Below are 60,948 nucleotides of genomic sequence, written 5' to 3'. Positions count from 1 at the left end.
GCAATCTTACCACATCCTCTTTTTATATATCAACTATTAGCTTATCAAAAGGAAAACAACAAAACAACAAACCAATAAGGTACCAACAAAAACAAACCACAATGCAACATACATAGAAACGACCTATAAGTAAACAACTGCTATATCCCTGATTTTGAATTGGAAATTTTAAGGAAAACTGGTATGTTAACCCGGTTTTTTGGCAGCCAAAGCTCACGCTTTATGGAAATATTAAATATACCGCTGAAATGACACCATCAAAGAAATGAAAGAACAACCATGGTGATAAGTATTTTTGTTTTATTAATTTATTAAAAAAAATACAGTTTTCAAGCAAATTATTGAGGACAAAACTAAATACATATTATTATATATACTTTACAAAATAATAACTAAAATGTTCAATAAAATAGCCTCTCATAACAGATTCATATGCTTTTGACAATAAACCTTTCTCTCATCGCAGCTTCAAAAAATACATGAAAAAGAACACCAGGTCTAGGTAATAAGCCTAAATTTATACTCCGCCTTAAATATGAAAGTACAATTCCAATTAGTATCTTTAGATTTTTTTCAATTTCGTGGGTGTCATGGAAACCTGGGAAATCTAATTTTGTATATGTGTTTATACTTGTATAAAACTATTAAAGGGGTCAGCTACCTCGCAAGTGAATTGTTCGGCAAGGTTTCAATGTAACATTAACTTCAAATTAGTTTAGAGTTCTTCATTGGAATTCGAATTGATAAATACAGTTCTCAAAGTGAATAAAGGCTACGTTTACCAACTAATAAACAGTTTGTAAAATTTTCTTTTTTCAAGTTTGAGACTCATTATAATCTTTAAGGTAATACACTTTGTCCAGAATAATCCTTATTACTATGATGAAATGGTTACAGTAGCAAATTAACCTGACGATATCGGGATATGGGTATTTAGTCGGATCTTAACACGTACTTGTGATTTGTTTAAAACCGGTTTTAACGAAGAAATATCGAAATGTTCAGAACTTAATTAAATCTGTTTTTGGGTAAGATGTTGCAAGCATACGATTTTTATTGCGTCTTACACTTTGAGAAGCGAATAATCTTTAGCTTCTTTATTTAAATATTGTGTAAAAACGTTAGTTATGAGCTATGAAAGTCAAGTGGCTCAAGCATTTTACTGAGGAAGTTTTAAAAAAATGCAAAGAAATATTTTAACAGTGGGTTAGATTTCATTAGTCTTTACTATCTATAGATTAACAACTTTTGGTTATATTTATAATTTAGAATCATCATTGAAGGTGGAGCGCGATTGCACAGTTAATTAATTATATTGATGTGCCATTTGTATACAAGAGTGACATTCCGTTGTATTATGTGCCAATTCGAAAAAGTTATGCGAGTATTGTCTCCCTTTAACAGGTTCATTATTTTACAATTAAGTTTAGGTTTCTGATATTAATTTTAATAGTTACAAAATGTATCAATTCAATATATTTCAGTTTTTGTTATTGGTGTATCGAAAACATTGATGTACGAATATAATTTCATAAATTTGAAACGTTTAAAATGATTGCATACCAATATAAAGAACCGTTCATCATTTTTGAAAAAGACTATGATTGAATTTCGTATTATTTAACTTCCCTTCATGATAGATTGCTTGGGAAATGAACCAAAGTTCTCTGAAGGTAATCACAGAGAGGGACTAGCAAGCAATTTTTAATTGTAGCTTATTTAACGTTTAAACAACTTTCAACTATAAACAAATGTTATTTTATACAAATATAAGGACCTTGTTAGCTAAATCTACAAATTTTATTAGATATTATGAATTTTTATTACAATAGATTAATATGCTAGTTACAGCCTTACAAAACAATAGATCATTTAGAAAAAAACTTCTTTATTTTTTTTTACTGCAATCACAAAAATAAATAAGTGTCCCTTTTCAATCACCGCAATTGATTAAACAAATTATTTTAAATTTTCTTTTGTTTTGTCATTTATTTGTAACATGAAAAAATTAGTCATAAATTAATGGACACAAAATGGGTTCTTTTAACTTTTAACCTTCAAATGTCATATTGCAAAACCAATAAAAGTCTTGTGCGTTGTGTTCAGAAATATACATTACAAAGAATTAAAATGTAGAAAAAATCAAAATTAAAAGTATTGCATGCTTTTGTTGATGTTTTTGAATTCAAAGTGTCGATTTAACGAGTTGGAACGAAATATTCGAAATCATTTAAAATTTTCTATATATTATGACGTTAATTTGTAAAATAGATGTTAAAAGTGATAAAACTGTTTACAATTAAATACAACAAAAACGGAACGTTATTAAGCTTCGGATCCGTTGTCAGTTTGTGAGTTTTGACCTATGTTCTTTGAAAAAAGGGTAAAGTTATAATCCAGTAGAAAGAAGACTGTACACAAAAAAAAAAAACATTCACAAAAATGATATGTCAAAATATATAAAAATCACAGAGTAAAATTTCAAATAAAATTATGCGTATCAAGTTTGAAAGTAAATTAAATGTATGCAATAACAGATATTTCAAAATATTAAAATATACAGAAGATATATAATACGTGATAAAAAAATATATAAGATATAAAAAAGTAAAAACAAATAAATTTCAAATAAAAGGAAATGCAAAGAATCAATTTCCCTTTACAATTTTGCATCTCTTTTCATAGAAAATCAAGTTATGAATCAACTGTCTTTGACGGAATACTTGAATAGCATGAAGTAAAATCAGTGATATGAACTTCTTGACATCACATACTTTCCTCATTACTGGCTAGCTAAAATGTTATTGCACGGTCTTTAACTAAACGCTGTCCCTCTTCTACACTTTATCTTGGTTCATACATTAAACCTTTAAATACAATATACAGTTAATAAGAAACTGTTAATATATGAATTCAATAACTATGTTCGTGTTTTGAAAGTCTATAATAAGGAAAGCAGTAAAAAGTGCCAATGGAATAACCATTCTACACGCATCTTTGATCAGGTTTTATGCTTTACAAATTATTTACATCGGAAAATATGTAATTTTACTCGAATCCCAGTTTTAAGAAATCAATTGATTTCAATTGTCAAGCACTTTTAATTGATGTAGTTGCAGTACTTGGTGTTCATTATTATTTACCTTAAGTATCCTTAATTAATATCCTCTTCTTTTAACCAGGTTAAATCAATATCTTTTGACATTCTTGACTCTTGCTAAAAAGCAAAACAATAATTGCTTTGTAGTTACTAAAGTGAGTAAATGATAGTTTACCTGCTATGCATGCTGTCAGGAAGCAAGCTACGTTTCCACAAATCATGGCTCTTACCACCACTTTGGTGAGATCTTGCTTTCGAGTAGGTGCCATGGCCCCTAGGGCTCCAAGCATAATTCCAATAGAACCGACATTTGAAAACCCACACAAGGCATAAGTCGCAATAACCATTGACCTATCCTAGAAAATAAAAAAGATACATATCTATCAGTTACTTTATATAACTGTATGATTGTCTTCGAACTACATGATTGTAGTTCGGTCAGATGATATTTTGTCAACGGTACCTGCAGTTAGTGATTACAAATGTAAATTTCATAGTTAATTGATATAATTTAGTCTGTTATAAAATTCATCAAATTCATTTATTGTTATAGTAGTTTGATAATAATTGTATTCATATAATCAAAGTACACTAACCAGATTAGGTGGAGAACCAACTGTGAGTGCAACTTAAAAGGAAGATGTATTCTCATTAGCTGAAAAAACGTCGAATTTGAATTTGCGATTTACTTTTCGTAAAATATAACAGATTGAGATAAAATACTCGAAATACCACAATGTCTATGTAGACTAGCATTGATATAGTCCAAATTCAAACAATTGATTCTCTGCTAGACTATATACATACGAAATACATTTCTAATGCAATGAATGTGTAACAAGTGTTCTGATTGGATGACAGCAAGCGTAAAAGTCTCTATCTCCTTGTCTGTAACTAAGGAAGCCGACATTTTGAATTTCGGAATGTATTGACATGTTGTTTCTACAATAATAAACAAATAACTCACTTGTTGTGCCTTAAAATCTTCTTTTTATCAAATTTTATTACATTCTGAAGCGGCACAGAAGCCAGAAAACGCCCGGTGTTTATGTTTGACACCGGAAGCATACCTATGACGTCACGTAGTGTAGGGACCAAAGAAGATAACATCTTTTCGCGGAATTTTCTTTAATGAAGATTTTACACTAACATTATGATTGAAATTTAATTATGAACTTGTTTTGCATTAGAATAGAGATAACTGTATTGTATTTGAAGCTTTGCGGACGTCCATCGGTAGTTTTACTGTCGCAAATTTAGTTTACCTGGCGACGCGGAGCGCGCCAGGTAAACTAAATTTGCGACAGTAAAACTACCGATGGACGTCCTTAAAGCTTCAAATACAATACAGTTATCTCTTAAATCTATAAAGGAATCTGTACTTATATTGTAGTACAAAATTACAGGTAAAAAAATATTTGAAAATAAGAAAAAAAATACCTTAGTGAATGAAGGAGGTATAAAAGATAATATAATCATATTTATTCAGGGTGCAAACAAATCCTACTAAAAGTTGTAAGCAAGGTTTTGTAATCGGCTACAGAGTTCATATTTTCAGTAATGCGGGGTTCACACATTGCCGATTATTGCTCCCGTTTGAGATCAGACAGCGATACGACACGAAAAGTGAAAAAAGTCAGATTACAATCCTCAATTATCTGGAATGTCCTATCATTCCAGTCCATTCCAGTCGTTTAAGTTCGTAACAGATTCCTACGGGTCGGGAACTGTCCAAATAGTTCGGCGAATCACTCCGACAGTTAGATGCGTCCCGTAACATTCGGGAGAACTAAGCCGATTTTGTCTAGTCGGATTAAAGTCCCGTTATTTATACGAAATTCGTAAATGATACCCACGTCAGAGTCCCGACAATTACAGAATACAGTACGACTGAGACCAGACAAAGCCGTTTGCAATGCGATAGAGCGGACCGTGATAGGATTACGTTCCGACAGTACCTAATCATCCAGAGTATGCCAACAGTTTTCGAACGGATAACTTCCGTCAGCGTCGGTTTACTGTCTGGTCACTGTCGGATCTCTGTCGGATTACATTCGGTAGAATCGGGACGCAATCGTGACAGACTCGGTCGAATTTTACCTGAACGGTTTCGGCAAAAACGGTTCGCAATCGACAAGATCTGGATGCAATCTGGACTCAATCGGCAGAAAAACAGCAATGAAAAATTTCTCCAGATCATTCCCGTTCCACAGGACACCGTCCAGAATACATAGAACATTGTTAGGATTTTGATCCGATACAGCAGAATCTGTCACGACATAGGCACGATTGTAATCCGACTTGACAAAATCAGCTGAGTTTCCCCGAATGTTACGGGACGCACCTAACTGTCGAAGTGCTTCGCCGAACTATTCGGACCCTTCCCGACCCGTAGGAATCTGTTACGAACAAAAACGACTGCGTTCAGACAATGATAGGACATTCCAGATAATTGAGGATACTAATCCGACTTTTTCACTTTTCGTGTCGTATCGCTGTCTGATCTCTAACGGGAGAAAAAATCGTCAATGTGTGAACCCCGCATTAAGTAGATCTCTAAAAACATGTTTAACCCCAACGCATTTTCGCACCTGTCCAAATTCCCGAGCCGCTGGCCTTTGTAAATCGTTGTATTGTATGTTTCGTTTTTGTTTTATTGCTTTCAGTTATCTGTTTTAGAATTAAACATGACGTAAAATTAAGCTGAACTAGTTTACATATTTGTTTTAGGGCCAGCTAAAGCAAGCCTTCGGATGCGAGATTTTCTCGTTGTGTTAAAGACCCACTAGTTGCCCTGTGTTGTTTTCTGTTCGTTGGATAGATTTTTGTCTCTTTGACACTTTCCCGTTACCACTCTCAGTTTCAATTACTTACTAATAATGCTTATTACTATAATATTCAGGCATAAATTTAAGAAAATAAGAAAAGACATTTTGCTTTTAAAACGAGATGATAATGATTGTTTATTTTCTATTTTTTTACTTTTCACATAAATACACGTACATATTTATTTTCGTACACGTACACTTAGAAGATTTCTAGCGTTTGAAAGTTTGCAGTATAATGATAAACGGGGTACAATAATGCACAAATATAATGAGACTCGAGCATAAAAAGCTTTTTTTGTTGGTGTTCATTTAAACAAATCTTGAATGTGATTTGGGAAATGTGAAATAATATTTTTCTAGTACAGCAGTACGAGCAGGACTTTTCGTTATCTAAAAATTGATTTTATTTGTTAGTAAGTCTTTCAAATCTAATATAGGATTTCAAAATGCATTTAACGAAACACTTCTAAAATAAGCATCAAGTTCAGAACTTATCACTAACATCTAACCTATAGTCATAACCTTCCTAAAATATATTCTGTCACAGGAAGTATTATCATACATGTAAATTTGGTAATACTTTATTTTTGGATAAAGCTGTGACTCAAATCTAATTATATAAAAACACACGTATGTCGTCTGGTTTAAAAGCATGTTACATTAAATAAGTTTTTATTATGAAAACATACTGACATCTGACAATCATCAATTTAAGTGTCATAATCATACAACTCATTTCATTTTATACCAATAATAAATTTTGAAAGGATGGACGAATTCACTATCCGGCACTTTAAAAGGTCATACAAATTATTTTGTCATTTCCTGAACTATCGTAATGACATGCAAGACGAGGAATAAAAAGGACGTGTTTTCGCGTGTATTGTTTCGTTGGCTTATGTCATAAAGAGAGTATCGCCAATGAATAGTTTTTGTTTCATTTATAAAACATTTTAGAAATAATAAGGTATGGTATATTTAATTCTATTTTCAAACATAATTTCATATAAGATGGTATAGTTCATAAAACAACGATTCATCAATTGCAAATGGATTTGATCTAGCTCTCGATAACCTGTTGATTTTTCCCCTTTTTGTTGGTATCATGAGTCAAGCCTTTTTATACAGCTTGATAAGATGTTGTGGTATAATACAACTGTTCCAGACTAGGGGTTGTTGAGCACTCACTTGCACGTTTAACCCCTCCACATTCTATGTTAGTTTGTCAAGATCCTGTATTTGGTTAATTTTTTGTTTGTCGTTTGGTACACAAATCAGGTCAACACTCTAGTTTTGTTTGGATTATTTTACATTTTGCCATCTCGGGGCCTTTTATATTTGACACAGTATGGACATCAATGGAGACCTTACCGTAACCTGCTGGTAATAACATCTAAGTCATTTGGTCTATTGTGGTTTGTTTCAGATGTAATCATACCTCACCTACCTATTTCTCCTTTATATACATTGTTTAATAAGGAAAACCATTTCAACAATAATGCTTAAGTGATCTTAAAGTGATAAATGCATAAGTAATAAAGAGGACGTAAGAAATGCATGTACTTGTCAGAATTATTTGGAGAATCCAAGGAATATCTAATTATTAAAGGCATGGATTCAATTCGATGTAAGGTATACGTCAATAGAAATATTAATAAACAATACAAAAAAAAAAAAACATCTAGTGGTCAACATAGTATATAGCAATACGTATAAAAAGATGTGGTATGATTCCCTTTGAGACAATTATCTAAGTTCAAATAAAGTGGATGTAAGCAATTATAGGCAACCTTATGTCCATCGACAAATGAGGACAACCCATACCGTATAAGGAGCGATAACAGCGCCTACATAAAAAAAAAGTATGAACAAATGTAATTGACAAAACTAACAGCCTGGTTATTTTTATATAATTAAGGTAACAAAACTTATTATCATACACGAATTTCTGAAATTCGCAATTAAGAAAAAAATGAATAACCAAAATATTGAAGGGATCACTTTGAACTTTTTGATTAATTCAGATACATCATGAAACCTTTAAACGATAAAGCAGCATTTGAAATAGAGTAAATGAAATACCTCAATGGTTCCTCCAACGAGAGTGTGATTAAAATCCAGATAATGAATATCCCGACCAACACGTGTCCAGTTTCCAGTGTAACTGCTGTTTATAGCTGGTAATCCCTCATACCATGTTAGGTTTTCCCTATTGCCTATATATTTGGACAATTCGTTATAAGCAACGAACTCATTGATGAAAGTTTTGATTCCGATTAGTTCTCCAAGCACACGACAATCAGTATGGTGGACGCCCATTACCCAAGACATAGGCCAAAATACATAGGAGCAAATAAACTAAAATGAAAAGTAATATGAGATAAATACATTGCAGAATATTATAAAGTATTATATTTATCATATTTATTTTACTATGCATTATACACTACGGTAAGTCATGCTTGTGATACTAATTTGACGTTTTTGTTACGAGATAGATTGTCATTGCTTCTTTGACCAGTATTTTTCAACTTTCAAGCTTAAATTTTCTAAAAGCTAAGTACATCATCTTCCCTCGTGAATGGTCTTTAGCTAAGATATAAAAAAAAAAGATTTTTGGTTTGTTCAATCATAAATGACAGAGAAAAAGTGAACTTACAATTCGCCCACTTTGGTTCATTTTCGAAAAAATTAGTTAAGAAACATCACCGATGAATTATTCACATGCAAGTGAATAATACGACTCCACTTAATCTGTATTCGAGTGACCTCCAATTAAACACCATAGCTGGGGATCGGGTTACGTATGTCTTTGGTCATTATCAGGACAACAACGTCAACATTGAAAGTGAAACAAAGATGAACCTTTTTGTTGACTATTTTGATCAACAGATATTCATTCTTATACAGTTTACGATGATACACACACTTTTCAACCTACTATATAAAACCATACAGAAATAGATAAATTCAATTGCAAGTGGTCGATATCTATTTGTACTAATGTTAATGTTGAACGCATCTATACTATCGAACTAGATATAAAGGATACTACAGATACAGTTAAGTCGACCTCATAGCTTGACTTACATCTAGAAATTGACAATGAGGGTCGGTTGAAAACAAAACTTTACGACAAAAGAGATGATTTCAGCTTTTCAATTTTGAACTTTCCATTTCAAAGTAGCAATATTCAAGCAGCACCTGCATACAGGGTATATATCTCCCAATTGATACGATATTCCCGTGCTTTCATTTCCTATCATGATTTTCTTAATAGAGGGTTGCTGCTCACAAGGAAGCTATTTAACCCAGAGTTCCAAATAGTGAAGTTGAAATCATCCCTTCGTAAATTTTAAGGACGTCATCACGAGTTGGTTGACCGTTATGGAATAACCGTTTCACAAATGATATCAAATATGTTCCTCACGTCGTACCTACAATCCCCTTCCCTTTAATGAATGTGACCTACCGAATTAGACTATTTACCGGGTTTTTTTTATCACATAAACAACACGACGAATGCCACATGTGGAGCAGGATCTGCTTACCCTTCCGGAGCACCTGAGATCACCCCTAGTTTTTGGTGGGATTCGTGTTGGTTATTCTTTTCTATGTTGTGTCATGCGTACTATTGATTGTCTGTTTGTCTTTTTCATTTTTAGCCATGACGTTGTCAGTTTATTTTCGATTTAAGAGTTTGACTTTCCCTCTGGTATCTTTCGTCCCTCTTTTAATGTTTATATCAGGTTATATTACCATCGGCAGTATCGATAGTTTATTAGAGGGAGTCTAGACAAAAATCCACATGAAATGATGATACTTATTATCGAATCCATATAAAAAAGGCTAGAATTTAAAATCTGAAACTTCCATTTTATAACTAATATATCAAACTGGTACTACATCCTACATACCTGGAAAGTTACAAGTTCATAATCTGGTGGATATAAGCCTGCTCTTTCCCCAAACCATGTTAAAGTGGCGTTTACAAACTGAAGTAGTGATATAAAGGCTATGAGATTTACAGCAATATTGGCAACAAGTTTCACAGACATACATGCTCCATTAGATGCTGCTTCAACTATATTTCTTTCTTTCCTGTAATATAAACTTTTTTTTTTAATTCTATAAATATATATATCAGAAGAGAACAAAATGAGACAAAAGTAAGTAACTATGCACGGCCTTCAATTGTGACTATATGCAAAATAACATACCGTATCAATGGTGCAGGAAAGAGTACTCTGTTTTATATAAGAGGATTTTACCAGCTCCTACTAGGACCTCTTATTTGAAACAAAGGTGCCCTCCTTGCAGATCAGACGGATAAGAACAATGGCTCTAGAAAGATTATAAACAATATGGCTCCTGTGTGCTTACAAAATTTGGTAAGTGTCAAACATTCTAAGTATTCTGTCAGGTATGTAAATATTCTGGAAATTCCACTGGTAACAATAACAATATACTTTATTTGGAAACACTCAGACACATATTTACATGTGCAACAAGAGGCAAAATGCATAGTCATTATTATGGTTACTACAAAACAATATATATATGTTAACATATAATCATATAAGTAACAATATTTTAACTAATTTCTTAATAAAAGTCTGGTAAAGTCAACCCGTTACGGTAAGAACTCTTTTAAATTTTCTACTGCTACTTTATGGATCAGATCAGCCTTTTAAAACATATCAGGACTGAAAACAGTTTTTTTCACATCTCAAAAGTTTTGTTCAGTCCTTGAACGGCTTGGAATGTCGCTGTTCTGCTTGCAGATAACTCGTGAGTTGGTTGTTTTTTATGTTGGTTTTCGTTGCTCTGGTCTCGCATGTTTTACTTCATTCTATTTATTGCTTATATTCTTTGCATGCTATGTATTTGAGATTCAACTTGATATTACATGTTGTTTTATATGTCAAATTAGACGGTTTTTATGTTTATGTATATGTTTTAATATTCGGTCAAAAGCTCCTTAGAGACTATTTTGTAATTTTCACTCATGCCGAATAAAAATAAAGTTTTCTTGTCTTATTTTATCTTATATCAAGCTTTAAAAGACCCCAAAATGACAATTGTAAAATAATTCAAACAAGAAAATTAATGGCTTGATAATAAACAAAACAATAAACAAAAAACAAATATTATATACATCAGTAAACGACAACTATTAAATTATAGGCTATAAAATGGCTCGAACCGACAAAGGTAAAACAATTCAAACTAGAAAACTAACTAAGACTACGCATTAGGGCGCGACCAAAAAAGTTTGAAAAGCTTAATTGATTACGACTTTGAAGATGAAAGTTTTGAAGATATAAAACCTTGTGTCTAATCTGGTATAAATCATCTATGTCTGGTCGGTGATTTCATATTGAGAAAATACAGAACGGGATAGTGAAAATCAGTGAACAATATGTTTTATAAAAGTCAATCAAATTATTAGAAAAAAATCATCTACTTAACAATTTGGACACATTGATAAAATAGCCTCCTTGAGAGCAGCAACCGCCCCGTCAACTCAATCTGTGGAATATAGCATCAAATAATAATGTCAGATTATTTCAATTTTGGTCGTGAATCTCCCGTATGAATGATATCAGACGAGAAAAGTATCAGGCAGTCGGCTTGAAGAGGAGCACAGTAAATTAAAAGAAACCAGACATTTGGCTTGCAGTTCATCTGCTCAATTACTAAAGAACTATGCAATGGTCGACTGAAATGTCTAAATATATTTCACTTAAAAATAAAATCAACAACTAAAATTATCTTGCTAATTACTATTTCGGCTTATCAGTGTTCGATCTAGATCAAAACGACCATCAGAGGTTAAAATGTATTTACAAGTAAAAGCTCAACTGATTACCATTTATAAAGGCCCTGCATTAACCTATAACTGGTAACATCTTTATTTAGGGATTTCTGATAAATAAGTCTAATTGGAAATATTTTCCACATATTCTTTTTATATTGGAACTAGATAGAATTGTAACCTCATCCATTGTATCAAAAATGTAAAAAAATGTCTACAGAATAAACACAGCATTTCAAGTCTGAACTTGGTGATGTTAAACAAAATCTTGCCAAGTTATCAAAACACTAGGACAAGACATGTTATGCAAACACAAAAAATATCAACGTACTTACTGTTGATATTTTACTTTTCAATGTAATGTTTCGCATAAAAACATCGTAGTGGTATTTTTTTTACCATACCTTGTATTGTAATGTTGTTTATATAACTGAATACAAAATATGATATATTTTATCTTTCTTATATTTCAACAGTAAAAGCTACAGGTGTGACAGACTTATTTTTGCAGCAAACATGAACCTAATTTGGATAGTGTTACGATTAAAAATATGTCTGCCGATGGTCTAACCCCTTAGTCTGACGATTTCCTTTATGTTTTAGTTTTATAAATTTACTGTTAACAAACGTATGCATTATTCAAAATACTTAGGATTTTCTTATCCCAGACATAGATTACCTTTAATAGCCGTATTTGGCACATCTTTTTTTGAAATGTTGGGTCCTACAACTTTGTACTTGTTTTGGCTTTTTAATTATTTAGATCTAAGCGTCACTGATGCAGCACCTGCTATACGGTGCATATATCTCCCAACTGATACGATATTCCCGTGCTTGGATTTCCTATCATGATTTTCTTAAGAGAGGGTTGTTGCTTACAAGGAAGCTATCAAATCAAGAGTTCCAAATGATGAAGTTGAAATCCTCTTTTCGTAAATTTTACGGACGCCATCACGAGTTAGTTGACCGTTATGGAATAACCGTTTCACAAATGATATCGGATATGTTCCTTGCGTCGAAAGTACAATCCCCTTCCCTTTCATAAATGTGACCTACCGAATTAGACTATTTACCGGTTTGTTATCTCAAAAGCAACACGACGAATGCCACATGTGGAGAAGGATCTGTTTACCCTTCCGGAGCACCTGAGATCACCCCTAGTTTTTGATGGGATTCGTGTTGTTTATTCTTTAGTTTTCTATGTTGTGTCATGTGTACTATTGTTTGTCTGTTTGTGTTTTTCATTTTTAGCCATGGTGTTGTCAGTTTATTTTCGATTTATGAGTTTGACTGTCCCTCTGGTGTCTTTCGTCCCTCTTGATGAGTCTTATGAAGACGAAACGCGCGTCTGGTGTATTAAATTTTAAGCTTGGTACCTTTGATAACTATTAGTATGTGACGTCATGTAACCTGTTAAGAGTGTTATCTAAGATTGTCTCTAAAATACGTAATAACCAAACCAAGATAAAGAAGATAAGATTAATTCTAATAAATTATGAACTACTTTACAAACACGTTTCCCTTTATCTGTTCTACATTCTATACAGAAAATTAAAAAAAAATACATGAATCTGAAAAAAAAAGAAGAAAAATACGGGAAATAAGTTTAAAACAATTCACCGTATACATGAACAACTTTAATACAAATCTTTTTTTATCCATATAAATATAAATATAAATATCAAGATGAAATCAAACAGTAAGCAAAAAGGGTACATTGTGTTGATAGGAAAATATTTGATTTTTAATACGATATAATATCATTTTTTTCAAATTTACTTTTTTTGTATCATTGCACATTTCTTTAGACTTATAGTATATATTCTATTTATATGAAACTCATTTTCGCTAAAAGGGTATGATATTGAAAATTAATAGTCAGAACGTTACAAACACCAGTATATTCCAACATTTTACTGACGAGTAAATTTTATATATTGCAGTTTATCTGTTCAATTCCTAAAGAAATAGACATAGCTTGTCTTGGTTGACTGCAGGCCAATTGCTTGGAAATGTTTAAATTGATTTCACGGAGAAATAAAATCAACATCTCAAGTTATCTTGTAATTACTATTTCGGAGTTATTAGTTCGGGCGAGATCATAACGACCATTACAGGCCAAAATGTATTGCCCAGAATGTGTCAAAGCCAATTAGAAAATATAATTAATATTTTATGCAGGTGAAAAATTGTAAACAATAGTTCTTGTAATTTTTGTACACAAGAAGAAGATTATGATCACTTCTTTATACTGTGTCCGTATTTAAAACTTTTTTGGAATAAAATAAATGAAGTTTTAAAGAACAGTAAAATAACTTTGAAGATAAAACTAAGACACTTAGTATTTGGATATAAAACTTCTCAGGAAGAATATTTTGACTTAAACTATTTTTTAACAATTGTGGGTTTTTCAATTTACAAAGCCTATTACATATCTGATCAAAAGACAATAAATGTCAATGTTTTCTCAATGTTTCTCAATAAGTTTAATAGAAGAGTATGTTTGAAAATTAAAAGTAATGCTTTAGTAACTATTAGAAAACATATGAATAGTCATATTAAGTGATTAAGTGATATTATTTAATGTATATATAATGTAAAAAATGTTATAAGTATTTTACAACTTATCACTATCTTGAGTGATTAGTGGATTGTAACAGGGAACATCAGGAGGAGCTTGGACTCCTGAAGAATATTGTAACAAGCCAATATTTGAAATAAATATTTATTTATGTTGTTAAAAAAAATATATATTATCTATTTAGAGAATTATTATACTTACCCACTTTCCATTTGATATACATCTTTATTCTGAGCCTTCGACACTTTAGTTTCTGGGTAAGATAGTTTGGCCATAGCTAGTGCTGCAGGAGCTGACATTACAGATGCCGATAAAAGATGATTGGCAGGAACCTATAAATGGAGACAGATAACAAATATTTCATTAGGAAAACTTCTGAATAAAATACTGATGTTCATTAGGAAAACTTCTGAATAAAATACTGATGTTCATTAGGAAACACTTCTAAATAAAATACTGAAATAGATGTTTACAGATGTTTATCAAACATTTAGATATACAACGCACGTAATTACAGTAGAATGAATAGAGATATCTGGGCCTTGCTCATACTTTTTGACATTTATCTCGATTTTGACATCACTGAATGAGACTTATGCATGAGCAATACGACGGGTGACAAATGTTGAACTGTAACTGTAAACCTTCCGGATCACCTGAGTTAACCTCCGGTTTTAGTTGCTATGTAGTGTTTTGTGAACGTCGTTTTCTTTTTTTATCATGTCAGAGTGTACTTTTGAAGAATATTTGATGATTGCTAGTCTCACGGATTTATTTTTTTTTTCTATTGTTGCTACTTGTGGACTTTAACTTCCTGTCAAGGACTTTGGCATTGATATGAGTAAATTCGAAAAGAGTTTTGTTCATTTCAAGTCCATAAGATTATAGGATTCTGCTTATCTTGAGTTACATGGCGACATACTAAATATGAAGGCATAATGATACTATTTCCTTTATATAATTACCCCCATTAAAACATAGGCAGCCATGACACTTCCGGCTATGGTTGCAAATCCACCTGTCATAATTGCATGGATTTCAGAATTCGTCAACTTTGCCAAGAATGGTCTAATCATCAGAGGAGCTTCACTCTACAATATGAATTCTTAATCAACTCGAAACAAAAAACTAATATAGTATCTATCAGGTTACAAATGTTGCTTCGTGTAAATCTTTACGTTAAAGTCCTTACCAAGAAAGGTCATTTAAAAAAAATTGACAACATTAATTGAAAAATTTCCTAGTTACTAGTTGAACTGTTTTGTTTATATACTGTTTAAATAACCCAACGATTTTTTGAAAGTCAATGTCTTAATACATTTTGGGGGAAATACTTCTATGGCTTTTTGCTGATGACAACATTATTGTCGCAAAAACATTCGTTCATAAATAGTACTTTTTTAACCGAGGTTAAGTATGTGAAGAATATCACATGTTTTAGATGGTAAACTAGTGGGTAAATGTGAATTCCTGTATCATAACACTGTAACATAATAAAAATAAAAAAGAAGCCGGCATTATAACGGGATTAGTTGGCTTCCCGAATGGTTAAAATTGTAGACTTTATCGGTCCCTTTCAAATTCAGTAATGATGATGAAGATAAAATCTTATTTCATTTATTGATAAATGATTTTGTAATGTCATTGTGATGTCATAGATATAGGAAGATGTGGTGTCAGTGCCAACTCTCCATCCAAATAACAATTTAAAAAAAGTAAACCATTATAGGTCAATGTACGGCCTTCATACATATTATAAAAACACATTTGATTATATCATTTATAACATTAAACATTTTAACAGCTTGCCCAAAAAGATATTTGAATCCACGTATAAGAAACCATTTGACAACATTTCGTTTTTGTAGGTTGTTGCATATACTGATATATAAATTGGAAGATTTCAGAATGAGGCAGTTGACAGATATTTTAATAGTTTACTTTCTAATGTAAAATGTGGGGTTTTGAAACTAAACAAATGTGTTGTTACTAATATGGTATATATTTTATGTATTAAAAATTTAAGTACGTCTATAAAACAAATATAGTTATCAAAGTCATAAAAGGATATCTTATCTAAACGTGGACAATTTCTTATATTTTCAACTGCAAAAGCTGCAAAACTTTAAAAAAAGGGTACAAAATCAAATGAAGCAAATTACATTAAAACCAATTCACCCAAAATATAACAAAAATAACAATTTTACTAATCCTTCCCATTTTGATTTATCTACATTCTATAAACAAAAGATACGTGAATCAAATAATAAACCAAACAGTAAACCAAGCAGGGTACATTACATTGATTGAAACATATTTGATTTTCAATACGATATAATATAATTATTTTCTTATAGAATTTTATTTGTATCGTTGCAAAAATCTTTAGACATATAGTATATATTCTATTTATATGAACTTCATTTTCGCAAAAAAGGTACGATGTTGAAAATTAATGTTTACATGTAGAACATTGCAGACTTCAACATAGTCCAACCTTTTACTGAAGATTTTATTTGATGTATAATTTTAAGTTGATATTAAAAATTAGATATTTCCAGCTTCCATATCTTTACCAGCTTCAACAGCAGACCAAGCTATATTAGTTTAAACAATATGTATTTAGATAAATCAACATTAAACGATATTATACAATGAAATAATATTAAGGATTCAGAAACAAGCAATTTACTTTTACAAATCTGTCTCCTTTTACAACTTACACTTATTGAACAATACATAAATATAAATACTGGCATGCTCTGTAATAAATATATGAATATGAAAAAGGTAAAAAAAGACAAAAAAAAAAAGATTAATGAGAAAAATAAAATAAAAATAATAATAAATAAACATGAATTATTGTAATGTATACAGTGTGAAATGCTAGGGTTCCTAATGAGTGATGAAGCATTAACATCAAGGGTTAAAACGTTTACTTTTAATAATATATTTTTGCATCAAACTAAATAAAATACTATTTTGCTCATCTGAGAGTACCGTTGATCCAAAAAAGCAAAGTTTTTGTGTTTACTTGGACAGGAAGAACTGAAATAGAATCTGATATCTGCCTGTACCAAGTCAGGAATATGACAGTTCTTGTCCATTCGTTTTTGATGCGTCTTGTTATTTGATTTTGCCATGTGATTATAGACTTTCCGAATTGATATTCCTCTGAGTTCAGTATTTTTGTGATTTTACTTTATAGTTCATGTCTTAAATTAGTGTATATAGGACAAGATAACAGGAAGTGAGTATTTGTTTCTACATCACCACAACGACAATTTGGAGAGTCTACTAAATTACAAACGAAAAGGTGAGAATTCAATGAACTTGAATTCATTCTTAAGCGAGCATGAAGAATTTGACCAAAACGATGTCCTATATAATAATACGTTGGGACCTTACTATTTTGGGTACTAATTTGTTTTTTGAATAATGATAGAGATTCACATTTTCTTATGTTTAAGTTAAGAGTGTTCCAAAGTTTTGCTGTTGCAGGGATGAAATATTCAGAATATAAATGGGTCCGTGTTTTGACTTGTGTTATATTACTTCTTTGTCTTGCATTATGATCATGCCTACTTCCTACTGAATCAGGCAATAAGTCTCTTAAATAATCTGAAGTTCTATTATTCAAAATTTTGTGATAATGAATTAGTCTATGATTGCGTCGTCTTTCAGATAATTTTTTTCATCGAGTTTCAACATATAAATTGCATGTCAGTTAACTGCTAGTAGTCTGTTGTTATTTATGTATTATTGTCATTTTGTTTATTTTCTTTGGTTACATCTTCTGACATCAGACTCGGACTTCTCTTGAACTGAATTTTAATGTGCGTATTGTTATGCGTTTACTTTTCTACATTGGCTAGAGGTATAGGGGGAGGGTTGAGATCTCACAAACATGTTTAACCGCGCCGCATTTTTGCGCCTGTCCCAAGTCAGGAGCCTCTGGCCTTTGTTAGTCTTGTATTATTTTTAATTTCAGTTTCGTGTGTACAATTTGGAAATTAGTATGGCGTTCATTATCACTGAACTAGCATATATTTGTTTAGGGGCCAGCTGAAGGACGCCTCCGGGTGCGGGAATTTCTCGCTACATTGAAGACCTGTTGGTGACCTTCTGCTGTTGTTTTTTTTCTATGGTCGGGTTGTTGTCTCTTTGGCATATTCCCCATTTCCATTCTCAATTTTATACTAGTAAGTTTAGTACCCCCGTGACGATAAGAGCTGCGTCAAGATGAATATTTTCAAGTTTAGCAATCAAATTCTGATTTTGGGAGTCCTAAACGACATCGGCATATTCAAGAATTGGGCGAACAAATGATATGTAAGAAATCTATCAAGAACATTTTTCATTTTTCTCATTATATTTATTCTTTTGTAAGATTTAGAAACTATATATTCAATATGATCGTTCCAGGATCCGTTGTTAGAAAAAAAGACACCTAGATGTTGGTGTTTACTTACTGTTTGTAGCTCTTGGGTATTCATATTTAATGGAGGATGAAAGAGTCTATTTATTTTTTTTTAAATTATCATACTTTTAGTTTTTTGGGCATTAAAATTCACTAAAAATTTCATTAAAAAGCTATATCATTATATATTATCTGGTACCTACCGATACGTGCTTCAATCGATATAAAACTATACCAATACTTGGAAATATTTCTTAATTCCTACTTGAACTGATTTGTTTAAATTACGCAAAAGATTTATTTTATTCAAAATGATTTTAATAGTTTAGAAAAACTAGAAAATCAATGTCTTGATATTCGTCATATTTGTTGAAAAAATGTTTCCATGCTTTGTGCTGCTTAGACCATTATCGACGCAAATACACCGAAGCTTTCACTCAACCCTTTTGATTATTTCCAAACCTATTATACGAAAGAGAAGTTGAAAATGAATTAAGCTGTGTTCAATTCGTTTGATGTGTTTGAGCCTTAGATTATGGCATTTGACAAGGGACTTTCTTTTGAATTCGTATTTTTGTTGTATATATTTTTTTATATATCAAGTAGCAAGTTCTATTTTCTTGGAACAAGTTTTCGAAATGGATGATTTTCCTTATACCAGGGTTCTAGCTGTTGGTTATATAGATCGTCACATGTTTTTGTTTTCTATACATCGTTGCTTTCACCTATTTGGTTTTGGGCGTTCCAGGTATTAAACGATAAATTAAGAACGCATTTAATATTTAAACTATTATTTTAAAGTTTCTATGAGTAAATTCAAGCTAAGTGTACTGTATCCGATATCTTAATTCAATAACAATAGTAATATCTCAAAACAGTAAAGGTAAAATTGTTAAAAATTAAGAAAAACAATATCATTATTGACTGTTTTTTAATTTATTTCTTTCGCCATACCTATTATTAGGTAAATCAATAAAGTTGTCATCTTATTCCCCCGTTTATTTTAGCTGTGATGTTGACTTGATACTAATATATTTGCATGTGGGGATAACACAGACTCTCGCTCCTGCTTTATTCGATTTTTATTTTAGGCTACCAAAATTGATTACGGGCTCTTTAAACCTCAGGTACTGATTACCTGATCTTTATTTGACAAAACATTAAGGCAATTCTCTTCAACTTCGTTCTTTATTTGGCCTTTAGCAATTTTTATTCGAGTGTCACTGGTGAGTCTTCTGTAGACGAAATGCGAGTCTGGTGCAAATATAAAATTTCAATCCTGGTATTTATAATGAGTTAACCTGATAATATTTTTGGACTCCAATCATTTTCGAAAATAATTACTTTCCGGTTTCACCGATAGGGCTCCACATAAAGGGATAGGGCCTCCCTACACGTGGACTCAGGACTACAAATAAACTGGAGCACGTATGCCAATATTAAATTGTATACCACAACACATACCTGACCTATAAAAATATTTCCTGCAGCATTCAAGGATTCAGCTGGAGATGTTCCAAGTGCAAATGCCAGACCACGTGCGATATACTTGATGATGAATTGCATAACTCCCAAGTAGTATAGAATAGCAATCGCAGTACTGAAAAACACAATTACTGGAAGCACCTGCAAAACATGACAGCATTCTTATTATCCTTGGCTTTAAATGCGCCTGTCAGCTGTACACAAAGTAATATCACAAAAAATACCGAACTCAGAGGAAAATCCAATCGGAAAGTCCATAACCACATGGCAAAATAAAATAACAAAACACATCAAAAACGAATGGACAATAACTGGCATATTCCTGACTTGGTACAGTCATTTTCAAATGTAGAAAATGATGGATTAAACCTGGTTTTATAGCGCTAAACCTCTCCCTTTGATGACAGTCTCATCAAATTCCGTTATATTTACAATGATGCGTGAACTAAACAGACATAATAAATAAAATAGTTAAAATATGGGTACAGTAGTCATCGTCGTGTAACAATTTTAAAAGGAACAATTTAACAGAACACAAAAACGTCTATCTACAAACACATTCATTGATTCGCATGTCTGACGTCAGAAAATTTTAAACGTCACATATATTTGTCGTTCAATGTATATACAAACAATTTAAAAATTTCACACGGGCAATGTTAGCATACAGGGTTAAAAAATCAAAAGTATGTAAGAATTAATTTCAGAAATAGACCGAGATTTAAAATAGTCCAAAAGTTATATTGAATTTATAAGAATCCAGAAATAGTTCATTCCACTACGCGATTGAATAATTTTGACGTTTATGGGCCACGTTAAACAGATATCACATATAAAACAATCCAACAGCAAAAGAAATATTAATAACAGAAAAAGACAAACGAAAGAACAATATAACAACATCAGTACACAGAATCTATACATCAAGACCATCATGTATTGTTTGTGAAGTTGATACGGAATATTTATCAACAAGGTCTTGGTACCTTCCGCTGAGTTTTTACAAAGAGATTGTAAAAATATTACAAATATGTACATTAAATTCTTTAAAAACCGAAGATTGTAAAGATAATCTATTAGTTAGGCAATTTTATTAATAAATACACAAACATTTTTTGTGCAACATTTTAGTTATCCATAAAGTACTAACATGGAAGTGAAAACATTCAAAATCGCATGGATGAAAATTAAAGTCTTGATTATGAAATATTTGAGCACTTACAAACACGTTTAGCCAAGTCATATTCAATGCATGCCTATCCATTGTCAGAAATATGTAATTAAGTGGTTGCCGTATGTTGTGCTCTCATATTTATGTATCTTCTATTGTTTTTACATAAGAGGACGTTAATTTTTCTCATTTGAATCGTTTTAATCCTTTGAAAGTGTGTTTTACAGTATGGGTTTCGTTCGTTTTTGAATGTCGTACGGTGAACTATAATTGGTTACATGTTTATTGTTTGGATTCTGGTAAATTAGACTTATTGGCAATATTTCTCACATATTCTTTTTATATTGGAACTAGAAACACCTGTGAGCATCTACTGTGTATTAAAAATCTTAAAAACATCTGAAGAATAAACTCAGTAATTAAAGTGTTAACTTGGCGATATTAAACTAAATCACATCAAGTTATAAAAAAATTAAAAACATTTTATACAAAACACACAAAAAAATAACCCAATCTACCTACTGTTGATTATTTTAACTATGAAATGTAGTGTTTCTTATAAACCCATGCCTGGTTGTACTAGAACTAATCAGTCACCTACAAAATGTATATATCTAAACTCGAAAAACTACATACTTGCAATACAATCTGCAAGTATGATAGACTCATTTATGCAGCAAAAATGAGTAGATGTCTTTTGATGGTCTGACTATTATGAATATGTTTCCCGATGGTCTGACGATAATAAACCTGTCTTCCTATGGTATAATTCTTTATTCCGTAAGCAAATATACAGCTCATAGGATTAAATACATATACAAATTATACAATTTACATATACATATACAGCATTAATATATAGCGGAGTTTGGCATACAATTTACATTGGTAATAAAAGTACATTTAACAAAAAAATTAAGTGTTACGAATTTTCTCTGCCTCATACAGGTATTTACCCAGATTATTTAATTCTTTAATATGTCTTACAGATAGTAATTGAACTAATTTGAAGGTAGATGGGTTTCTATAATAATATATCTTAATATATTTACTTCTGACATTTACATATTTATCACACTTTAATATAAAATGATATTCGTCTTCGATCACTTTCTTATTACACATATTACAAACACGCTCATTTCTGGAAATATTAAAGTATCGTCCAGTTTCTACATTCAGTGAATGTGAATTAATTCTATATTTAGTTACATATGACTGGTATAAACTGTTCAATGGTCGATTCAAATAAAATTGCAAAGTATGTCCATCATGTATATAATGATATAAATTACATTTTGAAGTATTTTCAAAAAATGACAAGCCTTCAGCTATATAATTATCAACAATTCTCTTTTTAAATTCATGCAAAAATAATTGACTATTTCCAACACTTTGTGCTAACCATATATCATTAAATCCATACCTGTTTAGTATGTCTCTAATTTTACAACTCCAATTGAGTTTATTATTCGGTTTAACAAAACTAGATTCGTACATGTCTTCATAAATACTATTCAATATACAATTATTAGATTCTAATAACTTCAACCAGTAACGTACCATTCTTACATATCTATTTACATACAATGGTAAACGCCCAAGTTCAAAATAGACCATATGGTTTACAGTCGTTTTTCTCACTTTCAAAATTCTTTTTAAATAGTACAAATGAAGCGTTTCTATATCAGCTCCCTTATGGAAACCCCATATTTCACAACCATAATTCACAATACTTGTTACATATGTATCAAATAAGGATATCAAAGTCTCAGTGTTATAACAATCATAAATCTTAATCAATAAACAAAATGTAGCCTTTCTACCCTGCTCAGATAGTGTTTTCTGTGTTACAGTAAAAGTACTGTTATAGTTTAATAACAAACCAAGATATACAAACTGATCACACATTTCTATCATTTTACCATTCAAATACCATTTTTCGTTCTCTTTCAGTACACCTTTGTTACGAAAAACAACTATTTTGGATTTTCTTAGATTAATGTCAAGACCATTCTTGTATGAACTATCATATACAGTGACTATCATTTTTTGTAATTCAGAAATACTTTCGCTGAAGAGAACTGTATCATCAGCATACATAAAAAGATAAAGATTTAACAATTTTACTTCATATGGTTCTATTCCTTGTTTAATTAACTCAATTTCTATGTCATTTACATAAATTGCATATAAAAATGGTGATAATGATTCAACTTGCATTAGGCCAACATTACAATGAAAGAAATCTGAAAATTCACCATCTAATTTAACACAAGTTTTTAACTTAGAATACATTGATTTAATAAGATTCAGTAAATTTCCACTAATACCGCATTTTAACATTTTTTGCCATAAAACATAATGTGACACACTGTCGAAAGCTTTGACAAAATCTATAAAACAACAATAGAGACGTTTTCCTTTACGTAAACTTTTTGATACAATAGAATGAAGGGCAAAAATTGCGTCGTGTGTTGTGTACCATATCCGGGGACAAATCCAAACTGCGCGTCAGTCAATATACTGTATTCTTTGCACCACTTTAATAGTCTTGTATTAATGACAGAAGTAAACAATTTCCCAACATGAGACACAATCGAAATTCCTCTGTAATTTCCTGTATCATCAACTTGGTCTTTTTTAAATAGCGGAACAAAAACACTCTTGACCCATATTTCAGGAAACCAACCGGTAATAAGTATTACGTTAAAAAGTTTACATAACAGTGGCAGTAGGGCTAATTTACACTCCTTCAAAAATTCATTTAATAGATTGTCGTAGCCTGTTGCTTTTTCAGTTTTCAATCTTTTAACACAAACATCAATTTCTTGCTCCGTAAAAGGTCGGTCCAATTCTTCATAAATGACTTCATTGTTGACTTCTACTTCTGGTCCGTCGTCAAATTCTTTTTTTGAAACTAAGTTTTTAAAATGCGTAACAAAATCGTTTAATTTTATGTTGCTTTGTATGGCCTTTTTCGTTTCCTGAATTTTCGATAAAAGTACTTTGATTTGTTTTTCTCATAGAACTCAACATGTTTCCCCTCTGGTTTTTTTTATATCGGCTTTTTAAACTATTCTCAGTTCGTTTAAATCTTTGTTTAGCAAGATTTAAAATTAGTCTGTTTTCTTCACACTTATTTTGGTTAAATTGTTTCAACGAGCTTCTATATTCTATATACAATTGTTTGCAGTCATCGTTTATCCACGGTTTATCTTGCCTTATATGTGTAGGTTTATAAGTTCGCTTTGAGCTGTTACAATAATCACATTTTAAAACTTTAGTCACTTCTGTTTTTGTATATTTATTGACAATATCGGAGGGACACGAATTAATATTGTTCACAATTTCGTCGATATTCCTTGGCTCGTCGGATAAACTATTCATCAGTTCATTAACTTTATCGGAATTTGCCGCAAGGTCCCTTTTAACGTCATCTTTAAACCCTTCATTCCATTTATAACAATCATATTTTACAGTTTTACAAGTACATATTTCATTTAAAGTTAATCCTTTAAGTTTAAATACAACTTTTAACGGTGCATGACATGAAAAAGTAGTAAAATCACCAATGACAAAATCATTAACCAATAGAAAATGAATCACAAGATAAAAGTAAATAATCAATTATGCTACATCCATTCTTATTTTGAAATGTAAAAGTTTCACTTTTTTTCCCAAAACGACCATTACATACTCTTATACCAGAAGATTTACATAAATTCAAATTTTACGACCAAACGAATTAGCCGGCTTTATGTCCTCTGTTGTTCTTTTACATGGTAGATCAGGTTCATAATTAAGTAAATCAGTTTCATTGCAATTAAATACATTTAAATTGTCTTGCATTATGAAGTCATTTTCTAAACCTATTCTTCCGTTGAGATCACCAATCACTGTAATGTTACTTAATACACTATAATGTTCTATTTGTTCCTGCAAAACGTCAAAGACATCTAAGTCATACTTTCGGTGAAACACATTATTATCAGGGGCATATATATAGCACACAGATACAAATCTTTACTATCAAACATAATAACGTTGCTTATTTTTAACCATTTCATATTATTAGCACAACAATTCAAAACTTCAATATACGGATTTAACCATTTTCTATAGAAAACAATTACTCCTCCTCCGTTGCACTTTTCCCTATAAACAAACTTTTCATCATAACCACTTAATTCGAATTCCGTCGGGCATTTGACCCAGCACTCATTTAAGCATACGATATCACAATTTGTTATTTCCATTAAGAATTCTTTGTCTTTTAGTTTCCGCAACAGACCTTTAGAGATATTCCATGAGCACACATTTAATGAACAGTTATTACACTTATCACTCTCAACAGTAGTACAGCCATTCTCCGCAAACTCCTATTCCTGCCACAACTTTCCTTCAACGAACAATTTATCTCCTACTAAATATGCCTCTTTATTTTCTTTACGTTTTTCCTTCATAACCGGTATTATTTTTTTTCGTTTTAGTAACACCTCTGTCGGGAACTGAGGACTAATTCCAAAAACTTGTTAGTCTTAAGCGACCCGAAGCTTTTCGTACCATTTCTCGATCACCGAATTCAGCGAATTTTACCACTATTGGTCTCGGTTTTTCGGCATTCGTCTTCATCCTACCAAGTCTATAGGCTTTTTCGAGTTTTATGCGCGTTTTAGCGTCTTTAATGTTCAACCTTTGTTCGAGAAAATCTGTAATAATGTTAATGCAATTTTCCGGTACTTTTTTTCCGCCGTATTCGCCTCCTCGGGATCACCCTGTGCCCCGTTTATTCCGGTATACATTTCAGTAACTTCAATTTGTTCATCGATAGCAAAGAACAGAAGATTATTGCTAAAGTTTTGTTTTTCAACGTCGACAAGTCTATTTTTCACATTTAAGTTTACTGTTTTTGAGGTTTCTATGCTTTCAGACACTTCTTCAAGTTTCTTTTTGATAGCTTGGTGTTCATCCTTTATATCGGACATAAATTGGGCACTATGTTCAAGCGTGCTTATTCTGTCTTTGCAGGATTTCATATCAACATCAACTGCACTTAATTTCGATTCGTATTTGTTTAATCGCTCTTCAATAGAGTCTAACTTGTTAAGTTTTGTTTCCATCGAATCAACTTTTTTACATAATTCATTTAGTATCATCTCAATTCCGTTTGTTGCTAGATGAGGCCGCAATGGTGGGGGTGGCGGTGGTGGACTAGGGTATTGTTGAAACTGATAGGACTGGCCATGGTACTGGAAATTTGGAGTACTTGATTGAATGGGTGTGTAGTGACTAAATCCCTGATTGATTGAATTGTTCATGTTTGTATTTTGATCGTAATCAATAGTAGGTGAGTTGTTGTAAAGACACGAGAAGGCCTCGCTTAGTGTATCTGTTAAAAATACCTTGTTTTCGTCACCCTTTATGTCACCTGAACACCTTTTCTTCTTTCCTTTTGTAAACAAAGAACTATCACTTGTCGAGCCTTCAGATGAATTATTTCTTTTAGCCTTTTCCCTCTTTCGTTTTTTGTCCTGTTTGTCCTTTTTGATTTTTTTGTCAGTCTTTTTTGGCATTACTAATCACACATTTAAATCCAATAAAAATTAAGTAATGCTGAATATTTCACAAGTTTTACGCATTTTTATAACCACATGGTCTGACGATAATAAACATGTCTTCCTATGGTATGACCACATGGTCTGACGATTATAAACCTGTCTCCCAATGTTATGACGACATGGTCTAACAATTGTAAAACTTAATATTAAATTACATGTACAAAAAATTTATGTTTCAGAAGAAGTCGTTATTTTGATTGGATAACAACGCTTGTGCGTCATACTAAAATTCATCTTCATATCCCCATGAAGTTTAACATTCACGATGGCACATGCTATTGTGACAGTGAAAATTTAGGTGCAACTTCATGCCTCAACAGCTGCATTCAAACTTTAATAATTTAAAGAAATTTGTATTATTTGTTTCAAATTATTATGTTTTATATATGAACTTTTTAGTATGAAAATCTTTTATACAATATTTATGAATAAGTATAATTTAAAGTAAATTATATTATCTCATTACTTAATACTCATAGCCACGGAAATTAACATTTATAATCTTTAGTAAATTATCTAAAGACACAGGACAATAGATATAAATAAGTTTTATCTGGACAAAGTGATATTACGTAATCTTGGGTCATTTACTTATTTACGAATCCCAATAATCCGTTTTATGTCAAGAAAAGTTAAGGTGAGATTTTTGTTAGCGTCCCCCTATATGACAGTACTTTTTTCCTGGAATGTATCAAGCAGTTGCAGATTTCATTCGTGGTTGTGATTCTTGTCAGAGAGCAAAGCCACATGCTCATGCTAAAAGAGTTCCTTTAACTCCCATGCCTATTCTGGACACTTTCTCACGATGGCATATTGATCTAATTGGTCCGTTCAAAGAGACAAAATTGGGTCATAAATATATCCTTATTGTGGTTTGTGCTTTTAGTAAATGGACAGAGGCTTTTCCAGTTAGGTCAGAAACTGCTGCAGAAATTGCAGAGGTTCTTCACAAAGAAATCTTCTCTCGTTATGGAAGTTGTTCTAGCTTGGTCTCAGATCGTGGCCAAGGGTTCATGAGTAAACTTGTGGCAGCAGTTACACAAATTTACAATGTGAAACACTATTTCACAAGTTCTTACCGTCCACAGCCAAAAGATGTGCAACTGACAACCTTCAATACTCACAGGAGAGGCAAAAGTCACATTATGACAAGAATACTGCATAGGAAAAACAATGGTCCATTCTACATTGTTGCAAAAGGACCTAACCACACATTCAAGTTGCGTCGTTGTGAAGACAATAAGCTTTTAAAAAGCATGATCAATTCAAACAGATTGAAGAAATACATTCCCCCAGATCATCGCCCAGATCAAAACGCTCCTCCCCCAGATGAACCCCGCCCTGACCCCCGAAGGACAGAACAACCAAATTTTCAACAACAAGAGCCAAATCCAGATGCTAGTCAAAATAGTCAAACCAATATACAAGATAGTGATGAACCAGTTGAAGATAATTCAAAACAATTTTATGACATTGAAAAACTTCTACAACGTAGAAAGTACAAGGGTGAACCTAAGTTCTTAGTCAAGTGGGTTGGTTTCAAGGAAAAGACTTGGGAACCAGAACAGAATCTTCCCATTCAATTAGTTCGTCAATTCCTGGCGACCAAAACTCAAGGAGGTAAAAGAAGAAAAAGGCCCATTAGGGACGCTGGTCTACAGGACCCAACAGTTTAAAAGGTCATGTCAAAGTCAGACTTCTAGGTAAAATCAACTCATTCATTGAGTTCATTATAGACAAAATTGTTCAGTTCTTTCAATTCGGTCTTATTTTTCATAATGCATGCTTATGATAAATTCATATAAATTATGATAATACTCCATAGTAAAATTGTATTTCTCTAATGTACCCTAATTATCTACACATGGACTTGGCATAATTTAGACTCATCTACTCTAGATATTCTTCAATCTTTTGTTTCTGTGTGGTGTTTGTCAAAATTATGAGGTTTCTCATGTAAATAGTGCTACGAGGGAAGAGCTCTCCCTTAACCGACTCACACTACACATCTCTTTATGTTCTTTCTTTGTTTTCTTTAGGTGCTTTGAGTTATGCCACAGTTTTTCCTGGATTCTTTTGGTTGGCATATATGCCGTAAATGCAGATGGAGAAGTACAGATGCACCTCATCAACTATGGAGTAACTTTTGCTAAGGAAGCAAACATTGTTTTCTTTAGTGAAAACTGGCTTCACACTTTTTAGATACCTCTTCCACACAAGATATCGTCAGTCCAGTTCCCAAGATGTGATATAGTGCACCAGAATTGTCATATTCTCAATCAAGTTATTTCACAGCTATCAGCTGTCCGAACAGGAGTGACAGCAAATATTAATAACACTATAGATGTTATTCATAGATTAGTTAAGAAAGCAGATTTTAACTTAGATACCCGTTCCCAGAGTAGAAGTAAAAGAGGGCTTTTTGATTTATAGGATCTATTTCTCGTTCTTTATTCGGAACCGCTACAGTAAAAGATGCCCAAAAGCTAGCAAGACATATCAATATATTGGCTGAAAGAAACAATAAGTTCGCAAAAGTTATGTCACACCATGATGAAGAGTTATCATCATTCATGACAAATACTGGCAGTCGTTTCAGTAACATGATGCGTGGTATCCAAAATGTAACTTTCGAAACTGCAAAATTTGTTGCTCACTTTGAAGACGTTAGTCTTAAGTTATCCAACCTGTGTATTGATCAAATGAATGATAGTTCTGTAATTACAAAATATTTAGAGGAATTGAACATTGGAATTCATGAAATGGTGAAAGGAAAATTATCCCCCTTTCTTATTTCACCCAAAATACTAAATGATGCAATCAACCACATTAAACTTATTCTTAGTGACAAGTTTAAAGGTTTTTATCTACTAAACTCAGATCCTGCATATTATTACTCAGAATGTAACATGTTGTTTGCCAGAAAACATTCCACTTTATATGTAACCTTAAAGTTTCCTATATCTACTTTTGCTTTTCCACTGTACTATACAAGATAACTTCATATCCATTTCCTGTAAATGTTACAAGTACCCATGCAACTCAGGTATTAGATTTGCCAGAATATCTTGTTGTTACACATAATAATCAATATTATGCATCACTATCTTTTGATAAGTTGAGATCTTGTTCTGGAACAAACACATTATATTGTTCTCATAGTTTGCCTCTAGTGTCAGCTGTCAAAACTAATTGTATATGGTCATTATATTTCAACTCAAAATCCGATATTCACAAACAATTCGATTTTAGATTTCTGTTAAACGCAATACAACCTTCAATAGAACAAATTTTTGACAACACACTTTTAGTTTATAAAACAAACACACTCGCATTTGAGTGTCAGAACAAACACAGCATTGTAAAAGGCTGCAACTTTTGTTTCATTCACATGTTTTCGAACATTTTGGCACAGGATAAAATTTTACATCTTAGTTTAAAAAGAATTGCAAAGGCAACACAAAAAGAACGTACAGTATTCATATCACTGTCTGAACAGCTTCTTGATGGCAAAATTACAGTATACAATTCATGGCTTGATCTCAGTACAATTCTTGCTATTGCAGCATTAGGCCTGTCATCCATTTTAGCAATTGTATGCTTCACACTTGTCAACAAAGTTCGCTTACTCACAGCCACAGTACTTCTTTTACCAAAGATTCCACAGGCACAAAGTACATCAATCGCTTCAACAATTCCATCATTTATTTTCAAACAAATTTCAAAAACTACAACTCCAAGTGCCATTGAAAACATTTTTAACACTCAGTGCAATCCATGGCCTTTTGTTATATTATCCATAATAACTACACTTACATTGACAAGTTTTACATTCTATTTTTACAAAAGATCTACAAATAACAATCATACTCAAGTCGTCCTTGAAATCACAAATGGATTATCGTGCATCACCATACCATTAGTCAAGTTATCACTTTGTCCTACAGATTGGGACATAAAGGTACCAGATACAATTACCAATATGAGAATTTCTGGATTTTTCATTACAAGGTTACATGCAGACTGGCATGATTTTTGTATTCGTGGGACTAATACAAAACACGAAATTCCACTACCTCAATACATTTCAATCAACCCATACACTGCGAGAAAAATACGAAAAATATTAAATACACCATTCTTCTGCCATATCTTACTCACACACCACAACCATTTTATGATATTGAAATAAAAAAAAATTATGTAATCTTGTATGCAACAGAACAATGCCTTTTTGTATTTTCATGACTTATGATAAACTCTCAAAATAACTTGGGCAAAATGTCTTTCTTACAAAAAGGGGAAATATTTATTTTTACTTTTGGATTTATCTACAATTTTGTTTTTCTTCGGGGTCGAAGAAATTTTCGACCGGGTGGGATATATGTGACAGTGAAAATTTAGGTGCAACTTCATGCCTCAACAGCTGCATTCAAACTTTAATAATTTGTATTATTTGTTTCATATTATTATGTTTTATATATGAACTTTTTAGTATGAAAATCTTTTATACAATACTTATGAATTAGTATAATTTAAAGTAAATTATATTATCTCATTACTTAATACTCATAGCCACGGAAATTTACATTTATAATCTTTGGCAAATTATCTAAAGACACAGGACAATAGATATAAATAAGTTTTATCTGGACAAACTGATATTACGTAATCTTGGGTCATTTATTTATTTACGAATCCCAATAATCCGTTTTATGTCAAGAAAAGTTAAGGTGAGATTTTTGTTAGCGTCCCCCTATATGACAGGGGCCAGTCAAAGGATATTTTCTAATTAAACCTTTTGTTAGCTTTCAAAGTAAACCTTATCGAACCTCACCTGAAAACTAAGCAGGAAACTTTGTTAACAAGCGTCAGTGTTGGTCAGTTTCATTCCGACCAGCACTGAATAAAGTTGTATTCTTAAAAGCTTGTTTTCATTACAGGTGAGTGTTCAATAATTTTTAGTATTTTTCATATGATATTTTAGTTCATTCAAATACAAAGTTACTTAGATTCAAAATCATTAATTAAGCATTTTTATAAAGAATTAAGCCTTTGTTTTATTCAAATGTTTGGTCAAGTTACAAAGTCTTGGTGTCCATTCGTTGAAGTGTTTAAATGTCTTTTCTGGTTTCGGTCTCGGATGAATTCTCATCATTCTTAAGCCAGTTTACATGTTTTTACATTTTTATACTTAAATGCTGAGTCATTGTCAGACTATATATTTTTGTACTCTAAATCAAAAAGGTCTTAAGTATGAAGTCGAAATGTTTTGTATGCATGTCAAATAGGCATTGTCCAAAGTTTTAATATTTTTATGTATTAGCTTTGATCGTCAAAGAGTTTACTTTCTTAAGCGTCCATGATGCGCAAAGTAAATAGTCACTCTCAAAAGAGTCGAGTCAGTCTAGTTTGATTTTGTAAATATGTTTATTGTTTTCATAGATGTTATTAATTTTGAGAAATTAATAGACACTGTTGAGAAAAGAGTTTAAATTTACTCATTCAGTAGAAGTATTACGCATCAAAATTTATGTCCAATGTAAATACGTTATTTTGATATATTACGCTTTCTTTTGTAATGTCTGTGCGACACATATCAAGACTATTTTCTTAGTCTGTATTAATTTCATAATTATACTCAGTTAATTGAATCATGGCACGTCATAGTGTATGTTTACCTTTTTGGTCTTTAGTTGTAGCATATTGAATTATCTCCCATTATTGGAAACCGCATTCTTCGCGACAAAAACAAAGCAAAATATAGCAAGTTCCTTTTATTCTAATTGCTTACAAGGCAATGTCATTGAATAGTATGCCCTATGCATTTTATTACAATTTATTGTGTGTTTTAAAGTCTGGTTAATTGTTTTGAAAAGAGACATTGCAACATATGTTTTATCTAAGCACTCCATAACATTCAGGCATCATTATTCTAATAGTAGATTATGTGAGCTAGTTTTTCCCCTTCTTGGTTAAAGTGAACATGTTTTGGGGTGTTTTTATTATTTTACAGTGGGGTAACTGATGATTGGTTAATTAAAGACAAGATGTTTATATATGATGTTATGTATGTTTATATGTCAATTATTATGTATTGTTTATGCAGTTTCATTCCGACCAGCACTGAATAAAGTTGTATTCTTAAAAGCTTGTTTTCATTACAGTCTCGCAAGCAGCAGAACATCAGCAAACATACAAACAAGAACATCATCACTGCATTCAGTTGTCATAACCACCAGAACACACCCAAAACCTCGTTCACAGCATCACAAAATAGTGCAGGTTATTTTATGAAATAAATGATAAAAAATCGATTTTGCATTAGCACAGCGAAAAAATGTAATTATAAGTATTGAATGCTTCTTTTAAGTAATTTCATAGTGTTGTAAAAGCGTAGACCGTGTGCAATTTTTTAGAATAATAATGTACTTTTACAATTAGTTTACAAAAAAAGTGCATTCTTAAATGGCTTTTTTCAAACACTGCTGATTTCAATTACGTTTTAGAATGTCACTTCATGAAATCTGTTAAGGAGTGTTATCTAAAATTTTCTCAAACAAACCCAAATAATTAAAACAATTCACTCGAAACATGAGCTTCTATAATACTTACTTTTATTATTTTTGTGATCTATATCGTATAAATAAGATATTAAAAATACGTGAATCATAAGAAATAAACAATCAGTAAACAAAACAGGGTACATTGTATTGATTGACAAATATTATATTTTCAATACGATGCAATATCTTTTTTTTTTTTTCTTATAAAATTTCATTTCTATCATGGCACAAATCTTTAAACTTGTAGTATATAGTCTATGTATATGAACCTCATTTTCATTTCGCTAAATGATTCTTTAAATCGTTTCTAGGTTTTTCCCATATTCTGACAATAGAGATATCCAATTTAAATTATTAACTTCACAGTGACTCACACAGATTATGAAAGTAACAAATTAAGTACTTACTTGTTATCTAATCGATAAAAATTTCATGTAAACATTTTTTTTAATTATATGGATATATTTTGTATTTACCAGCTTTAATTTTTAAAGTTTATTTGCATTGTGGTAAACGAGAGTTACTTTATATTGTGCAGCTGTAACCTATTTTACATTAAACAAAATAAACTCTTTATTAAAAGATTGGAATATGCCGATGTCTGCACTGTTCTAACTAATAATTTTCAACATCATACCCTTTTAGCGAAAATGAGGTTCATATACATAGAATATGAATAAAATGGTCTCTGGAGGGGAGTTGTCTCATTGACAATAATACAACACCTTCTTATTTTCATATCGATTATTGTAGTTTTTATGCCCCACCTACGATAGTAGAGGGGCATTATGTTTTCTGGTCTGTGCGTCCGTTCGTTCGTCCGTCCGTTCGTTCGTCCGTTCGTTCGTTCGTCCGTCTGTCCCGCTTCAGGTTAAAGTTTTTGGTCGAGGTAGTTTTTGATGAAGTTGAAGTCCTTGGTACACTTGTTCCCTATGATATGATCTTTCTAATTTTAATGCCAAATTAGAGATTTTACCCCAATTTCACGGTCCACTGAACATAGAAAATGATAGTGCGAGTGGGGCATTCGTGTACTGAGGACACATTCTTGTTTGGTAATATATTACGATAAAAAAGATTAAAAGGGCACTAGCTACAAGATATATAAAACACTAAAGTCAGATTTTTTTTGTTCAATCAATAATGAAAGTGAAATATTGAAATAATAATTCGCTTTTAGCAGCCAAAATGGTTCAATTTGTCAAATTAAGCGAAAAAACATTGATAATTACTCATTCACTTGCAAGTGAATAAGTCGACCTCATTAAATTCGTATTCATGTGAACTTCAATTTAACCCCTTGCTAGAGATTGACAACGCATGCATTGTACGTGTACTGGTTATTTAAAGAAAAAGAATGTCAACAATGAAAGTGAAACTACGGTAAATTATTTGATTACTGATTCGATCCATATAAAATCATTCTTATACGGTAAAAAACAATGAGAAACATATATTTTTAATCTATAAAATAAACTCAAACAGACCTTAAAAAAAATCCAATTGCACGTGTTGGTTTAATGTATTCATATCTTTATTCATGTTTACATCGCTTATATGTTCATCTGAGGTCAAATCGATAGTTAATTAGATGGCGTCTGGACTAAAATACACACGAAACGAATCTACATATTATCTACCCCCATGCTCTGTAAACTGTTTATTTTAGACTTTTGGTAGTTTGGATAAATGTTTTACATTATTATAAATCAAATATGAGAATTCGAGTCAAATCGGTGACAACGAATTTGACAGCTAGTGCCCCTTTTAAGATAATCAAATATGCAAATTGTTAATTTTTAGATAAATTTTTTTTAAACTTAAAATATATATTTTATTCTTTTTTATTTATTTCCATACTTTTTTAACAACATTCATTTCAGACTTTTATTTTTTCTTCAAGTATAATTGCTTTTAAATGCATAAACATGTTTTAACTTTTTTATGATAATTTTGTGAATTTTACCGTGAAACTATATTAATATGTACATAACATTACTATAACTAGTAATAAGTATTATAAACACTTTTTCTGAAAATAATAAACTTAGAACTGATTGTATAAACATGTTGATATTGTAGGTGTGTGTGTGAAACACATTTAAAGTATGATGACGTTTTACATGTAAATAGTTATAACTGGATTGGTCAAAATAGAAAACATCTACATAAAAAAGCCAAGACTGGTTTTGGTGGGGTAGGACTTCTTGTTAAAAAATCTTTTGAGGGCATTTTGTGGGTCTTTTTCAAACATAAAAATTCAGACTTTAGATTTAATGTATGTGTACCATATTTGCCTCCGGAAAACTCAACCCGGCAGGTTGATAAAGATGTATTTTTGACACACTAATTACACAGGTGTATGAGCATCAAAGTTTTGGTCCCTTTTTCATTTGTGGAGATTTTAATAGTAGATGTGGAGATGAAAACGATTATATTGTTGGTGTTGATGATCTATGTCCAAGAGATGTAGTTGAGTTTGATAAAAATGTAATTCTTATAGTTACACATTTATTGATTTTTTAATTAGCGTGAACTGTTGTATACTTAACGGTAGAAACTTTGTTAACAATGATTATACATTTGTATCAACAAAAGGCTGTTCAGTGGTAGACTATTGTATTGTACCATATGATTATTTACATTTATTTAGCAATTTTGCGATGACAAGAGCCAATGACCTGGTGACCTTGGCGGGCTATGATTTATCAGGTGTGGATTTAAAGTTGATTTCTGATCATTCATTGATTAAATTGAATTTTGATCTGGGCTCATTTATTTTAGTAGAATTGCTAAAAAAAGAAGAATTAGAACTGTCTAGTTTTAATAAATATGATTGTAAAAACATACCAACGGATTTTATGAATACCGATTATATATATTTAGAAATTAAATCTTTTATAGAAAAGTTTGATATGATTAAACAAGAACAAAGTTGTGTAAATGATATATTTTCATCGTTTTGTAAAACTGTAGAAGGTGAAATGAATGACAAACTAACATGTAACACTGTATGTATAGGTGGTAGTAGTCGTACAAACAAGAAACATAAAATCAAAAAACCTTGGTGGAATGATGATTTAAACAAATTATGGGTTGATATGTGCAAGGCCGAAAAAACGTGGAATTAATTTAATAATAGTTCACGTGCTTCTGAATTGAAGTCGGTTAATGTACAGAAGAGAAAATATTTTGACAGGGAGGTTAAAAAATGTAAGCGAAAGTATTGGTTTAGTATGTAGCAGGACCTGTTGTTGGAATCAAAAAGAAAACAACAGCAGTTCTGGGAAAAAAAATGGTAAAATTGGGGTAGCGGAAAACCGGAAGTCAGTAATTCCCATGGAGGTCATAGACCAAGATGGGAATGTTAATTCAACACTGACAGATGTTTTAGATAAATGGAAGTCGGAATATAGTAATTTGTTAAATCAAAAGATTTCAACCAAGGTTTCTGAAACGCAAAATCATGCATATACGAAAAATACTTTTAATGACTTTTTATTGACGGAACCATTTATTTGATTTTTGCTTTAGGTTCCAAAAAACGACAGAATTATGGAACAAAATTATTATCGATCCTATACCTAAAGCAAACATGACAGATCCGCGCGACCCCTTGTCTTACAGAGGAATTGCATTAGCTTGTGTTTCCAATAAGCTTTATTGTAATATTTTAAACGAAAGGCTTACGGAAAGGATAGATGACAATAACATATTAGTCGACGAACAAAATGGTTTCCGTCAAAATCGAAGCACTATAGACCAATTGTCTTCTCTTACAAACACAATTGAAGTCAGAAAGAAGCTTCGTAAATCTACTTTTTGTGCGTTTATTGATTTTAAAAAGGCATATGATACCATCAATAGAAATATACTATGGTCCAAGTTGAATGTAATGGGTGCGGCTGAAAATTTTTGTGCTGCTATACAGTCTATTTATTCAAATGTATTATGTTCAGTACGATTAAACGGCCATTTATCAGAATGGTTTAATGTTAACATTGGTCTTAAACAAGGATGTCCATTGTCTCCCTTGTTATTCAATTGATATATTAATGACTTAGTTTCATTCTTGAAATCATATGAGTGTGGTATTGATATTGATGATGAAAAAGTTTGTATTTTGCTTTATGCTGATGATGTGGTTTTACTTGCAAACGACGAAAAAGCATTACAAATTCTGTTAAATGCATTAGATATATGGTGTGGAGATAATTGTAAGACCATTAATTCCAAAAAGTGTAAAATTGTGCATTTTAGAACACCTTCTGTTAATAAGTCACATGTTGAATTTAAATGTTGGGATGATATCATTGATTCTACTACTTATACATATTTAGGTTTAGTTTTAAGTGATTTTTTTAGATTATAATGTAACGGTTAACGCTGTTGCAGCTTCTGCAAATAGAGCACTTGGCCTTTTTATAGCTAATGAAAATCTTACGTTGTGTTACTCATAATGTCTTTTCAAAATTATATGAGAGTTTGGTGCTTCCAATTGTTGAATATGGTGCTGGTATTTGAGGTTGCAAAAAATTTTCTTTTATAAATGCCATCCATAATAGAGCTAGTAGATTTTTTCTTCGAGTGGGTAAATATACTCCGAATGCTGCAGTTGCAGAGGATATGGGGTGGATACCTATCTTTCAAAAACAATGGCAATGCTTGATTCGACTATGGTGCCGTTTGAACAATACGAGTTCTGATCGTTTAAACAGAAAAATTTTCATATGGGCAGACATTATGAGTAAAAAACATAAGTGTATAAAAAATTGGAATTTTCATGAAAGGAAAAAAAATTCTGAGTATAATGCAGAACATTTGTGTATAATTACAGATTATGTTGATAGTACCTCAGTTGTCAATACTGTTATGTCTAAAATGTATAGTAAATATGTCGAACAGTGGCAAGGCAATTTACAATCAGAGAAAGCTTTATCTGGTAAAGGTGGTAACAAACTTCGTACATATAAATTATTTAAGAACAGTTTTAAAACGGAAACTTATTGTAAAATTCCAATGCCATTTTTAAAAAGGAGTTCTTTTGCCAAATTTCGATTTGGTGTATAGCACCACTAAGAATAGAAACGGGGAGATTTGAAAAAATAATTTTTAAAGATCGAGTCTGTGATAATTGTAAGAATATTTTAGAAGATGAAGCCCATGTTATTTTATCGTGTCCTTTATATGACGATTTTAGAAAAAAAATTATTTGATGAAGCAACAAATTTTAATAGTGATTTTATGTCTTTGATGATGAACAGAAATTAGTGTTTTTATTTACAGATAATAATATGATTCGTAGCTGTGCCAAAGCCTGTAATCTTATATTAAATAGACGTAGAAATGTTTTATACTGTAAATAATGTTAATGTCAATATGTTTTTTAATAGATGAATGCTGTATATAATTTTTAATGTTATAGTCTCTTGTAATTCTGTACAGAATGGCTCCTTTTTTATATTTATATATTTTTACATTTAATGTAATGTTGTATTATATATTATTGAGAGATGAGACTTAAATAAAATATTGAATTAAAATTGTGTTAAGTGTCTCATAAGTCAAATTTATGACTGGGTATTGATTGTTTTATTGAATACTGTGATAGTAATAATTGTCAATCAATATGTGACACTATAATAAAATAAATATTTATTAATTTATTTGTGCTTAATCGGATAGTAAAATGCAGAATGGAAATGGGGAATGTGTCAAAGAGACAACAACTCGACCATAGAAGAACAGACAACAGCAGAAGGTCAGGTCTTCAATGCAGCGATGTATAGAAAGGTATATAATATGAAACTAAGAGATCGGCGCAAACCCCTTGCTCTAAGTTTCATATTATATACCTTTCTATGCACTAACCGACACTACCAGCTGGATGTCGAACTCTGAAAACTGATACCAAATGTGTTAACGACCCCCTGATCTTAAATTTGATTAAACAAGAATGTGTCCAAAGTACACGATGCCCCACTCGCACTATCATTTTCTATGTTACCGTGAGATTGGGTAAAAAAGTTATATGGCGTAAAAATTAGAAAGATCATATCATAAGGAACATGTGTACTAAGTTTCAAGTTGATTGGACTTCAGCTTCATCAAAAAATACCTTGACCAAAAACTTTAACCTGAAGCGGGACAGACGGACGCACAGACCAAAAAACATAATGCCCTCTACTATCGTAGGTGGGGCATAAAAAGTATGATGTTCTGTTATTTATAACTTACTGCCATTGCAAAGAAATGGTTTCTAAATGTATCGTCACCAAAGACAAAACCAGCACCGGCGTCTGTATGTGCCAGGAACTCTGTTACACGATCTCCGCACCACTGAAATATGTCGTTTCCAATTGGCCACTTGATTATTGCTAATGCAAAGTAGAACTGTATTTCAAGTCCCCAGAAAACAGGACGCCAATTCACCTGGAATACAAAAATAAAAAGATGTGGTATGATGGTCAATAAGATAAAAAGAAAATCAATACAATCATGTCATGAAATAGAAGTTCCTTCAAAATATAAGTTTCAAATGAAAAAAAAAACATTCTCCACTAGAATAAATTATACCTAACGGAACAAATGGTGTATATTATTTGTTCCAATGGAACAGATATTATGTCATCGTTGATAGCCGAGTTTCTAGTTGAAATTCTGTTAGGAGGAACAAATATACGTCGACTATTGGACCATAAGCGTATGTGTAACATAAAATAATCCCCCGTCCCCAAGTGAAACTGTGTTTCCTATAGTTCTGGACAATATTTTTACTTTCATGAGACAATATTTCGTGACGCTCCATCTATGAAATATTGTCTCATTATACCTTGGATAACCTCCCTTCCCCATGTTTGTGTATATATATAAAATTTTATATGAAAATATATTCTTCTCTAGGCATTATCTCATATATAGAGGCAACATTCAATCATACCAAGTCATGAAATATCGGTCACAATATTTTGCTTTAGTTACCTATGGCGTTGAAGGGTGTCATAAATAATGCCTTTCTAAAAATGAAATGTTGACGTCATATACAAAATCTTATTAGAGGCGGATTTAGGGGGGGGGGGCCTTTTCGGGAAAAAATTTGGTTGCTTATATAGGGAATCATTGAAGCGTGACTGGAGCGGGCCCCCTCTTAGGTCAGTCAGTGGGCCCCCACTTATGAAAATTTCTGGATCCGCCACTGCTAATGGTAACCATTATAACATGATTAATGAAATAAAGTGAATTTGATTCCTCCAAAAGTTATAATCATTGCTAAAAGATTAGAACTTTATTAACTTTATTAACACTCGAGACAGTTTACACTGACTGTACCAAGAGGCAGACAAATATTACAAATAATAATTTAAAATGTTGAACAAGACAAGGAGGTTGATTGGATTATATGAAGTTGCCTAAGCTGAAATGTGTGTATTTACCCGAGCTGGATTGTGTGAAGTAACGTAGAAAACAACAACAAAACAAAAAACTCCAAGGAGTGATATTAGATTGTCTACTTCCTTCAGTATAACCTCTACGATAATGACAGCAATGTTACCACCAATAGCCAGGATTATGAAACATATGTGTATTCTGCAAAAAAATGTTAAATATAAATAAATAAAACAATTAATAACAGTTAAAGTTTAAATAATACCAAATAAACGGCTGTTCAATTCATTATAATTTCAATGAAAGCACAGATGTATTTTTCAAATTTATCATTTAAATGTTTACAGTGTTAATTAATAATTGTACATATCTAAGCAGACCAATCAATCACTTTAAAAGTTTTATAGATATTGTGATAACTTTTTATTTCTCATACCAAGGATTCGTATAACTATACAAATCCTTGCTCATACTAAGTATTTCATTTATACAAATTTGTGTGTTAAAAGAGAATATGAAAATATACATTTATCTATTTACCTATTTTTATGTAATAAAAAATTTGCCATAGAATGTGTTTGACTATAGTGTTTGATGTGTGTCATAATTTTGCATTTAAAACACTTCATTATCTGTTTGATGTATAGATATCCAGAGGGGACCATGCAAATTTTTTACCCAGTTCCATTTGTATAATTATAGATTATCGTTGATGGCCACAGACCACAATTAATTTCTCTATTAGTTCTTTATAACTTTTTGTCTCATTAAAAAAATTGGACCTAATCTTTTTGTCAAATTTTTTGTGTGTGTAATGTATAGTACTAGTCCAAAAACATATCCAAAATTCAGAAAGATTGCTCTGATGTAACTTACAAATTTAGCCAATACACATCCATACCCCTATGGACAAGTCAAGAGATGTTCCGAAAACAGAAAATATTACCTTTTTGCACTTGACCTAATCACTCTTTCCATATTAAAATCAGTTAAAATACCTTCAACAAAAAGTTATTTCACCTCTCTTCTTTCATTTCCACCCCATAAAAACTAACAAATGAATGAAAAAGGCAAAGAAAAAAAATAAAGAAAAAATACACTATAATTAAGGGGAACTATATTCGTGAACAACGAAAAGCGGGGTCATTAATTGTGGTCTTGGGCCTGATCATCTCAACGAGATTGAGATGACCAATGATAATCTGTTTATAGCTATTTTAATTTCGTTAGCAACGCCACGTGCATGCTTAGTTTCTAGCGATAATTTTTTTTATCTCAAGCGAGTTGCATGATATGAAATATTATCACAAAAAAAGAGCAAAGGAAAAATGCACAAAATAGAGATAAACTTTATTTATTCAGGTTAGGTGAAGGTTTGCGCTTATATAAAACGGAGTATATATCTCCCAATTGGTACGATATTCCCATGCTTGAATTTCCTATCATCATTTCCTATAGATAGGGGTTGCTGCTCACAAGAAAGCTATTAAACCAAAAGTTCCAAATGGTGAAATTGAAGTCATCACTTTGTAAATTTTACGGACGCCATCACGAGTTTGTTGACTGTATAGAATAAAATTGAGAATGGAAATGGGGAATGTGTCAAAGAGACAACAACCCGACCAAATAAAAAACAACAGCAGAGGGTCACCAACAGGTCTTCAATGTAGCGAGAAATTCCCGCACCCGGAGGCGTCCTTCAGCTGGCCCCTAAACAAATATATACTAGTTCAGTGATAATGAACGCCATACTAATTTCCAAATTGTACACAAGAAACTAAAATTAAAATAATACAAGACTAACAAAGGCCAGAGGCTCCTGACTTGGGACAGTCGCAAAAAATAACTGTTTCACAGATGATATCAGATATATTCCTTAGATCGTAACTACGATCCCCTTCCCTTTTCATGAATGTGACCTACCGGATTAAACTATTTTCCGGGTTTGTAAAAACATGAGTATCACGACGGGTGCCACATGTGGAGCAGGATCTGTTTACCCTTCCAAAGCATCTGAGATCACCCCCAGTTTTGATGGGGTCTTTAGTTTTCTATGTTGTGTCTTGTGTACTATTATTTGTCTGTTTGTCTTTTTTTAATTTTTAGCCATGGCTTTGTCAGTTTGTTTTCGTTCTATCAGTTTGGCTGTACCTCTGACATCTTTCGCCCCTCCTTTAAATCCGATGTATTTGTTTGCGACTGTCCTAAGTTATAGACCTGTTGTTCAGTGAATATGTGTCGTTTGTTTGTGTGGTTCATAAGTGTCTCATTTCTCGTTTTGTCTATAGATTAGACGGCTCCATGTTGAAGGCCATACATTTATGCATTGTGACTTGGATGGAGAGTTGTACCATGTACACTTTTACCGGCACATCTTTTTTTTTTCTAGTTATAGACTTGCAACAATACTAATATTCATAACCTTAGAATGTACTTACATGAAACCATATTTTCCCATAAAATTCTCAAATTCCCGTTCGAAGCTGGTGAAATCAAGTTTAACAAATGTAGTCAGTAGTTTAAATGATATCCCAGCCACCAGTAATATTGTTATAACGATTAATCGGATAGATCCTTCCTCAGTTATTTTATCATTATCAGTGAGGTGGTACATACAATAAATAAAATAACCAAAGTATGCTAATAATAGCACCAAATATATTGTATACCACACGATATTGCTATATTCTTTGTAAAAATCAGCGACAATATTCTGGATGAATCCAACAGCGTTTGAGCAAGCGTTGCCTTCAAATTCATCGTCATCGTGTTCACCATCGATGTCTGTCTTAGGTTCTGATTTTTTGTCAAGGTTTTGCTGAATAAAAGGAAACAAATATCAACCAGATGTAATTTGATATATCAATTAATCCAAATATCTGTATATAGTTTACGGCCATGTCGTTGTCAGTTTATTTTCGATTTATGAGTTTGACTGTCCCTCTGGTATCTTTCGTACCTCTTTTACGGGGATTACTATTCATAAAATTTATAAAATTATAGCAGCGAGCCCCTGTGTCAATTTTTTTGTGGCGAGTGAGCAGAGGAGCTACCAACAAGTTATCATGGTGTCGATCGGTAGATATATTACCACATACACGAAGCCAACCCAATTTATATGTTTATCTTATAATTTTTGGTTTTCTCCTAGACAGATTTACGATTGTTTTTACTTACGAAAGTAAGCTTGATTAACTTTTTCAAGCAAAGCTGACCTTTTATTGTTTACACTGCTCTAAAGTTTTGTTGTTCTGCTTTTTATAGCGCATTTTATTTCACAATGTAAGCTGGATTCTCTCATTAGCTTATGAAAAATCTAATTCACTGCTTTGTCTGCCTATCAATAACATAATCAGCTGTCTAAAACTTTTGCGTTGAGTAGTCCTATAAAACTATTGACATTGGCACTAAGCCTTAATCATGATACTTAAGACAAACCTCTGATCCTTCATATGCCTTATTCATGTAAGCTTCACCAGATCCATTTTTGATTTGGTTATCAGGATCTATAACGTGCACATGACGTAGTTGTATGCCGTCTTTGTCCATAATCTATCTGCAAGTTAATACATAAAGTTTTAGAAAATCTAGCGAATGAATGTTTGGCCCAAAGCATATTTGATGAATCAAAATTATAAAAGTCTCTTTGAAGTATTCATGTTTGTTGCTCTCATATATAAATGAATACTAAAATTATTAAATATTAAAGAAGAAAGAATTTTCAAATTTATCATTTTTGACATACACCTTGTTTTCGAAAAGTTTTTTGCGCATAGCAGCACACTCTTCAAAGATATTCATATTTTTAGTGGTTTATGAAATATTTGCCTTTTTTCTAAAACCGTTGCAGATGTGATTCAAACTTTCGACGAAATTTTTCAGAAGCTATTCGAGAAATCATTTCAATTTGAAAACTCATTCAAGATGTTTATATTTGACTCATTTATGACTTCAATGTTGTTTGCAGCTATAGTATATGGCTGGTTATTTTAACGGTTTTCAGTATTTTAATTTCTAGAATAATTCTCAAGATTTTAGACAAAAATCTTACACTTCTACAAGGATTCGTCTGATAATTTGGAGAAATTTTAGACAATTACTTTAATCTTATCCAAGTGTTCTTTTTTTTAAATTAAAATTTAGATGAAATTGATACAGCTGTTTCAGAAGAAAGGTTCAAAAGGATTTGGACGACCAGCGACGACGGAAGCAGGGTGAAGGCAATATCTTACATGACAAAAATGTTGCAGATGAGCAGAAAACTAATTCATCAAAATAATTTGTTTTACATAGTCAGATTGTAAGTAAATGTAAACAAAACACTGGATAAAAATATATACTCAATTTAGTTTTGAACAATGCATGTTTAACAGAAATATTATATGTTATATCAGATTTCTGATCTACGTTACTTCATCATTGTAATACAATGATTGTATGCACTATTTCCGACTGTGTTCTGCAAAAAATAGTCATGCAAGAGAATATAATATTTTAAAGGTATTTGTTAATGTCGCATATGATTGCTTTAAAACTGTTTTTATTAAAAGAAGATAGGTATGCTATTTAAAAATAAATGCCTTATTTACTCTTACAAATATGCAAATAAAAATTCTGTGTTTATAACATCAATTAACTTAGTATTTAGATCAGTGAAACATAACAATCCACAATATAGTTTCAGACCACTTTATTTGTTTACCTCGAATTGAGATATTTTCAGCATTAAACACTGTTCTCTGATTTAAAGTTATAATTGTTTGTCCTGTTCAGAACTCAGCAACAACATTTTGTTTAATATAAAAAAAAAGAAGAAGATGTAGTATGATTGCCAATGAGACAACTCTCCACAAGAGACCAAAATGACACAGAAATTAACCGGTCACAATAGGTCACCGTCCTACCTTCAACAATGAGCAAAGCCCGTACCGCATAGTCAGTTATAAAAGGCCCCAAAATGAATGAAAAAAACAAAACAAATATGCAACACATGAACAAACGACAACCACGGAATTACAGGCTCCTGACTTGGGACAGGCACATACATACGTAATGTGGCGGGATTAAACATGTTGGCGGGATCCCAACCCTCCCCTAATCATGGACAGTGGTATAACAGTACAACATAAGAACGAACTATAAATTTAAGTTGAGTTGGAAAATTTCTCATAGTTGCAAAAGGAACCAGTTTTCCCTGGCCTCCCTTCTGAGTGTTGGTTTTCGTTTATCTGTGATGCCTAGAGAACAACTGTCAAAAGTCTTGTTTGAGACTATCTGTGTCACATTTTTTGCGCGATATGGGACTTAAGCTTCAATCCACAGTGAACTGTCCATAGCTTTATGTTTGAAAAGTAAAACTGTGATCTAGCATTGTTACCTTTATTATACTCATGGCAGTCATATTTCAATGAAGTTTTTATTGTGAGTCCCACTTACCGGTGATTGCAATGATAAAGTTGTTTGTGTCTCATAAATGACGTACATTAGATTGTGTTCATATGTTGAATGTACAGATGCACGTTTTTAATACACTTACTTAAAAAATCAAACTGGATATATTTAATACTGTTTATCATTTTATTCTATTTTTAATTTTAGACCTCTTCTTTCTCCCAGCTTGTGGAGTGTTTTTTATAGCAGTCCTCAATACATCCATAAACACTTGTATAACGATGTAAATCATAGTGTAGATGTGGGTTTATTTGCAAACAAATACATCTTCTCTTATTTATTTAGAGATATTTCACCTGAAGACGATACATTTTCTTTAGAAGATTATGTAAATTTCAAACTTGATACACCGTACATGGTGGTTTATAACAAAGTATAGGTGTTATAATGATATGCTTGTGTGATTCGATGGCCATTTAACTCTTTAATGGAACATTTCATGTCAAAACAGTCACATTATATCTTATTATGTTCAATTGTCTACCTATCTCAAAGATATATTTAACTTTAATGTTTTTGGGTCATTTTATCCCCACATTTATTTACATTATAGTAAAATGAAGAATTGAAATGGGAAATTTGTCAAAGAGACAACAACCCGACCAACGAGCAAAAACAGAAAAAGTCCACCATTGTGTTTGTTTATTGTTTATTTAACCTTAAATGTCAAAAAGATCGGACAGTTTCGAAAAAAGTAAACAAATTTAAACCTAACCTACAAAGTATTATTTTCATTTTAAAGACGGTTTTAACGACGACTGAACGAATAACTACTTTATGTATTGTCCGATTTAATGGTCACGTACATACAAAAGAAAAGGATAGAAAATTGAAATAGTCATTTTCGACAATTTTGAACTTCGATGATGATTCAACACATTAAAGAAAAAAATGTATAACCCAACTTTTCAGAATTAATAACCCGTTAAGTTTGAAAAGACTGAAGTACACTTTTTACAACTGTTTTATTACTTGGCAAATAAACTCATCATAAATACCAGGATTACAATTTTATATTTACGCAAGACGCGCGAATTAAAAAATGTTTAAAAGGCCAACCTAAAGTACGAAGTTGAAGAGCATTGAGAACCAAAAATGTGGACGTCAATGAAATGGAAAAGATACAAGAGTCTGAATTTCTTAACTGAACATGTTGAAAACTATGCAAAAAAAGGGGGGCGAAAGATACCAGAAGAACAGTCAAACTCGTAAATGCCATGGCTTAAAAATGGAAAGCTATTTAAACTCATTATTTAGTGGCATTTTTGTATGTCATGTAATGAAGATAATTTGTTTACTGTTTATTCATTATCTGTGGAAGTTTTTGAAACAGAAACGTCATAAAATAGTTACTATTTCTCCCTTTTAAAGGTTACCAAGAGCCAATTATAATGAAGTTTACGTGGTAAATTCGTGATTCTAATATGAATTTATTCTTTGGCTTTGGGTACACTTGGCGACCGTGAAATACCTGCAACGATACTTGAGTATGGATATAAAAAAGAAGATGTGGCACAATTGCCAATGAGACGACTCTCCACTAGAGACCAATTGACATAGACAATTACTACTATAATTCACCGTTCGATCTTCAACAATGAGCAACATCCATACCGTATAGTCGGCTGTAAAAAGTCCCGATATGACAAATGTAGAACAATTCAAACGAAAAAAACTGATTTATGTAAAATAAACAAAACAGTGAACGATCGAAATACAAATATGATATATATCAACAAACGACAACCTCTGCATAACAGGCTCCTGACTTGAGACAGGCACATTCAGAATGTGGCAATGTTCTCAGAAAAGAAAAAAATCATAACACTGCTATGAGCGTCACTGATGAGTCTTATGAAGACGAAACACGCATCTGACGTACTAAATTATAATCCTGGTACATTTGATAACTAACTATAATAATCTCATTGCCATTTTAGTAAGTGTATCCAGCATTCTCATATCTTTTTTTTATTACACTTGGACTGATGCTTTATATGATAATGAGCTACACCAAAAAGATAAGCTATACTATTGAATTATATTGTTACCAATACGCATTTGATTAATTGAGATGTTTTCTGTTTGATGAGATTGTCTGGAAGTATTGAGTAGAGGGTAGAAAAAGTCAAAACTGTCAACCGAATTAAAAAAAAAAGACCACGAAAAGGAAGTTATCATCAAAAACATTTAAAGTGTTTATAACACGCCAAAATATTTAGTTCCATTATTGTCATTTGTTTTATTGCAAAAAATACATCTTTACAGTTATTTCCATGTAGTCGGGGAACTACTTAGAATGATATAAAGATAAAGGCGGTCTTGAGCGATGCTGAGATTTCCCGTACTTACGTGACAAAAATAGGAGAAATATCTTAACTTCTATGTTTCACGATCTGATGTGATGATATCATTGGAAAGACTATCGAATAGTTGAGTCAAGACAATTGTAATTGAAACAATTGAAACAAGACAAACACGTGAAAATTTAACAAACATCGTGCACATGGACATATGCAATTGGTATTAACACATCCCGATCAACCAATAAAAAGGGAGTTGTGATATGCTAGCCAATGAGACATAAACATAAGTCACCGAACGATCTCCAGCGATGACCTGGTAAAAGCACCAAAAAAAGAAGCTCTGTAACCTTTCAATTACATTTTAATGCTACACTTTTAAACAGTACAATACGAATAAGAAATTTCAATTTTAATTGCTAAACGTTGTCATGAAAAGCACTTGCAGATGCTACATTTTAATGGGATATAATTATATCAATTAAAAATTTAAGAACCACTCCAAGTAACATCTATTTAGTTTGCGTGTAATTAAACAGTTATGCTTTTCTCGGCCATATTTAAAATACATGAATGTGGTCTTGTAGAAATATAAAGTAAGTTAAATACACATTCGTGTATAAAAAGAAGTTATAAATTATATCAAGTGAGATTACATAAACCGTTATAAATTATAACCATATATACGCTTCAATAAATCTGTACACATACACTGACATGTATTCCAAATTTGACTTTCTTAACACGTAAATCAAATCTTTTTCTAAAGATGGGAGGGTCGAATTCAGAAAAAAGCTCACTACACACCTTTTCAGCATGAAAACAGTTTCATATAACATTCCCCATTTCCATTCTCAATTTTAGAATGATAAATACGCACTGAAATATTATATTTACAGTGGTTAAGACGAATAAATATTGATGAAGCCCTTCAAAGACCCAAATCAACACACACTGTATCGAAAGGTAGTTCAATATACTGTTCAATATTAGTGTTGGTTTCTGTAATTAAAAAAGGTGCTCACAGTAGCAAAAAAGAAATGATTTTTTTAAAAGGAATCTGTTATGATTTTATTTGTACGTCCACAATTTTGCGAACAGAGGTTGTAACCAATCAGTGGGGACGCGATTAGTTTTGTCGTCTGTGTTTGTCGTGTTGTTTTGTTAGATCATAATATAGAAGCAATATAAGAATTGCAATTATAGGAATGAAGAATTTGTATATGTAGAATTAGAATATGCATATTCATAAATGAACATTTCATTAGACGGATAAAGTATCAGCTTACCTTTATTTTCCCTGATCACAGGTGAATGTGTATTTCTTGTTTTTGAATGAACGTTTAATTTTACTTTTGGTGACTACTCAACCTTTCAGTAAATCTCCATCGATAGTAATTATAATACCTGTAAAACAACTTAAGTGGGAACAGTAGTGTACTATTCTGTAACACACCTCATGTCAGGATTGTGTACAGTTAATTGATGTAAATAAATGTATCATAGTTTTTTTTATGAATAGTATATTATAGTAAATAAGGCGCATATCACTACACCCACTCAAGGGGCAAGGGGGTCCCAATAACAGCAAAACAGCAAATTGATTTGGCTCATAACAGATAACAAGGAATTAAAATGGACAAAAACAGGTAACAGGAAATGAAATATTAAAATAATTCGGTCTTTGAAAAATCAGTATTTCTTATTACGGATATAATCCTTTGTAACCAATTTGCATTAAACTTTGGGAAATTGTTTATATCTATTGACGTGAGCTCCCTTGTTTTTTTTTTTTTTTTATATATATATAAATTTTAGATTTTAAGTTTCTGGGTAATGGGTTTTTATTCAATAAAATTGGTGTTTTTTTTTCAGTTTTCTGATAATATCTCAAAAATGCTTTCACAAAGCAAGGAATTTTGGTGAATTGTTTATATCTATTAACATGAGGTCACTTTCAATTTTTATAAATTTTAGATTTTACGTGTCCGAGTTAACGGGTTTTAACGGGTTTAATTAATTAAAAAGGGTGGATTTTCCAGTTTTCAGACATTAAAACAAAAATGTTTTCAGCAGTTCTCATGAAACTTTGCTGAAATGTTTATATATCTATTGTTGTAAACTCCCTTTCGATTTTTATTAATTTTAGATTTTATGTTATTGAGTTAAGGGATTTTATTCAGTAGAAAAAGGTGGTATTTTCTAGTTTTCAGAAATAACTCAAAAATGCTTTCAGCAGTTCTCATGAAACGTTGGTGTATTGTTTATATATATTGACTGAAGCTCCCTTTGTTGCTAATAAAAAAAAATGACCTAAAAGAGTTTGAATATTCTGACTTTTTCTAAATGACCATTTAATGAGGTGTGTGAATTTTTCTTAATAAGACTATGAGGCAAAGTGGTATATAGGGTAGCAAAATCAAAAGCACCAATTATAAGCATGCAATTTATCAAGTACTTCGAACGAATTTTGACATTCCAAAAGCAATTTATTCCACTATTTTCAAAGGCCTTATTTGAACAATTTTTTATCAGCTGAAGTTTTTGATTGTACCAAGTGTACAAGTAAGTAGAATACATAGTTTAGTAGGGAAACAATGGCTTGAAACGAAAGAAATCTTTGGTTGTAATGAGTTATGTGCAGCTTCGGACCAATGGTTGGATCTTTCATTGTAAAATGCATTTGGTTCTGCTTTGAAAAGAATCACAGAGCTGAGTCTATGTACTATATTATATAAAAGGTTAACTGGTTGTTAGGACCTAGTCCTTAATTGAGATCCTTGTCAGATATTCCTGGCCATATGTTTTCCTTTTTGTCATATTAAGAATTGTTTTAATTTAATATGTTCGTACGGGAAACAAAGAACATTATTTTCATACAAAAATTAAGATAATTATAAATACACATTCATAAAAAAATGGAATTTATTACAAAGGATAATCATAAGATATACTTGAATTGTCCTGGACCTCACTTCTGTGATGGGTAAATGTTAATGGAATCCCTTTATGAATACGGGACAAACATATTAGTAGTGGTAGACCCCAATGTCCAATGATCTTCAATTTATACCGAATATTGACTGTCAAAAAAAAAAAAACGCTAACATTCCAATTTTCAATAACAGCAAATACATTATCACAATAACAGATAACAAAAAAACTAATAGCCCAATAACAGCTAACAAAGAATAAGACAATAACAGCTAACAGCAAATTTATTTTCAAAATAACAGATAACAAAGAATTAAATTGCCCCATAACAGCATAACAGTTAAACCCCTTGCCCCCCCCCCCTTATACATTTACAAGCAAGACACACAATAAATAAATACGTGATATCATACAATAAAACTGAAATATATTTAGTTGATTTGTTTGCAAAATTCTTAATTGCCACGTGGTTAGAAGTTATTGTAGCATGTTAGGAATTATGAAAATATGTTTTCAATATGTCTTAGAAACATGCACACTTGTGTTAGCACTGGCACGTTACAGTGTGATAATAGACCAATAAATTTCAATTGGGAAGGATTTTTTGTGTAATATGAAGGTAAAAACCTTTCTCTTGTGGCGGAGAGCCAGTCCTTAAAACAACATCACTTCCCTTGAAAATGGACTGTTGTGAAATTAACATTTAAATATTACTGTTGATATAAATTATTGATAAAAATGATTGTTTTACATGTCGTTATATCTATTTACTTTATTGTGCTTTAATTTGTTGAAGATATTCACAGATTTGATAAATTTGCAACTTATCATTTACTTATAGAGCTTTTCTAATGATCTTGCTCTTGTAAAATTAGTTCTGAGATTAATACTTATTAATTGGTATATTCATTTAGAGAGACAGTCTTCCTCCGGCTTGTGCTTTTATGATAGCAAAGCTATGCAACACTGCTTATCGACACTAGTCACTCTGCAGTATAGCATTACATAAAGAAAGCTTGATGGTCTTACACAGACCTTACCTCGAACTGTAAGATGACATTGTTATATATAGAACAAAATGTCTATCTTCAGTCTTGCTGGTCTTGCACAGACCTCACCATATTTTGTCACTTTTATTTGAGTTTTAACTTATTTACATTTGAATACTTTTATCTTTATAATATTGTTGATATTTGCTAAATTGTAATTTATTATAATAAACTATGAAAACTTGCTGGTGTAAAAGTTCTACAAAGCCACATATGAAGGATCAGAGACTCAGGATTCCGATACCTACTCTTTACACGGTCTGGGGTATGATATGTAAAGTTGACACAGAAAATACGCAACGTAAAATAAAAAAATCCTACATAATCCCATTGTTTACACAAAAATTCTGGGAACTCCTACATTAAATTTTACTATTTTATCTATAAAATTCAAAATGTAGGAATAGCCAGAATGAACCCTTTGTTATGCTGGACATTTGTCACACCTGGTTATGATGTTCAACAAACCGTGTCCCATCAATTAACAGATAACGGTAATGTAAGATCAGTTAAATACGACACACGGAGTATTCCGAACGATTGGATGTCAGACAGTGAAACAATTTCCAAACTTAACACATTTATCACTGAATTAGAAGAATCAGAAATAAACCAGTTAAATTTAGACAATAAATATGAAGATTTTGTTAAAATTGTACATACTGAAATGGATTTAAAGCTAGTTAAACGTAAAATTAATATATATGATGGCAAAAGGCAAAAGTAACAAAAGGAGACGTATGAAAAAATCGTGGTGGAACGACAACTTAACACTACTTTGGAACGATGTATGTAAAGCCGAGTGTGCGTGGCACAAGTGTCATAGCGGATGCAAGAAGGATTTACGCCATATATTTGTGGAAAAACGGAAATTGTTCGACAAAAGCAATCAGAAAGATAAACGTCAATTTTGGTACCATAGTCAGGAACAACTTCTAGATGACCAACAACGGGATCCTCGAGAGTTCTGGAAGAAGATTGGTAAAGTTGGTGTTGGGAATGAACGACAGAAATCTATACCGATGGAAGTGACACTAGACGATGGGACAACTAGTACAGATACAAACACTGTGTTAAACAAATGGAAAAACTGTTTTGATAAACTATTAAATTGTAATAATCAGACTATTGACACTAATGTTAATATTAATATTCCAGATGATTTTTTAGATAGGGAAATATTGTATGAAGAAGTAGTAAATGCTGTTATTAAAAGTAAAAATGGCAAGCCACCAGGTATTGATCAGTTGTCAGTAGAATTATTTAGAAATAATGCATTAATGTTAATTTTGCATAAGTTATTTAATATATGTTTCAAGTATGGAAAAATTCCTTCTGTATGGGGTAAAAGTATCATAACCCCAATTCCTAAGTCTTCAACTTCAGATCCACGAGATCCTTTATCATACAGGGCATAACTTTAGCGCCATGTGCATATAAATTATATTGCAGTATATTAAATGATAGATTAGTGTATTGGTTAGAAGAAAAAGATATTATTCATGACGAGCAAAATGGCTTCCGTAAAGGTAGAAGTACCATTGACCATCTAAGTACATTAACTTCAATTATTGAAACTAGAAAACTTAAAAAGTTATCAACATTTACAGCTTTCATAGATTTTAAAAAAGCGTATGATACTGTTAGTAGAAAATTATTATTTACTAAATTGGATGATTTAGGAATTAGTACACATTTTTTATGTACATTAAAAGCTATATATTCACATGTAGAATGTTGTATTGAACTTAATGGCAATATGACAGATTGGTTTAGCGTTAATTCAGGTTTAAAACAAGGATGTGTATTATCGCCTGTTATGTTCAATATTTTTATTAATAGTTTAATTGATGTAATAAAAGCACTAGACATTGGTGTAGACATCGATGGTGAAAAAATTGGTATACTATTATATGCTGATGACATTGTATTTATTGCTGAAAATGAAAATAATTTACAAACTATTAGATGTATTAAGTAATTGGCGTGTTACCAATTGTATGAATGTGAACTTAGATAAAACTAAAGCTGTCCATTTTAGGAACCCTTCGGTTCAACAAACATCTAAATCTTTTTTGTTAAATAATAATACAGTACAAATAGTATCTTGTTACCAATATCTTGGTATATTGCTGACAGAATATCTCGATTATAATGAAATGGCTAAAGCTGTAGCAAGGTCTGCAAGTCGAGCTCTAAGTTTATTAATTGTAAAATGTAAAGCACATGGTGGTTTCCAGCACAGTACCTTTACAACATTATTGATACTCTGGTATGGTCAGTCATAAGCTACGGTGCATCCATTTGGGGTACTCGTTCTTTTTCTTGTATCAACGCTGTCCAGAACAGAGCTATCAGGTTTTTTTATGGGTGTGGGCAAGTATACGCCAAATGATGCAATAAACGGGGACATGGTCTGGAGACCACCTAGTGTAAAGCAATGGACATGTGTCTTCAGGCACTGGGCAAGATGTAGTGTCATGACCAATGACAGAATAAATTATAAAGTGTTCAAATGGTCACATAAACATGCTGTAAACAATAAGAAAAACTGGTGTAATAGAGCCATGAAATTGTAATTTTGATTTGTATACTAGTATTGATTGTGTGCTGCATAAGAATATTGTTCGAGAAATTGAAAATGTTTTATTTAATAAATATATTGTAGAATGGCAAACAAAAATTTTGTCACAGAGTAATGGTAACAAGCTTCGTACTTATAAGCTATATAAATCTCAATATTGTACAGAGTTATATTTAAAACAAAATATGTCTATTAAATTTAGAAGTGCTTATGCAAAATTTAGATGTGGTGTTGCGCCACTTAAAATAGAAACAGGACGTTATGAGAATAAACCAACAAATGAAAGATGTTGTTTTATGTGTAAAAATGAAATTGAAGACGAAAAACATGTATTTACTTTATGTCCTTTATATGCAGACCTTCGAAATATATTATATAGTGAAGCAGTAAAACATAATGATCAATTTTATAACTTGTCGATTGACGAAAAGTTTATATTTTTATTCAGAAACGAAGAACTATGTCAGGTAGTTGCTAAAACCTGCTATAATATTTTATGTAGAAGAACAAATTTTTTATTTGTTTATAGCTGATGATATATTTTAAATCTTAGATATGTGTAGTTTTAAAATTGTATAAATTTTGTATATAATTAATCCTTTAATATTAGTCTCTCATAATTCTTAATAGAATGGCACTTGTATATGTTTTAGTATTTAAGCTAATGATATTTTACTGTTAGTTTTAATATACAATATGTTTTATAAATGTTATCCAATATTTCATGTTATACGCAATGTTTTATATGTTTATTGGAATGTATAATGTTATACAAGTGGTGAGACTTTAATAAAATATTGAATCTGAATCTGAATCTATAAACTATTCTTTTTCTTTATTTTCTACAAGAATTACCTGGATTTACCTTGATTCATTAGATCTCATTAGTTTAGTGTTGTTACAACATAATCCTACATAATCCCATTGTTTACACAAAAATTCTGGGAACTCCTACATACAATTTTACTATTTTATCTATAAAATTCAAAATGTAGGAATAGCCAGAATGAACCTAACAAAGACTGATCCGGTATATGTTTCGGGTCGTAAGAGCCTACAGCTGCATTTTCTTCAATTAATGTTCTTGCTCGAATGACTTCAAAGTTTTGAAAAAATGACAGTTTCTCATAAGGTACTACGCAATAGTCAACGACTGATGATCCTCTGGTCGACACAAACGTAAAGTCATTGTTGATAAAATTTCGGCCATTTAAAATACAACAGTTTATATTGCTAAAAAATTCACAAAACAAGTCGCCGTAACTATTAGGTGTAAAATCTACGACATTACGTTCTGGTAAAAAGTCAATTCCTTGTATATAATCTTCAATGTCGGAGACTCGACTATTCCAATCACCGCATAAATAAAACCGATAACCATTTGGAATTGTATATATTTTAGACATAAGCGTATCAAAGAAATCATTGATGTTGCCCGAACGTGCGGAGTGTTCTGGCGGTAGATATATCACACATACAAAAAAGCAATTATCTTGGTTGTTAATTTCAGAAAATTGTACCCATAAAATTCCGTCTGTTGATTCGTCCACTTTCACTACATTAAACTGTGAATGAATATCGTTTTTCACTAATAGTCCTACACCACCAGATCCAGCTCGAGCACGTACATGTATAAGATTTCGGTTATTTCCGTACCATTTATAACCATCAATATTTATAGTATTTTCCCCCACAAGATGGGTTTCCGCAAGACCAATTATATGCAGACCTCGATTCGTTAAGCACGAAGCTAGTAAACTATTTTTGTCACTATTCGGATTTTTACTCCAGCCGTTTATGTTCCAAAACCCACATTTGACCTATCCGTTACGTGATTTGCCGGTACCTCCTCTGCCTCTACCACGCCTATTACTTCCGTAGTATCTTTACCACCATCAGAAGAATTTTCGTAAGCTTTGCCGTTTTTCGAGTATGAATTCTTATCGTTTCTATTTTGCTTACGGGCTTTCGTTTGATCATCTGTCCGTTGTGGAATGTTTACATCGTTGATTGACATGTTATTAAACTGTTTTTTAACAATACGACCCGATTTAACAACAAAATCATTATCTTTGCCAAAATTGTACGGTTGTTTATGTTATTGATTCTTTGCTCATAAGGGATATCGTTTTCAATGTACACTCTTGAATACTTAGCAGAATTCATCAACACCTTCTTTGATTTTAAAACCAATTTCTTTTGTTCAAGACTTTCAATTCCAATTACTACGACCCCTGGTTTATTATTACCTACATAAGTTTGTTTTCTGACAACATCCTTAACAGAAACATTAGCAAGCTTCAAACCATCTTTTATTAAGGCTGCAACTTTTGATTTCAAGAAGGTTTTATCTGTATTTTCACGTTGTTCTACAGAAAGATTTTTTACAATAATATTTAGATTTTGTTTTTGATCTGTTTTATCACACTTTGAAGTAACTATCTCAGCATATGACTTTTCAAGGGTTTCAACTTTGTCTTTATATTCACTTACTTCGCTCGTTATTTCTGCTTTCAATTTGGCAACTTCGCCTTTCACTCTATCATTTATAACTGTATTAAATTTGACTGTCAGACGTTTTTTCTACATTTCCTTCTATTTCACTGATTCTTTTCTCTAGTCGACTACCAAGATTGTTCATGCTTTCGGTCAAATTTGTTATCATGTTTGCAAGAGCGTTGAACGTGACAGTGTCAGATAAGGCTACTGGGGGTGCCTGAACTTTTCATTTTCTTATTTTCACTTGCTGTCTCATCGGACTCGGACAAACGTCGTTTTCTAGGTGTATGAGTATGTGCATGGGCAGAATTTGGTGTATTGTAACTTTCTGCTATTGAACTCACAGTGCTTTTGTAATCACCGGGTTGACTGTTGATATTGACCAATGAATTTGGCGCCATTACTGTTTGAACATAATCACCGGCTCCAATCTGATTAAGTGGATTTCCATCGAAACCGACCATAAAACTGGAATCAAACTGATTTAGGATCATCTTCAGTTCACTTATTGTCTATATATATCAAATGATTCACTTTAATCCGTTTCTTATCACTATAAAACTACTATAACTTTCAGTTTTTTTCTCTCTGGACGTAAACACAAATGTCCACTTTGTCACGTAATAATACATTTATATCACAATCTTTTATTTCATTTAATAATTTCATAGCACAGTCTATGTAAATAATATTCAAAAGCACAATATGAATTTATAGCTATAATGACATGCACAAGTAATTCCAATTACTTACAATACTATATACAAGTAAATAATATCATTTGAAGTATCAATGTTAAATTAATTTTTAAATCAAAGCACTAAATTTTGAGTTACACTAAAATAAACTAATCACCTAAAGTATACTAAATTAACATTATTCATAGCACTCACATAGTAATACATTGAGTTCAAAGCTAATCAAAGTTTAAAGTCATTTGGCTTTGCTTAATCTATTAGGCCAATTTATACACTTATCTATGATAATTTTAAAGTACTTTTGATATTATATTCATTTAAAAAAATCATAGTTTGTTAAAATAATGAAATAAATAAATGCTTTGAGGCTGAAGTCGAAAGTGTGGGTAACTATTAATTTTCAATTGATTTATTTTTTAGAGTTTCCAGACTTTTAAATGCTTTTACTACTTATTTTTCATTTTATTTTTATTTTTCCAATGCTTTTACTTCCCTTTCTTTCAATTACTTTTTTTTTTAGAAATTCCATGGTATTAAAATACTTAAAATTATATTTATGCATGTTTTCAAACAAAAAAGTCTCATTTTTTACATATAAATAATAATTTTTATTTAATTTCCACAGGTAAATTTACCTTTGACCAAATTAGACACTAATGACTAAAACAACATATCTTGCAATAACAACATGCATCGTTCTTCCACTAATCCCCCATGTAGGAATAGCCAGAACAGTTATATACAAAATGTAGGAATAGCCAGAAGACACCCTAAAAAAACCCTCCGGTTACACTCTTAAAGACATAATTTGTTTATTGGAACATACAAAAAAAAATGATAATCGTCACCAATGGTATTTGAATCGCAGTGACAACATATACGGGTTTCTCTTGGTGTATTTTTCCACCGACAAACTTCGATAGGGATTTTGATATTTGAACATCTAAATTCACTGTAGATGTATCGATCTGCCACTTTAAGATTGAGTAAATATGGCTCTAAACAATATTGTTTTGTATGAAGCATAAAACAAACCTCTAGATGAGTTTGTCATATCAGCAGATAGACTCTGCCCGAATTTGTCAATCAATCTCTGTTTTATTTCTTTTTTAATATCCGAAAGAAAATCCTGTATCATCTAAAATTTGTTTCAAAGAAGATTACCATTTAAATGAGTATTGGCCTGAGTTATGTAAGTTATACATAACTGATATAAATCAGAGATAAGGTTCATCTGAAGGAATTTTCATTTCATACGGTCCACTCAGTTACACAGTTTAAATCACCTAGGCCAAGTTCGGATGGATATCTAGAGTAGATTGAATTGACATGGTCATATATAACACCTGTTATGATTGGATAAAGCTTTTCCGCCATTAACACTCGAGGAACCCTGGTTGTGGCAGGGTTCCTAGAGATCGACTCGATATCCCGGATGTTATGACGTCAATCCAATCAAATTTGAATGTAAACATATTCAGAGTAGGGGCCTTGTACTTCCGGTAATCTAGAGACCTTACTCTTCAAAATTATTTACCGTTCATATGGAACTCTAGTCAGAACTCTAGTTCCATCCGAACTTGGCCCTATTGTTTACAGGTGTCTATTGTCCATTTAAATCAATACTACTCACAACATCGATTATATGAGTGGAGCTTCTCAAACGTTTTCCCAACTTAGTTTATTTTTGCACCTTCTGTAGGAATGAAAAAAAAATGAATAGCAAAAACCAGAAAAGTTTATAACTATCTGAACTATAAAATGCATTTAAAATTTGATTATCTAGGTCCAGCCATGCCTTAAAACTTTTGCAGGTGCACAGGTTTTTGTGTACTCAGATTAAAATTTGTGGTGTAAATATGTAAAGCAAAATTATATCCGGGTGAAATTTGATCCGGAGGAAAATGTCACAGTTGTTGTTGTTATTTTTTTATCCGGAGGAAAATATTTCCCTGGGATATTTTTTTCCTTTGTCGTGAAATTGTATCTGGGGAATTAACTTATCGAATAGTTATTAGAAAAAAAATATCCTTTACAAATACTATGAAATAATAATAGTGTATTTGAATTAAACCTATTTTGTAAAAAAATGTATTATAATGGGAATTATTTCACAAATTATCATTGAAAAAATTTCCTGAAAAAAATCAAGTAAATATCATTCTTTTAAAAAGAAAATTATCATTAAACATAAGTAAGAAAACCAGAAATAATTTCAAAGATCATAATTGTGAAATAATATCATGATTAAATAAGGTAAGTGAAATACATGTAAAAGTGAGTTGTTTTCAGATCTCAGTACAAATATAAATTAAAACGTAAAGGTAGAAATATAGTTGCATTACTACTGTTAACAGTAATGGAAGAATTTGATTATGATAATATTTTTAACTATATAAATAGTCTGGGGACAAAGAAGTTGTTGTTGATTATATGGAAATCAGATAAATTATA

General features: G+C 31.6%; 1 protein-coding gene and 1 pseudogene across 1 annotated transcript; one reads left to right on the top strand and one right to left on the bottom strand.

Moving 5' to 3' along the window:
* Nucleotides 1-282: 282 nt before the first annotated feature.
* On the bottom strand, nucleotides 283-50,176 carry LOC143065322 (putative transporter HI_0519). The gene is made up of 12 exons (XM_076238829.1): nucleotides 50,020-50,176; nucleotides 44,415-44,532; nucleotides 43,415-43,794; nucleotides 41,024-41,177; nucleotides 39,828-40,022; nucleotides 20,212-20,373; nucleotides 15,293-15,418; nucleotides 14,529-14,659; nucleotides 9,846-10,029; nucleotides 8,011-8,286; nucleotides 3,276-3,456; nucleotides 283-2,867 (listed from the first exon to the last, which is right to left on the bottom strand). The coding sequence occupies exons 2-12, from the start codon at nucleotides 44,523-44,525 to the stop codon at nucleotides 2,845-2,847; spliced, it is 1,923 nt and encodes a 640-aa protein (XP_076094944.1). The 5' UTR covers nucleotides 44,526-44,532; nucleotides 50,020-50,176; the 3' UTR covers nucleotides 283-2,844.
* Nucleotides 29,631-31,216, top strand: LOC143061959 (uncharacterized; annotated as a pseudogene).
* Nucleotides 50,177-60,948: the final 10,772 nt, after the last annotated feature.

This window comes from Mytilus galloprovincialis, chromosome 2 (assembly GCF_965363235.1).
Source record: "Mytilus galloprovincialis chromosome 2, xbMytGall1.hap1.1, whole genome shotgun sequence".
NCBI lineage: Eukaryota > Metazoa > Mollusca > Bivalvia > Mytilida > Mytilidae > Mytilus > Mytilus galloprovincialis.
The sequence above is the reverse complement of the archived record's forward strand: the minus strand, read 5'-3'. Positions and strand labels throughout refer to the sequence as shown.

What these genes read in the sequence shown, in the direction of transcription:
- LOC143065322 (XM_076238829.1), bottom strand. Translation starts at nt 44,525, where the DNA reads ATGGACAAAGACGGCATACAACTACGTCATGTGCACGTTATAGATCCT. An exon ending in AGGCATATGAAGGATCAGAG is followed by an intron (nt 43,795 to 44,414) that starts GTTTGTCTTAAG and finishes CCTTTTATTCAG; the next exon opens with CAAAACCTTGACAAAAAATC. An exon ending in TCGTTGGAGGAACCATTGAG is followed by an intron (nt 3,457 to 8,010) that starts GTATTTCATTTA and finishes TTTATTTTCTAG; the next exon opens with GATAGGTCAATGGTTATTGC.